This window comes from Prosopis cineraria, unplaced genomic scaffold (assembly GCF_029017545.1).
Source record: "Prosopis cineraria cultivar Desert tree isolate PC_DT_omini unplaced genomic scaffold, ASM2901754v1 PC7, whole genome shotgun sequence".
Classification (NCBI taxonomy): domain Eukaryota; kingdom Viridiplantae; phylum Streptophyta; class Magnoliopsida; order Fabales; family Fabaceae; genus Prosopis; species Prosopis cineraria.
The window spans coordinates 26,578,648-26,650,736 of NW_026555338.1; the positions used below are offsets into that span (position 1 = coordinate 26,578,648).

Here is a 72,089-nt window from a genome sequence, read left to right on the forward strand (position 1 = left end):
CTGCTCCATCCTCTCAAAAACGCTGCAAAATTTAATTGCACTCTCTAACATGATGTAAGTTGAATTCCATCTAGTTGGACAATCCATGCTTAGTAGCCTTTTTGAATCAATTTTCATTTTTTTCCACAAGCTCCTTGAATTTATGAAACCTTGATAGAGAAGATCTCACATATTTAATGGCATTTCGAATGCCTTCAATACACTTATGCATATCCTTCACACCATCAGAAACAATCAAATTTAAGATATGCGCACAACAACGTAAGTGCAAGAAGTCCCCATCACAAACTAAACCATTCCAATGCCTTAAGACCCCCTTTAAAGATGCCAAAGCAGTGTCATTAGAAGAAGCATTATCAACTGTGATTGTAAACACCTTATCAATGCTCCAAAACAGCAAGTATTTCTCAATTTCTTGAGCAATTGTTTCTCCCTTATGATTTTCAGCTACACAAAAATTCAAGATTCGCTTTTGATATGTCCAATGCTCATCAACCCAGTGAGCAGTTAAGCACATATAATTGGCATTTTGATTGGAAGTCCAAGTATCAGTAGTGAGTGAAACACGGATTTGAGATTTTTTAAAATACCTTTTCAATTTTCTAGCTTCTTCAAGGTACAACTTGTAGCAATCTCTAGTAACTGTCGCTCTTGAAGGGACTTGAAAGTGAGGTTCTAACCTTCTCATCATCTCTTTAAAACCATCACCTTCCACAACATTAAAAGGCATCTCATCCAATATCACAAATATAGCAGTGGCTTGTCTGCAATCAAGTTGATTAAATAGATGATGACTCAAAGTTTTAGATGACCCTAATTGAGAGCCCGATAGCAAAGATTGTGCCAACTTGTTTGCTTTGTTCGAATTTCTGAGACATCTTTTTACATGTTTTCTCATTCCATTTGTACCATGTCTTGTAGAGTCACAACCAATTGTTGTTGGGCCATACTTGCACTTAGCACGGGGTTCTCCATTAGTTTTGTCCAATGGCAACCTTTCAAAATGCACCCAAACAGCTGATTTATGTCTCTTTCTTCCACTGTCTCCTTCATTCTTTGACTCATTTCCCTCATTTTCCTCTTCAGTATCAGGTGATAAAGCATTTTCAGGATCTCTTTCTATTGTTTCAACATTTTCTTGAAGGGTGGGTGTAGTGGCCATTTTTCTTTGCAATGTAGATTTAGCCAATAGCAGCAGCAGCAACAACAACCCTTAACTGATTAAAACCTCATATTAAATATTCAAATAGATTTGAAAGAGACCAGTCTGACATAGTAAGCACGATAAATCATCAAAACTTTTAACAAATTGGTAGAGAGATATAATCCATTAAATCTCACAGCAGAAAAAAAAAAAAGTAAGCAATTAATATATTGTTGTAGCACTATTTTCAGCAAGCATAACAAAGGCAAAATTAAAATATCACCTTCCTGGAAAGAAGATGGAATTAAATGATATTAACACATTTCCTAACCAATATTTATTTTTCTTAAAAACAAGAATAAATAGAATGGGCATATAAACATATCACCGAGATAACAGATTTACCTCTTTGCAATTTAGAACAATTGTCTTGTGAAAGTTTGCTATAGTATTATTTATAAATTATAAATACTATAGTATAGAACTCTGACTTTTATGATTTAGAAATTAGAATGTATGGAAGGAGTGAGATTTATTAGTTAGATAGATTCCAAAACTCGCGTGGGTTCTTTTTGGTTGGTGTGTTTACTGGAAGTAGTGCAGGTCCATTCTAGCAATAGTATATTTGTTTTGGTAGAACTTGGCAAGAGTACAGTTTAGATCCATTTCTTTACAAATTGAGAAATGAAGGGTGGGCACATGGGTGAGCCGGCCAACATGAAACTGAGGATTTGCCAAATCTAAATGACCATGTGCGCCAGACAGTGTGTGCCCCATGAAACAACTTTGATTCAACCATCCATAAGCAAACCTCAAGGGATTAAATTAAAATCACTCATCATTCTGTGATGCTTTAATATTAAATTATATTTAATCAAAGCTTAACTTTTTGTGATTGGGTAACAGTATATCTAAAAGGCCTTTCTCAACCAAAATGCACCAACATGAAATCTTTTCCTGATCAGGTAACAATATTGAACCGTTCTTTAAACATGATTGTAAAGACATATCTAAATAATTAAAAGGATTTTTTTTAATTTGCTTATTTACTTATATTAAATTTAAGCATTGTCAGGCTTACCTAAGGGTAACTCTTTCACATATGTTTTGTATATTTATACTGATTCGAGCATGAAATCTCATGTTCTTTTCATTGAGATTAACCTTTGTTAATTAAAAAAAAATTTTAAAAACTGAAAAGTCATACAAGTAACTATTTAAACCACTAAGAGGTGCCATTTTCATACTGCTCAAACATATCAATCTCAAGTTCTCAACTATAAAGGAAGCCCAATTTCCTTTACCCTCTTTAAACATCCAACTGCACAATAAAAGTGAAATTTCCTCCCCTCACCCACGACATTACGGTGTTCCAAGAACAAGAAAGAACAAATGAGTCTCACAATCAGATGCAATGCCATATCTAGAAGAGAATTACGAATCCTTACCTCCAACCAATCACGATGAAGCAAGTAGAAAAATTTAGAACTCCCTCAAACAAAACAGCGTCGAAGAGCAGGGGAAGGAGACAATGGCGAAGTGTAGCATCAAAGGAATGAGTTGGGTGTTTGAAGGAGACTCCTACATCTTTGAAAGACGGTGACTCATTTCATGGGAGGAAGAGATTACCGACGCACCCTTGTAGCTGCTCAAACGGAGGAGAAAGATGAAACTTTAGCAATGTGAGGCAGGGGAGGACCAAAACCACGAACTTGACGGTGCAGCCGATGGAAATATGAGGCAACGTTGGGAGCCTGGGACGGAGATTTAGGTAGAGATCTGGGTTGAGGCAACAAATACCTTGCACTACAGCTCGAGACAGAGGCATGGAGGTGGAGATCGAGGTGTGGTCCAGGTCGCGAAGGCAGAGGCGTCAGCTCTAGTCTTTGTGTGTCGAAGCTCGAGTAGAAAGATGATGTAACCGAAGGATCGAAGGTCTGCTACTTTGCTTTGTCTCTGTGGCTGGGCGACTGATCTGCGGCGGAGGGATCTTTGGAGTTGGAGTTGGAGGCTTGGAGCTTTGGAATGGAAGGGAAAGATGGAAACCGAACTGAGCTTTGGAATGGCGGAGGCGGAGGGATCTGGATCTGGATCTAGAAAGTGGAAACTGGAAAGGGAAAAGGAACTTCAAAAATCAAAAATGGTCTCTCTGCTGTCGTGTGCCCGTGCCGCGTATCTGTCTCAGAGCTAAAAATAATATTAAAAATCAAATAATCAATTTAATTAAAATAAATAAATAAATAGTTAAATTTAAAAAAATATATATTTATATATACTGAATAAACGGGACGGGACGGGACGTCCCGATGGATGGCCCGTGTCCCATCCCGTCCCGTCCCTATTTTTTCCCTGTCCCAAAAAAATCCCGTCCCGAATTTTTTCGGGCCGGGACAAACCCGTCCCAATATGATCGGGACAAGCACGGGCCGGTACGGGTCAATCGGGCCGGGTACATTTTGAACACTCCTAATGTGTCTTACAAAAAAAAAAAGTTCATGTGGCGCTTCCCCCCTGTTTGGTTTAAGGAGTGGGGAGTGGATTATTTGGATATAAAAATGAAATTTTTCCTCTCCTCCGAACCTTTCCCTCCAAAATGAGGGGTTGAGGAAGGAAGAAGTCTAATATGGCTTATTGTGATTTATTTATCATTGTTATAATATAATAATTCAAAAATATCCTCCTGCTCTTATGCCTCTTCCAACTTAGGCCATCGTTCCTCTCCCCCAAATTGCTACAGCATCCATCTCCCCAAGATCGCACCAACATCTATCTCCCACAAATGAGGCCACTATCCATCTTCCCTAGCACATGCCATTGTCATTGCTCCCTTTGCTCAGATTGTCATTGGGGTTGAAGTTCTTCACAACTGCTTGTGTTGCCATCTCTCTTCCCCAACTTGTGCCATCGTCGCTGCTCCCTCTATTCAGATCGTTATCCTTCGTTGTTGCTCCCTCCGTTTAGATCGCCATCCACTGTTTCTTCTCCCTCCGTTTAGATCGTGGTCTTTGTCACTATGTTTTATATATTAACTTGTTTTATATTAACTAATATTTTATTTTATTTTATATTTTTATCTTTTTAATATTAATATTTGATCTTTTTTTAAAAAAAAAAATGTTTTCATTGGTTTAGTGGGTGAGATGTATATTTATCCTTGCCTTTTTAAATTTCATATATATATATATATATATATATATTATTAAAATTTTAAAAAATAAGAATAATTTTAGTAAGGTAAGGATATAATTGTCTATATATAATTATTTTTCCTTCTCTCCCTTCTTGAACCAAACAAAGTACTTCTCTTTCATGAAAATCTCTCTCTTTCTCTCAAACCAAACAGAGTGTTAAAAAAATCGTGATTTAGTTGATTCACTTTTCAATTTAAGCCCTCCGTCCACTCTTTCAGGTCTTAATTTGTGCCTTGGTTAGAATTTCTTCAAGTTCTCAGCTCATGAGAGCCATCAAAGTTTTGCATTTCTCTTCTCTATTTTCCTCCACTAGGTTTGACTAGAGTTAAGAATTTGGGAGGGTTAGGCCTATTTAAACTGAAACTCCTTGAAAAGCCGAATGGTCAAACCCAACCTAAATTCCTTCGGACAGCCCAAATATTTAAATTTTATTTTTAAATTTATTTTTAATTAATTTTTTTACTTTAAACTTAATTATTTTATTTTAAAAATATAGAATATATTTTTTGGATACTTAAACGATATATAAGACTCAAATATATGATATTTTAGTATAAAATGATATAAAATTTAAAGAATTGATTAATATTTATTATATTTTATATTTTTTTAAAAAATATAATTGTTTCTATTTTGGTATTCGTACCTAAATAGGCCTAATTTTTTTTTTAAAAAAAGTCATATTTTTTATAAGCCCGGCCCTCATTTTTTATTTAGTAGGTTCGGGCTAATTACTAGTGTTAGGTTCGGTAACCCTTATCTTTCAATTTGTTCTTTTGTTTTCCAAGGTTCAGTGTATATTTAGACATTTTTGGCTTAGAATCATTCACTTTGGATGTGCATGGTCACAGCAAAGGGCTTGAATGTTTTGACCAAAGAGAGACATGCAGGTTTCAGAAATTTTTGAAGTTTTGGCTCATGTTAGTGATGGATATTATTTATGTATGTACCTGGTGTTTTTTTGTTTTGTGTAGCATAAAGTACCTTCTCATCTAAACATTTCATATTTCTTCATCAGTTACCAGGAGGACACCCTGGAAAAATATTGAAGATACAATGACACAAAAGATTCCATACACTAGCAAATCCAAGAGGAACCATGACTCTGTCGTCAACAATGAAGCTAATTTGCAGGAAGATGAAAATGAGGACTCAATTTGCGAGGACAATGTGTGGATTCTCACACGTAAGAGGAACCATGACTCTGTCGTCAACAATGAAGCTAATTCTACTAATGCACATGTTCAAATTTTGTGGGACTAAAGTGCTATATATTTCTAAAATGCTTCAATGCTTTTCTATTTTGCTTGCTGATGATTATAGGAAGCCTTAGATGGTGTATTTATATATGGTATAAGGAATTTCTGCTTGCGTTAGGTATAAAAAGGTTGAAAATTATCTGACTAAGTATAAAATCTATTTCTTCATGTCTTTGACTTGTGATGATGAGTCAATTTTTATGTAGACAAATAATTTATTGTTGGAAAATAAAAGCGACAGAATCGATATGTTGGCTGTCCCAATAATTTGCAAACATTACCATTATTTCAAATCCTACCATTTAAATAATAATGCTAAAACAAATTTTTTGTAAGATGAATTCTTTTTTCCCTTTTTCCCTCACTCTGGTTGACAGACACAGTCTCTCCCACCCAATCGATTAATTGCGTTGGATTACTGAAAAAATTTCTTATGCAGAATATAATTATAGTCCCAATTCTTTTTTCTTTATAAATAGTTAAAACAATTTCATTATATGTAGGAGGATGAAGACAGGATGTCGTCTAACCCCGAAACATTTCAAATCAAGATTTCTTGGCAAGGACTACAAGAAATCATGACCAACTTGATCCAATTCAAGGATTGGATGGCGCTGATTCATCCCAGATATTCAGATGCCCAACTTGCTCTATTGTGGGGATCTCTGGGGTATCTTATGCAGATCTGCAAGATGAGATGATAACACAATTTAAGTCAGGACTAGAAGAGACATTTGAATAACAGCATAAGGAAGAAGAACTATTACCGATGCAGAAAGACTTAGATTTTAGCCTTCAGGACCTTCAGGTTGAATTGCCACCTGAACTTCGAAAGCCAAAAATTCAAGGGGTAATTTTATAATGTTTTCAAGTTTTCATTCTTGTTGAATCATGTGAATGTTTTTTTTTTTTTCCTTTTCTCTTGGTCTTCAAATTCATTGATAATAACATTTCATTTTATTGAAAATACGAAGAAGCAGGAAATTTCATGCATTGGTGGATCCAAGAGTCATGTGGGAAAGAAGATGATGATGGTAATGTCACCTTGGCAAAGAACTAAGTTGCAGTATTGTACATTTGCTATAATTTGAGATATGATACAATTCTTGGAAATTTGCAGGAAGCTAAGCATGAAAAATCAACCTGCGAGGAAAATGTGTGGACTCTAGCACATAAGTGGAACGATAGCTATTTCATCAATGATGAAGCTAAATCTATTAAAGTAAATGTTTAAACTTTGTAGGATTAAGTTCTGTATTGCTTAAATGCTTCACTTTTCTAGTTTGCCTACTGATGAGTTATATAAGAAACCTTAATTTTAGTTATGCAAGCCAATTAGTTGCAAACATCACCATTAGTTCAAATCCTAAGAAAGTGCCTTTAACATTTTAATTGTAGTTTACTCTTTGCAGTTCTAGTGGCAAATTGGTTTTTGTTTTGGTCATTAAGGCTCCATTTGGGAGGGGGCAAATATTGTTAATGAAATGAAAACAGGTGTGGCAAATTATGTCTGATATGTGTGTAGGAATTGAAACAATAAATTTTACATATAGAAGGATTGAAGATAGCAATTTATAGCAAAAAGAATGAACCGTCCCCCAGGTTTTTTTTTTTTTTTTAAGTAAGGATCTCAAGGTGCCCTGTGACTTTTCTTCCTTTCAGTTATGGAAACTAATCATGCATTGAAAACCTTGTGATTCCACATTGTCTCCTTTCTTAGATATCAAATCATGAAATTTCTCTTTTCATCTGACAATTTCAGCATATCGTATACTCCCTCTAATTATATTTATAAATTATTTTTATCAACTTTATCAATATTAATATAATAAAAGTATAAGAAATAATTGTAAATAAAATTCTAAAACTAATTCTCAAATGAAAAGGCAAAAGCTGCGATCAATCAATATAACATTATTTTCTTGTATTTCTCTCTCACATGAGTGAGGGTATTTTGAAAACTTCATTTTAAAATGTAGAGTTGTCATTAGCAAGTGACTAATATTGGGGACCACATTTTTCTTCTAAAACGTGACCAGTAAAGCAGACTGGAGGGTGTAACATCCTGATTTTTTATATAATAAAAAAATTGTGGAATTTAGGTTTTGAGAAAAAAAATGATAATAATAGGAATTTATATTATTTGAGGTTATTTAAAAATAATATTATGGTTAGGTATTTAATTATGAATTTAAAAATTTAAATTTAAAACCACATAAGCAATATTTAGTTAAGATATAATACATAAATAATTTTTTTTATGTATGTGTTGAAAAAAAAAAAGAGAAGGTAGAAGGAACAAAAAAAAAGGGGGTGGAAGGTTGTTGTTTCTAAGTCTCACATTGGTTAGATGAGGGAAGAGAAGAGGTGCCTTCATGTATAAAAAGGAGGGGGTGTGTGCATTAGGAAGCATGAGAGGCTAAGATGCAATTTAAAAAAAAATTACAACTTTTGGCCCAAAGGTTTGAATAATTAAATTCAAACCTATAGTTTTTTTTAATATAATTTTGGGACTCACAATCCCATTTTTATATTATCCTCGGCGTTTTCTTGCAAGGGGGGATTATTTTCTTTTTCTTCAGGTATGTTCTAACTTTCCTGTTTAGATTAGCATTTAAAAATTTATTTAATTACAAAATTAATTTTATAATTATTTTCTAAATAATATTAGCTTTCTAGTGATATGATTATTTTGTAGGATAGAGTAAATATTTTGATTAGGATTTTTCTATAGGATAGTTAATCTGATGATATGATGAATTAAAAATATAGGTTAAAATTCTTAAGGATATAAAAAAATATTATAGAATATTTTCTTAAAGTTGAAACTCATGTTTAAGAATTTTTGAGTTAAAATCTAGATCTATATGGCTGAATTTATGTGGAATCTGAGACGTAGGGATAAACCTATGATTATTAAATATTTATTTAAGTATGAATAGGTATTTTTGAGGTTATAGAAAGGTGATTTGAGGCTTCAAGATAATTCTAAAATTTTTAATTTATTTTTGGATAAATTTTTAGAATATAGAAGGATGAAATTGTGATACTAGAAGTGAATTGAGGATAAAAAAAAATAGTTCATTAGGGTACGAGAATTTTAGAAAAGAATTTGGGAAGTTAAATGAGACATAAATCTTAAATTAGTGTTAATATAGACTATAGATCTAAGACTTTCTAACTCTTTAAATTAGAGTTATTTATTTTAATGTAAAATTAATATATAGTATTGTGAAATAATTATGTAGATTATATTGACAAAGATAGTGGTGAAAAAGGAGTTGTGAAGGGAAACTTGTTATTCAAGACACAAGGTAACCATTATTAATGTGTTTGTGATGGGTGTGTTTGTGAATGGTTATGTGTTGTTTTGTTGTTTGGAAAAATTATGAATTATTGAAAATAAATACTGTTATATACTTCCGTGAAATCATTGCCAAGTGGGTTAAAAATTTATTTTTTATTTATCATGATGAGATATTATTGTTCGGATATATTTCTGTTTGGATATTTGAATGATGCATGACTTGTCAGGGTATTTTAATGTATGGTGTTAATGGAAATTTCTATTCGGTTAATTATTACCACGTGGTAAGCCCTCATTGGACCCAATGAGTGGCGTGTCGCTTGGTCCAACTCACCTTTGGCCGGGTGATTTGGCGTCCGAGCATGGCGAAAGGAGGATATAAGGTGCAGTCATGCAAATTAAATACTTGTTCGGTTTGTTTGAAAGTATTGTTCGGTTAAATGTTTTGTGTGCCCACTTAGCAATCGCATGATTAGTTACATCTGCATGCATCATTACATATTAATTTTTGGTTACTGGAACTTTTAAGTCTCATTCCCCGTGGTTAACATTTTTACAGGAGCGAGTCCGGCCGAGAAAGCACCAGAGGTGTAACTATGGTGTATGAGACACCATCTTTTACGTTGCCTCTTATTTTGGATTATACAATGTATCTTGTGCCAACTTAGGACATATCTTCTTTGTGAAGCATGTAAACTCTAATCCTTTTTATTAAAAGTATTTATATGACCAAGAGGATTATATCTGTCCCTCTTGATTCATGACCTGATTTAAATATCATGCCATGAGGATCCTGTCTGTCCCTCATGGTTCTAATTGTTTTTTTTGAAATATTTTAAGACCTGTGGTATATTGTCTTAGATGTATCATGGTAGAAATTTTTCTATCATGATAAGGGTATGATGAGGGTTCAATGAAAAAAAAATGATTTATTGAATTAATGATTTGCGAAAAATCAGTTTGTAAATTTGAGGGTGTTACAGAAGGAGTACCAAATAGGTCAGAGTATGTAATTATCAGTAACAGCATTAAATAATAATAATAATAATAATAATAATAATAATAATAATAATGATAATGCATGATATAATTTAGTGGGTTTTCCAAAGTTCTACAGATAAACAGCAATTTGAAAATTTGCCAATAATACGCAGCAAATAATGCTTGAAATCGCACGTACGATACAAATGCTTCTTACTAAATGAATAGAGGGAATGACACTAAAATCTCAAAACAATGAATTTATGATAATCAATTCCTTAAAAATTTAATTGTAAACATTAATTTAGATAATCTTAAATTCAAAAATTCTTACTACAAATAAAACAATTAAATTTTAAACATAAATCTCATTTACAATTTAAATTTTTATTTATAACTGTTTAAATCAATATTTTCAATTTATTTTAAAAAAAGTTTTTATCATGAACTTGGGAAATTAACTGTAATAAGTTTTCAGTTTTAGAACTTTATTATCAATATCCCAACTAAATATCTAACTTCAACATTTGAACCTCCGGCAGATAAATTTATATATTTAAACAACAATAATACGTCACTTTTTGAAGATTCCATGGAATGCGTATTGTCGCATCCTACTTAAGCAGCAGCATTCGTATACGTGTGAGCATATAACTACACCACCTACAGAATGAAGTAAACACCTATGGAATGAATGCTAGCTTGTGCAAGCCATCAAAATACAGAAAACTAGTCCTCCCAAGAAATCTTACATTTTGAAAAAACATATCGGATATTATTTTCCCCACATAATCTAATCATTGGCAGCACCCTTCTAGAAAGAAAGGAGAAAAAAGAACTCCAATCTTTGCCATGGGGATGATGGAATGAGGGATCTCAGGTTGATTTTTCGACTTTTTGGGCCTCACTTACCCCACAAAAATGAAAATCACTTGTGGGTTGGCCCAGCCCAAAAAGAAAGAGAATTTAACCATTTTCCCAAAATTGTTTGCCTTAACAGGGCCACAAGTCACCCCAGATAGATCTTTTGGCTTGATGATGCAATGTAGGATTTTTGCTCTGTGTAACAACAATACGATCAAAAGAACCCTCTGAGGCATCCCTTTGGGTGGATCTACAAACATTCATTGCTACCTGTCTTCCCCTCCTCACTGGCATAAAAACTATTCTGCCCCAGCCACCACCAACATCAGCACCACCAATTTCATCCACTTCGCTTCCCTCATCATCCTCCTCGCTGTCGTTATCTGCCTCGGTTTCAACGACATCAGAATCGTAAGTAACCAAATCCTTTCCTTCATGAGGAGAATCACTAGCTTCTTGTAACTTCAACAAGTCCTCTGACAAGGAAAAGGGAGTCAAAATAAAAAATATGGAAACAAAAAGGTTTGTTTTTGAGACACTTCTCCAAAGACTAGGTAAAGTAGAAGAATCAAAATGAGTCAACCTAACTCAACCCAGCCCAACTTGGCTTGTCATCCAGGATGGTGGTTTAGGCTGACCTGTTTTGCTAAGAGATGGGACAATCAATTGTGAAGAGGGTTGCAGGTTAAGTTGGTCAAGCTAACACACACACACACACACACACAATGACATAATATAATTATTCAGCAATTATGTCATATCTTAGTCAAAGTAAAAAGTTCTAAGAAAAACTAATACCTATAAATTGACAAGGTAAACAGGTTAATTCGCTTTACTGCTGAACATTTATAATTTTGAATCTGATTTTGTGACCTAAACTAGTTGTATTGTGCCAAATCAATCATTAAGAGAAACATGTGTACCCAAGCATGAGGAATACCATAGTCAATTTCAAGATCCTCTGGATTTCGTTTCGCCTGCTGCTCCTTTAAAGTCTCAAATTGCATGCCATCAAGAGGCCAAGGTCCCCTGGTCCAAGGGATGAGCGGAAAAAATTAAAAATTCATCCCATGGCATGAATAAATAAATTTAAGTCATACAAGACATGGTTTATACTGCTCAATGGCCAATGAATCATAATGAAAAAGCATTTATTGGCTTTGAATAAAAAATCAATAAAATAAGGGGTAACTAATAATAAATTAATTAGGAAAAAGAAGGCAGGTGTTAAAATATTTATATTTTCTCATAGCCAAGTGAGATAAATGTCCACATGTCAAAGTTACATGAGACAGAACTCTTAGCATCAATTTAAAGTGCTCACATTGGTCTTTGCCCTCGCCTGAAAGCAACATAAGAAAACTTCTCATCTTCAAATCCACGTAAGGGCTCACCTTTGGAACGCTACAAAAATATATAGTTGTTAGAATATAAATATATTTCTCATTAGGATGATATTTTTTTTATTATTCAGAAAAAGAGGGAAATAAGAGCGCATCAATCATAAGACTCATTCCAACAACAAAAGTAGAAAATTTAAAGAGAAACCTTGTATGCACGCTGTGATGATGTCCTCTCCAACCGCTGAACAAAATGACAGTATTTTCCAGTTTTTACCAGTGGACAAGGGCCATCATGAGGACACTGCACAATGAAAATTTATCAGATAAGAAGTCAATGATCAAAACGGGAAGCAAATGGAAAGTGAATATGGCAAATTGCAATGTTAAAAAAGGAAGTTGACTCAAAAAGTAACATACTTACAGGAGCAACAACAAAAGCCCCATTTTTCTGAGTGATCAAGTCTTTACAAACTCCATTGCTCCCATGGGCAATTTTACGGAATTTCTAGAAAGTTACAATATTCTATGCCTCATAAGAACAAAAATATTTAAATAGAACTGAAGAATAACCACAAAGGGAAAAAGACATCATTTTGAAAGATCTCCATTTCAAACTTTCTAAAATAACAATATAAAAAGAACGGTTAATGTTACCCTTTTTTCCATCCATAATAGATGAGATCTCATCTGAGCTATAATGTTAGATCCATGAGGCGTCCCAGGTTCAACCAAAACCTACCAGGTGTTGATTTCAGAAATTAGACAACATTAGATTGAATATCACAAAGGACCTAACAGAAGGAGGGAATTTAGAAATTAAAAATTGCTCTGCTCAGAAGCATCACCCCCACAAGCTTCTTCACAATTTTATTTTTCTTTTTTACTTAATAAAAATTGTTGAAATGGTAACTTTTCTTTTTAAGTTACCCAAAATAAAAAACTGAATAAAAGAAGCTAATAAGTCAGATGAATAAGTACTTGAAAATTATTGCATTTTGAAACAAACGAACTATAAAATTGAGATCATACCAGAACATCCTGTGTTAGATCCCAAAGTTGGCGAACCAAGGTAATACGATCCTTTAGTGATGGTATCTCTCCAAGTACATAGGACTTTTAACCCATAAGAATGAATTGCAAAATTAATTAGAATCAATTAAAGAAAAGATGAAGAAATGCTTGGAAATGTATATGAAAGAAAGCGTGTCACTGCCAGCAATACAGAAAAGGCAAGTACAGTTTAGATGTTTCATAATTTACTTTCATGACAAACAAGATGATTCTAGATAATCAGTGAATTTTGGTTGAGACGAATGTCGCAGGAGATTTTTATGGTATAACACCTGCACTTTTACAAGTTTTTGGGCTGATTTTTTGGTTAGCTATTATCACCTCTTGACAATAAAAACATTGAACTTGAAGAGCAAACAACTAGTTGGTAATTAAAAATAAAACCAAAAGAATGAACTTACTGCAATTACAAGGTCATGCTTTCTCTCAGATTTACCAATATTTTTTGAAAGTGCTTGAATGCTTTCATAGCTATGAATAAGTGGCAAATTCTTCTGACCTGAATAATTAACAGAAGAGAAAATAAAAATTTTCATCAATCATTAACTTCCTTTTTATAAGTATCAGAAGGGACAGATTTCAATATATGCAATCCTAGTCAGACTAATGCACAGATATATCTTGAGCAAAATCAAACAAACCTCTAATAGGGTGCAGTAGAAATCCCTTTTCCTTTTTTGATATTACTAAACTTGAAAGTTTATGATATGAACTCCGCCTATGTTTATAGCCGGTCCCAAGCCCGGGTAAAGGAGGAGGGTTGTGTTAGGCCATCAACAGCTAATATAAAACTTTGTTGAATCTATCATGAACATGGACAATAGACGTTATAATATTAATGCTAGGTCATTGCCCATAAGTAACGCGCTGCATGGCTCGAGTACAGTGATAAGTGAATTAGAGCCGCTGCATCGGCGCCCGGATGTAATGTTAAATGAGCAAAGGCTACCGCGTCATTCTGAACGCGCGCGGCTAAAGAGGTTAGTCCATGAGAGCAAAAGTAGATTTGATACTTGAAATGTTGGGACATTGAATTGTAAATCTGTAGAGGTTGTAGGGGTTATGATTCAAAGGAAAATCAATATCCTTTGCCTGCAAGAAACAAAAATGACGTGGAGAAGAAGCGAAGGATATTCAAGGTTTCAAACTTTGGTATACAGGAAAAGTAAACGCACGCAATGGAGTAGGCATTATTATGGATAAGGAGTGGAAGAAGAATGTTGTAGAAGTTAGCAGAATTGGAGACAGAATTATTTCCTTAAAAATGATAATTGGATGTGAGACTGTTAATATTGTTAACGCTTATGCGCCGCAAGTTGGGACAGAAGCCAGTCTTAAGGAATTATTTTGGGAGGATCTGGAGGGGTTGATTCGACACATACCACAGAGTGAAAAGATTTTTATTAGAGGAGACTTTAATGGGCATGTTGGGAGGGAGGCTGGTTAATATACAAGGGTGCATGGTGGTTTTGTTTTTGGAGAGCTAAATAATGAAGGACAAACTCTTCTTGATTTCTCATTGGCATATGATTTTAAGATTGCCAACACTTGTTTCAAGAAAAGAGATGAGCATCTCATCACTTACAAAAGTGGAACCTCAAGGTCACAGATTGATTTTCTTTTGATTAGGAACACAAATAGAAGACTTTGTAAAAATTGCAAGGTGATCCCCGGAGATGCTGTAACGACACAACATAGGGTCCTAGTCCTTGATGTGTGTATTATGAGTAAAATCCAAAACCGTCGACAAGTAGTAGCACCAAGGATTAGGTGGTGGCAATTAAAAGATGAAAAACAAGATATTTTCAAGCGAAATCTTTTGGAGAAAGAAATTTAGGAATCTCAGGGAAGTGCTAACATCATGTGGGAGGATATGGCTAAAAAGATACGGGAGGTTGTAAAAGTAGTTTTAGGAGAATCAAAAGGTTCTGGTCCGAGAGATAAGGAGTCTTGGTGGTGGAATAATAGTGTACAAGACAAAATCAAGTATAAGAAGAACTGTTTTAAAGCTATACATTTGTGTAACAATGAGGAAAATTGAGAGAGGTACCGTATGGCTAAGAAGGAAACTAAGAGAGCTGTGGGTGAAGCTCGTTCTAAAGCTTTTGAAAAATTTTACAAGAGCCTTGAGACGAAGAAAAGAGAACGAAACATTTATAAGATTGTCAAGAGTAGGAAAAAAAAATCAAGGGATCTAGAACAGGTAAGGTGTATTAAGGATGAAGAGGGAAGAATTTTAGTTACACATGATGAAATTAAAAATAGATGGGAGAGTTACTTTTCAAACTTTTCAATGATGGAGAGGGTTCATCTAGTAACTTGGATGATTTAGTAACTGGTGAAGGAGAACAAAATTTGTCATTTTATCGAATAATACGTGATAAGGAGGTAAAGGAAGCTCTTAAGAAAATGGCAAATGGTAGAGCCAACGGACTTGATTGTATATCTATTGAAGCGTGGAAATGTTTAGGTGAAGAAAGAGTGAGATGGTTAACTAAGTTATTTAATGTGATCTTACGGTCCAAGAAAATGCCTGATGAGTGGAGGAGAAGCACATTAATTCCTATTTATAAAAATAAAGGAGATATTCAGAATTGTACTAACTATAGAGGGATTAAACTCATAAGCCACACAATGAAATTATGGGAGAAAGTAATTGAGCACAGGTTGAGATTGGAGACAAGTATTTCTGAGAATCAGTTTGGTTTTATACCAGGTAGATCAACTACAGAAGCAATTTATCTACTAAGGGGATTAGTGGAAAAGTATCGTTGTAAAGATAAAGATTTACACATGGTTTTTATTGATTTGGAAAAAACTTATGACCGTATACCAAGAGAAGTGCTTTGGAAAGCGTTGGAAAAAAAGGGAGTATGAATTGCTTATATTAAAGCCATACAAGATATGTATGAGGGGGTAAAAATTAGTATAAGAACGCCTAGTAGTCAAACAAAGGATTTTCCTATAAAGATTGGACTACATCAGAGATCATCTCTGAGTCCTTATCTGTTTAACTTGATCCTAAATGTTTTGACGGAACATATTCAAGGAGAAATTCCCAAATGTATGCTCTTCGTGGATGATATAGTTCTTGTAGCAGAGACAAGAGAAGAGGTTAATTGCAAACTTGAGTTATGGAGGAGGACATTGGAGTCGAAAGGTTTCCATCTGAGTAGGAGTAAGACAGAATATTTATATTGTAAATTTGGTAAGAGACTATTCGATAATAATTTGGAAGTGAAATTGGGAGATTAAATTATATCTCAAGTGGAAAAATTTAGATATTTGGGAGCCATTATTCAAAATGATGGCAAAATCAGTGGAGATATTTCACATAGGATTCAAGTTGAGTGGTTTAATTGGAGAAAAGCTAAAGGAGTTATTTGCGACCGTAAGGTGCCTAATAAACTTAAAGGAAAGTTTTATCGCACTGCTATCAGACCGGCAATGTTATATAGTAGTGAATGCTGGGCTCTAACCGGACAGCAAGAGCATAAAGTTGGAGTAGCAGAGATGAGAATGTTACAATGGATGTGCGGACATACATGTAAAGATAAAATTCGAAATGAGCAAGTACGCGAAAAAGTGAGGGTAGCACCTGTTGAGGAAAAAATGGTAGAAAATCAGTTGAGATGGTTTGGGCATGTACAAAGAAGACCAAGGGAGGCACCAGTGAGAAGAGTGGAACATATAATTTTGAGTCTGATTAAGAGAGGTAGAGGAAGGCCTAAGAGAACACTCTTGGGAGTTGTTGAACGCAATCTTTTAATTAATAATATTCCTAAAAGCTTGATAAATGATAGAGCACAATGGCGTCTTGCAATCCATGTAGCCGACCTATTGTTGAAAGTTTATGATATGATTCACTAACATGGCAAAAGAATCTTCTTTTAGGAAGAAGAGAAAAGCTACCCACTATATAAATTGATGTACCTTGCTATAATATATCAAGGACAATCATGGGGCACAGTTGAGGCCAGGACAGATTAATTCATTTCAATAGCTGATACTATTCAGGTATCATCAATTGAAGAAAGCTTCGAAGCTTCGAATGTGATAATGAAGAATCAAGCATAGCAAGGCTTGCGTGCCTATCTTTCCCAAAAGAAGTTTTTGCATGCTTTTTCTAACCATCTTCTCATCTAATAGAGAAAAAAGCAATCTTTTCTCTTTTTCTTTCATCTTTCAAAGGTGCAACTTTCATTTATTTTAGTTCACAATAGAATGAGAAAATACTTCGCTGTTCTTTCTCCTGCTATGTTTATTCTATCATCAACAGTCACTGAATAGCTTAAAGAAGAATAATTTCCTGCAATTAGTATGCAGGTCCAAGTGGCTTTGTATTCTAACTTGTACAAGTGATATCTAATTCTTCAAAGTTAAAAAAAAAAAATCTGGATATGCCCCAGCATCATTCACTTATCTCAGATTACTAATTTGTCATCATGGATTTGCCCCATCCATCTGGCCAAGCATGTCAACTAATTTTAGCACGACAGCACTCTCATAATATACAAAGAGTTGTTTACACAAAACTAAACCAAAGTTCAGCAAATTTTGAAGCTGATGATCATTATCAGAGCACACTGTTCCAACGCGATACATATTTCCAATGCATCACAGTTGCTTGGCTATACTTCTCTTTAAGACTTCATATATCTTATTCTCTTTCACCTCTATTTTTCTGAATACAAAGGGCAAGCTAAATAACTTGAAAGCTAGCCAGGTTGAACTTGCACCCTTTCACCTCAAATTGAAAGGACTAAAATACCAATATGAGTAAAGAAAAATTAACAAATAGTACCTTCTATCAGTCTCTGACCTGCACGCTGCATTGACTGTGATGGTTCTACTAAATTAATTTTTTCCAAAGACTTTGGCCAGACATCTCGAAGTGCCCTGGATCAGGAAGTTTCAATCACCACAAATTAATTTAAAAAATAATAGGATTTATAATATCAAAAACCGCCAATTCACCAGAACAAAGTTCAAGAGCCCTTTACCAGAAAGCTGATCCTGTTCCAGCACCAAAATCTAATACCTTAGCCGGGGAGAAATCAGGAAGCCTTCTACGAACCTAAAAAGAGACATAAAATGCCAAATTTTTTAAAAGATTCATTGCAAATATACTAACATTTTACTTAATGCTAAAAGTTTTTTGTTTGGTTATTCATAATATTGAATAGTAACAAAGTAATGTTAAGACTAGGCAGCAAATGCACAGTTCACCCCTTACAGAGATTGAGGCATCAAATAAATGGTCCTCACGCTCATGATTTAGGGGATATTATTAATAAGAAAAGAAGTTATTAACAAGGTATAAAAGAATCAAAGCTCATTTCCTCTTTCTCACTCAGCTTAGGCTTTTTAATAATTCAAAAGATATACTCTTGGCTTTTCTGAGTTTTTCCTACTTGCCTCCTTGAGCACTCTATAACATGCAGAGTAAACAGCAGGCATTCGAGATGCAACATAAGCAATTGTCTCGTCATCTCTATAAGTGAGACCAATGTCACCATAAGAGCTCTGAATCTTCCAACGTTTAGATTGTATAACAGACTTGAAAGGATCTTCAACTAACTCCTTTGACGTGGAAGCAGTAAGCTGCAAGTTGACATCCTTGATTTGATTGAATGATTGAGACAATCTTAAGACCTTCTTCTTCATATGAGGCTCCTCCTCCTCTATAATTCCAAACCCACCACCATTAACATAAGTTTGAAACTACAGAATTACGTGGATATACCATACAAATTAGACGAGGACGTAAATAAGAGAAGAGTGCGACCTCGTAAGTATTTTTTAATGGCGCGACGTAGACGCACGGGGACAACGAGGCAGCGTTGGGATTGTTTGGCTGCATTGCGCAGGGTTCCAGGGGTGACCATTTTCTGGGCACTTTCAGAGATGGCTTGGGCAGCCATAAGCAAATTGTTTTCTGAATAATTATAATCAAAGTTAGGATTTTTAGTGAGGTAGACAAAGTGTAAGCATTTTTTCGGAAATAGACGAAGTCGTCCGTGGGTGAGGCATGAGTGATAGACGGAGATTGAGAGATCGAAAGGCGAAGGAAGCAATTGAGTGGCGTAGCTAGAGAGGAAGAGTGGGACGAAGATGGAGATTGAAAGAGAGATACGAAGCTATGAGACTGTAATACGGAGATGCGAAGGTGAGGCGCCGACCGGTGGGAGGCGAGGTCATCCGGTAATCATATGCCTGATAAATCTAAGGTTAGGCACATGTCACTATAGTTTTATCTTTCCTGTAATTTTTTTAATTTTAATAACATTAGGTAACATTTATTTTTTAAGACCTTAAAAAAATTACAGTAATAAAAAGTAAAATTTGATAAAATTAGGTAATGATTGTGTTTTCCAGAATTAAATGATATCAGTTTAAAATTTTAAAAAATAAGAATAAGTCTCATATAATTGACTTATTGCAAGTAAGTTTAATAAAATTCATGAATTACAATCAAGTTCTTTCATTCTTGAAGATAAAAATATAATATTTGAAGAACATCAATGAAAGGCTTATAAAAAAATTAATATTAAACAAGGAATTAAATAGATTAAATATTTGTCAAAACTTAAATTTTACTTGTTAATTGTTAGTGTTTACTTATTTGAAGTCCTTGTCATATATTAAATTATTTGAAGTGTTTTTTAATGATATTCTCCCAATATAATTTGTGGCTGGAGTGTAAAGACAATATTATCCATATTAATTTGACTTTCATTTATATTTACAACTTTACAATTTACAAATAAAAATTTGTAATTCATAAGTCATATTTCTTATTTAATGCTTGATATAATATGAAATTTTCATGAGGTTAATTATGCCTACTTAAAGCTATAATTGATTTGATTGAAATGTAAGGAAAGTAATAGAGCTCATTTGAGATTTAAATGTTTAGCCTACAAATTGTTTGAGGTTAGACTTAATTAATAAAGCCCTTGATAGTTAATTTGATTTTCACTTACAACTACAACTTCATAAATATAAATAAAAATTCATAATTTATAAGTAAAATTCTTGTTTAACGTTTAATATAATATAGAGTTTTTATAAAATTAATTATGCTTACTTAGGGCTAGAATTGATCTAATTGTAAGGAAAATAATAGAGCTCCTTGAGAATTTACATATTTAGCCTATGGGTTATTTAAAGTTAGACTTAATTAATAAAACTCTATAGTTAATTTAACTTTTATTTACAAAACTAACTTCACAATTTATAAATAAAATTGGTAATTCATAAATAAAATTCTTGTTTAACTTTTAATATAACATATAATTTCTATGGAATTAATTATATCTACTAAAAACTATAATTGATCTAATTAAGATGTAAAGAAAGTAATGAACCTCATTTATTGACTAACAAAAATATATTATGAAAAAAAACTTATATACTTAATATGCTTGTATCCAATTAAATTAAGATATGTGAATTTTTTATAGATTATTTTTTTATATACATTCTTGTTACTAATTAAATTAATACATTAAAAATTACATGTCATAATTTGATTTGATATAAATATATTAAATATATAAGGTTAAGTATATAACTAACATAAAAAAAATTGTAGAAGTAAATTCTTCCATTTTTTTAATTGACTTAATCTCGAAAAAAAAAATCATGCTTTTTTGGATCAAACTTCTTTCTTTCTACATGAATTGCTTCTTTGCTGTACGGGGAGTCCAGTTGTACAGTTACAACAGGCCTTAGATTTGTCACTTACATGTAAAGAGTAAGAACTTTCATTTCGATCAAATAAAAATATGATAATCTGTATCCTGTGAACAAATATTTAAGACTAATATAACATGGTTGCTATGTGAATTATATAGTCCATTTCACTCACTTCGCGGAGTCATAGCACAATGTTGTTAAAGGCAAAAGTCACACTCAACTCTCTCTTAGTTTGGATAGAAAAAATATATAGAGAAAATTAAATACTAGAAAGGAAAAAACACTCAAAATTAATTAAATTTTTTTTAGGTTTAAATTTCTAGTATTCTCTCATTTCTATTTTCTTCTCACTTTTCTTGCTATTCAAACCACGCCTACAGCCCAAGACCTATAAAACACCTTAAATGCAAGGCTCTAGAAAGGTGCCCGTTCTAGTGAAGCAAGGCACTAGTATGTGAAAATAAATCATATATAATCCACAAGACTTGTAGTATTAATTGAACTATGCTTCCATTAGAATATTATCATGGACAAATGACATCTAAAGATCCAACATTAATGACAATTACATATTTTGAATTATTGAAATGTCAATAGTAGATCACAGTGCTTACCTCTAATGAATTATCTTTTGTGGATTGACTTAAAATTCATAACAGGCTTTTTATCAATTTTTAACTAACGCTACAAAAATTTTCAAATATTTTTTATTAATTTTTCAAGTGATAGCAAAATAAAAACACAAATGATTAGCTTGTAATTTACAATTAATTTTCAAAATTTTTAACTAACACTACAAATAATTTTACACATATTTTGTGAATTTTCAATTGAATTATCTATTATTAATAGTAAAAAAAAATACAAATGATTGACTTATAATTCTCACCTACCTCTCATAAATTTTTAATTAACGTTATAAATAATTTCAAATATATTTTCTTAATTTTTTGAGTAGTTATTTGCACATTAACAACAAAAAATTAAAATTTACCACTGACTCTCGTAAATTCATAACTAACATTATAAATAATCTTAAGTGTATTTTATTGATTTCCTAACTAACTATTAGCATTTTTTTAATTGCAAGTAAAAACCCTAATCTGTTATTAAAATTTCTATAATTCAAGGTCTGTAATTGTCATTATGTTCTTATAAGGTCCTTAATTGTCATTTTCCCTATTATCATATTATTCTCATCCAAACTTTTCCCAAATAAAAGACAACAAGGATTAGCTCGTTCCAATTTTATGATGTCCTGGAAGGTTTAGCTAGTATTATAAAGCAAGATGGAGAACATTATTACGCTATTTTCCAGTCTACAAAAAGGATGGCACAATCTCATCACTCATTCAGCCACTTGAACGGTGGAGAAAAAGCAGATTCGAGCTTGTGAGTGTGAATGTTAACATCAAAAAGAGCAGATTTGAGCTTGTGTGTGAATGTTACCACCAAAAAGTTACCTCCAAACAAAATAGCAACACTCAACTCAGACCCTCCATTATCAATGCCTAAAGTGCCTCACATTGGTAAAAAGCAGTGAAACGCCATACTTGTTGCAACAATCTATAGCATCCTTGTCCCTGATACTACCACCTGGTTCTGCAATTACACCTATTCCACTTTGACATGCTTCTTCCACTGCATCATTCCAAGCTGCATATAAATCAAGAGACAGCAATGTGTGTTCAGAGATAGATATCCAAAAAATCTTTTCCCACCTCTCAATCCATGAGGCAAAGTTAAATCAACATTTGATTGAGGTTTTGAGCAAGTTCGAGAAAACTGGATCCTTCTCGTTCAGATTCGACACAAACACGGGGTACGGTAGTCTCAATCTGTGTCTTGTTTGAACCCAACATTATCCCCATATAATACAAGTTTACTAAATTATTCAAACATTAGATTAAAAAAGTTCTGTTTAAAAAAAAAAATACAACATTGGAATGTGTATAAAATCTTAGTCTAATATTTATAATACATAGACAGATGGAATTATGGTTTGACTTGAATGGGTTTTTTTTTCCCTATGTATCAAACCATGTAGTATCTGGAAGCCATATTCAAAACCATTTTTAGATTTGAACATGGTTTTTATTGGAAAGTAAAAGTCATGTTTTTAAAGTGCTTTGGGTTACTACAACAAGGTAATAGCATACCCACGGCCATGGACACGAGACCAAGAGACAAAACTCCATGAAATTATGAGTCAAGCATGCAATAAAATAACAAGGTAAACGAAGCGATAAAGGATGCCGAAAGCCTTGCCAAACACAACCTAATAGTAGTTCAACCTAATAGTAATTCTAAATTCATTCAACATTCTTACTGTACGAGGCTTATACCTATTTACAAAGGCATGCACAGGAGAATGAGGAAGAAGCTCATATCAAGCACTTGTACATTCCTGAACACCTAACAACTAACTATTCTCTTTCCTTCATTTTAACTAACTCATAATTATTTCCCATGTACTGATATTGCAATTCCTTTATTAGATAGTAATACTTACCAAATGGGAAGAAGGCATCACTAGCTAGAGCTGCTCCTTTAACCTCATCTTCAGCTTTTCTCATAGCTATTCTTAAACTCTCTAGACGGTTCGGTTGCCCACTTCCCATGCCTAGCATAAATTTGTCCTGCAAAAATTGATTGCGAAGGAAAAATCAGATTGGTGAACCTGCAGCATTAGAGCAAGGTGTCAATTCGAGATACAACATAAAGCAACCTTTGCTATCACAATAGCATTGCTTTTGACGTGCTTCACACACAACCACGCAAACTCCGCATCATGAAGTTCACTCTCTTGTGGAGATTTCTCAGAGACTACATTAAATTGGATGTCTTGTGGGGTTAAGTCATCTGAATGCTGAGCTAACCACCCTCCACCAACTTGTCGAAGTGAAAGCTTTCCTGGCTCATTCTTTTTGGCCTCAAGAATCCTTAGAGTCTTGGACTTTCCACGGAGGACCTCAAGCCCCTTCTCTGTATAGCTAGGTGCAACCACAATTTCATAAAACATCCTTGTCTCTCCATCAGTTGGGCTTCTAAATTCTCGAATCTCCTTTGCAAGAGCCTAGAATACAATAAATGAAGCAATCAGAATGTAAAATATTTCCTTTTTTGTTACCCTAATTGGATAATAAACAGTAAAATGTTGAGAATGACAAAGTGTCTCTACTTGAAAATCAGACAACTACGGAAAACAACATTTGCTTGCCAAATATGAGAAATTCCCACAAAGCATACTCATCCAATAAAACATTCCCGATAATTTGAAGCTTAATGGCAAAATTTACCTCATCAATTTCCACATTGAAAGCTACAATTCCACCAAATGCACTAACTGGATCACCTTTCACAGCAAGCCTGTAGGCTTCAAGGATATCATCGCGTGAAGCTACCCCACATGGATTTGTATGCTTTACTACTACACATGTGGGGTTCTTAAACTCACACACACAGTTCCAAGCAGCATCGGCATCTAAATAATTATTGTATGACATCTCCTGCATAGAACAAAAAAATTGTAAACATGTGTAAGATTAACTCACAAGATTATGGTAAATTTGTGTTATTCTTTTATCCTCAAACACAAATAATGTTCGAGATATGCAAATGATATTCACTGGAAATATTAGAAGAAAACCAAATTTTATTCCCACCTTTCCATGATGTTGTATGGCTGTTGCTATACCACCAGTATTAAACTCAGAAAGACTTTTATCGACATAAAAAGCAGCTTTCTGATGAGGATTTTCACCATAACGAAGATGGCTTTTCAGTGAAAGAGGCACTGTTAGGCTTGGAGGAAATCTATCTGTCAACCAAATTAAAAGGAAAGACATCTCATTGGTGCCCAATACAATGATTAACCCTTAAAATATCTAAATAATATTGCCACATATACTCAATTCCACATATGTAAGTTACACAATAAATATAAATGGATATTATCTATACTGCTGCTAGAAGGGAAACATGTCATTTTGTTTTAGTTTATTCATTTCTCAAACACCAAAATGAGGTAAGTGATGAAAAGGGGGGAAGTGCTTCAAAATTTAAGTTTCGCGGGTGTTAATGAGGCATTCTTAGGATTATAGTAATTTTATGTTCATTCCCACTTCACAAATAAATGTTGTGGTTCAATTATATTTTTACATAAACCTATGGTATACTCACCTCCCACACTCTGCTTCCATAGCCACTCAGATACAGCAGAATCATAAGAAGCAACATGTTGAAAAGCCTTCCAAGCAAGCTTCATCCTGAATTTCTGATCCTCCTGGTCTCCTTTCAAATATTCAACAAGGGCAGGGTAGTCTTCTGAATCAACAACAACCAAAACGTCCTTGTGATTCTGTTCCATGAATAACTTATCAGCTTGCATATAAGATATTCCGTAAGGAAAACTGAGATGTTCAGCTTCATTATAGCATATATCTTTCTTTAAAAGCAATTTACGGGAATGCAGCAAGTAGAATACATCTTCTAAGTTTGCAGGTTTGAGAAGCAAAAAGTAAATGTCTTAAAAACATTAAACTGATAAACATTTAACTCCCTGAAATATCAATATAATCTCAATGCAACTGATATATCAAAAGTCCAGAAATAGTTTAAAAACAAAAAGGCAGTGACAATCACAGAAAACCTGCCTTGATGGGAATTAAGAGGATGCAACGTAAAAACAAAATTGGTGCTCTAATTATAAGGTCATTTTTTTGCTAGCATAAATTCCACTCAGGAAGGTATGCCAACCTTTAAAAAAGGATTCGAAAAGGCCAAGCACATTCCAAAAAGTGATTCTAATATCATATAAGTTTCGCCTATTTCCAAAAGTTCAACATATTGGCCCTATCGATCAAATAAATCACCTTTGCAGCAGCCCTAATCATTGTTGGACCACCAATGTCAATATTTTCAATCCCATCCTCAAATTCAATGCCTCCAGCTGATGTAACTTTATCATAAAATGGGTACAAATTCACCACCACAACATCAAAAGTACCTGAAACAGAACTCTATTAGAGAAAGATAACTGACATAAACATAATGGATAGAAAGGACTCAAAGTTTGATCTTATGATATATCTTGCATCATGTAATTGTATTCATAGCGTTAACATATTTTACCAATTCCATGAGTATTAAGAGCTTCCATGTGATGCTTTTGGTCTCTTCGGGCAAGAATGCCCCCATGTACATTGGGGTGCAAAGTTTTTACACGACCATCGAGCTGTGAAGAAAAATCAAAACATTCTTGTACTGATGTCATTTATGTAGATTGCAAAAGAGAGTAATAGGATTTTAAACTCCTAATAGGTTGAGTATTGAGCACCATCCTTTAACCAGAAAAAGAGCAAGTATCCAAGAAAACACATGAATTATCACAAAGTCAGGGAATTTAAAAAGCCACAGGTTGACATTATTTAAGTAAAGGAACAGGTATTGCCATGATTTATAACTTGTGATTTGTAAAGACAAGATTAGGTGAACAACAAAAAATTGTGCCTAGTGAAATCCTAGCATGATCATACGTAAATCACTCCATGCCAAAAATATAAAAAGATAATTTTATGATAACATTAATCTTGAGAGCATCCAAAACAATATAATCAGCTGAGCAATAGAGAACCACTCTCGCATCAATTACTTCTCTTATGCAGTGGTAATCTATAACTTAATAATTTAACAAAGGAAAAAGCTGTCAACTTTCTTTAGACAATCAGATGGTGAATATATAAAATTCAATGTAGAAGAGATGAGTATTTGGTTACAAGAAACTCCAGATGCAATATGTTTTATGGAACAAAACCTAATAATGTGGCAAATGCAAGAATCTCTTCCCTATCAACACCATTTTTGTAATCCCACTAATTTGTTCAGCATTTGTTTACTCAAACATCATTTATAAAATTATTAAAATTACTCAATCATGCATGGATCCCATAAAGAATATTTATTTCAAAAACAATATGTTTGCACAAGTTATATAAGAAACTAAAATGTGAGAAGGCATACCGATGAGGACATCAGGTAGAAAACCTTAAACACATAAGAAAGTGTACACACATGAATAGAAGATAGAACATACTAGTTACAAGAATTTGGGAGAAGCAATTCAATCTAGAATGGATACTCACCATTTCAGGAAACTGGGTAAGCTGTTCTACTTTAGTAACAGTCACTCCAGCACTCTCTAGTGCAGCAGCTGTTCCTCCAGTTGAAACAATAGTATATCTAAAATTTATTTTAGGGACCATTACAAAGTTGATAAGCATGACGTTGCTCTTAGAAAGAAACTTGAATAAGAGAAAGGATGTTTAAAATCTCAACATAAAGAAACAAAACAGAGCACAAATTAATATATAATTTACCCTAGTTCCTGGAGCCCGTTCCCAAGAAAAGCAAGATCCTTCTTGTCTGACAATGATATTAATGCTTGCTTGTTGCCTGCTTCAGACCAACAATAACAAAAACAAGCCAGAAATTATTTTAGTTTTATAATCAAAGATCAACCAGGATACTACATAGATCTAAGCATTTTAAAATGTATCAGCAAACATGGTATAGGGATAAAAGCCTAAAACTCTACAGTAAAACCATAACCAGCTATGCAGTTGAAGAAAGCTACGAACTGGATTGAGTACAAAGAATGTAAATGAGTAAATTGACAATTTGGTCCGTAAATTGTTAGGCTCATTTGATTGCAGTCTCCAAAATTCAGCGGGTGGCTGAGTGCACTTAGCTAATAGAACATAACAAACAGTGGAGCTCTAGTACTTTTGACCTCCTTATTTCCATGAGCATTCGCTAATTTTGGGGTATTAAAACTAAATAAAACTAAATGAAACTAATAACAGATGAGACAAATTATAAATTAGCTCAATGCAAATTAAACCCAGACTAATGAAGCAGGAGAATAAAAGCAATAGAAATTACCAGCAGCAAAGGATGAAGAAGCACTTTTAGGGACTAAAAGTGTATCAGTTTCCGCCATGACTTTGATGGGAATAAAGCTCCAGCGCAACAAAGAAGAACGAAACTGAACATACCCAGTAGAAGACCAAAACCATTGAAAAATTGTAAAGCCCGATAAAAGTTTAAAAAGCCAAAAAGAAAAGCAAGTATAAAAAGGAGTAAACTTTAGAGTCAAATTACAAAGAATACCTCAGTTTTTGCGAGCAAGTGAGAACTGAAACAAGAGGTGTTTAGGTGACAAGAACGGGAGTAAAGCGAAGCACAGAGAGTGGGACTGTAGACAGAGTTGGCGGCGGAGGCTGAGGAAACAGCAAACTCAAACATTGTTCGTAAGAAAGCAGTCACAAGAACCGAACCTTCTCTTGGTTCGGTCTCGTTTTATAGTCAGTCAATCAGATTCTTTCACTTCCTCGATCAACGTATGATGGCAAATAGTCAAAAAAGCAAAACCCAAGCGGGCAATGAATCCAATCCTCCTGAGAACCAAAATATTCTCAGGTCTATTACTATTGCTATTATTTTTTAATTTTAATTAATTAATAATTAATTCTCTAGCATTAAATAAAATTATATTTTTTAATTTTAATTTTAACGAATATTTCTAGAGAGATTGATATATACATAAAAAACTATGTAGTTGAAATGATGATTGAGTATCACACTTCATTTATCATGATTTTGATTTTAGTCATCAACCCAATACTATATTTCTTGTGCTTAAACTTTATGATTAAAGAAATTATTGTGGACAAGTTTCTGATATGAAATGATCCAATCTACGTAAATTTTATTAAATGTATTAAATATTATGCTGGGGTATAATAAAAATATAGATTCAATTAATGAATTACATAGTTATTTCTTTTTTAGGATGTGGAATAAACGATGTTGACAATAGGTTATCTCTCTTAAAATACAGAGGATAAATAATTTGATTTAATTAAATAATTATTGCAAATTATATATGTTTATTTTGGCTTACTATATAATTCATAAATTAACACTTACCTGCATAGTATAAACAAGTATATAATCTTTAATTAATTGAAGTGCAAACTCAATTGAACTCTCTGTAAAAAGTCACACTTAAATATGAGAAAAGCATGGTTAATTATAAAATTAAGCACCTATTTGTTCTCCTCATCAATGCCCCCCAATTTCCATTTACATTTGAAATCCTTTTTTAATTTATTTTTATAAATCCACATCTGAATTATTTTAAGAAGTACTTTTCAATAATACATATCCAAATAACTTTTCTCATATCACATGTTAAGAATTATTGAGCAAATATAATTTTTTAGTCCCTATACTTTATTCATATTTTATTTTTGATCTCTATATTTTTTTTAATATTTCAAATCTTTACATTTTTATTTTTTATTATTTTTGATTCTTCTATAAGCAAAATATAAAAACTTTGAAAGAATTGAAAATAATAAAAAATAAAAATATAAAAACCTAAAATATTAAAAAATGTATAAGGATTAAAAATAAAATAGGAGTAAAATATAAGAATTAAAAGTTATGTTTATTCAAAATTATTTCTCAAATATAAAATGTGATTACCCAAACCCTCACGGAAGGCCATATTTTTTTTTTTTTTTTTATTTTTTTTTTTTGAGTACCAAGTCATTTTTCGTCTACTTGTTTGAGAGAGAAGCTGACTCAAACTTTCTAATATTCTACCCCTAACTTAATTATTTCACAAATATAAAATTTTTTAAAACAATTTTTTATTAAAGAAACTTAAACGAACTGTCCTTAATTTTAACATTGGGAGAATTACCTTGTCATTTTCTTAAAGATCAGTTATTAATGGACTTAAAAGTAACTAATTATTAATTATTAATTATAAGACTTGTATTAATTCTCCCAATAGTATTATATAACCCAACAAAACACTTTCCCGTCTGGACGTCCGAGATGTTATATGAATAGCAGATTCATATTTTGTTCGGCATTCTGCCCTTGTCGAGCTCGCCGTCGGACGCCGTCCACTTTTTCGGCCTAACGTGGTTATTGTCTGGCAAAACCCTAGAGCCCCATCTTCTGCCAAAATCCGGTGAGATTGATTTGTTCCTTTGAATTGAATTTGTTCCCCGCTTCATCTGTTCATTGTCAAGCCCGCGTCGGACGCGGTAGCACCGTTTCTTGCTTTGTCATATATAATTTTTCATTTTTAATTAATTGAAAGACCATAAATTGCTGGAGTGTCATCATTGTCATTCTTCAGTGGCTTGGAGTAGTTGCCTGAATCAATTGGCTTGCTAAGGCATCTTCGTTAAAGCATCTGGAACAAAAATAAAAAGGGTATGATATCAGCTATGCATGTTTTAAAGATTTCAGTTGGGGCAGCAGATGCCCCCACTGAGGAGAAACGATCAAGGAAATTGTATCGAGCATCAGGAAAAAAAGAAAGTGAAAACCAGCAAATTTCGTTGCATTGATAAAAATAGAAATACTTGTGTCTTGTATAATATTGAGACCTGTGAATTACTAATGTTATTGATGTTTACCATAATCCTGATGCTACCGAATCATGTACAAATGATTATGGTGAACCTTTAATGAATAATAACTATTGTGTTACTTGGCTAGAGGAGGAAATACTAGAAAGATTGTGATGGATTTGTGTAAATATCGCACGAGGTCTCTTCTGCTACGAAGGAACTTATGTGTAGTTTGTAGACTGATCCAAAAGTTTACAACTATACTTGCTCAATTTTAATGCTTGAAATCTGCTCATTTCTTCTATTTGTATTTCTTTCCAAACTATGCGCTTGTATTCTTTTATGGAATTAGTTTCTAGGCTGATTGTTCTGTAAAATTTCCCCTTTTCCGTATTCTACGTTGTCAGAGAAAACAAAATTTTGTCCCATTTCACGTGGTAAAGGTCCAATTTTTTTTTTTTTTTTCCGGGGGGGGGGGGTGGGGGTGGGGTGGGGAGGGGAGATCGTTGTTCTGGCAGACCAATCCCCCAACTTGGGGGACCAAGTTCAGCTCAGTTTGGTGTTGGGCTGTGGTTGGGCTGGACTAGACCATGGATAGCCTTGTCCAGCCTGAAGCTTTTTCCAATCCAGTCCAGACCAGACCATGGGTTAGGCACTAACCTAGTCTGTTCTGTCTGTTGTGCACCCCTAGATTCCAGTAACAGTATACTTTTGTTAATCCATGTAGATTCTGTTATTTGGTTGGTGAGGTTGTTGGTAAAATTGTGAAGGGGACTTTTTTTTTGGGTGGGGGATGGAAAGCCAGTGTTGGGATTTTATTTTATTTTTTTTTTTGTTGGGTTGATGTTACTTTGGCTTATGATACTGCAGAAAATGTTCAAGAACACATTCCAGTCTGGATTTCTTTCCATCTTATACAGCCTTGGGTATGTAGTTTTTTGGTCTTTAATGCTTGTTTCAAAGTTCAATTTGGAATGTTTTACAAGATGATGTTGACATTTTTATTTGCTTGGATTTTATAGGAGTAAACCTCTGCAGATATGGGATAAAGAAGGTGAGTATTTTATGGTTTGCAGTATCAAGTGATACTATTTATAGCTAGTTTTGCAATCAATTGTCTCACAATTATCCGGAAGTTGAGTCATGATGGCAATTTTTTCTGCATTATTAAAATTCATTTATTGTCATATGAATATTGTGTTCTATTTTAATATAGAAAAAACTGCATCTGCTACGGCCCACAAACAAATTATTATTATTATTATTACTATTTTTATTTTTTAAAAAAAGCGTGACCTAACACCTCAATAAAAACCAAAATAAGGTGTTTGAGAAAATAAGGATGCAATTTTTTCTGTGATTTGCTTGAGGATATGTTTTTTTTTTTCCTCCTAATCTATACAAGATTAAAATGCCATGTGACTCATATATTGTGCGGGGTTTATTCCATAGTTGTCAATGGCCATATAAAACGACCACAGGATGAAGACATACAGTCCAATGTACTTGAAATAATTGGATCCAATATCCAATCTACATACATCACATGTCCTGCAGATCCAGCTGCAACACTTGGTATAAAACTTCCATTCGTGGTTATGATTGTGAAGAATCTAAAGAAGTATTTTACATTTGAGATTCAAGTTCTGGACGATAAGAATGTGAGACGACGATTTCGGGCTTCAAATTTCCAAGTCTGTAAGTTTGCCCATGTTTGTACTTTTTTGTTGGTTTTCCTAAAGATTTTGCAGGCTTACAAATTCTCGTTTGTGTGTTTTGTGCCTGATTATGTGTCCTTATCCTGCATAATGCATGTTTGGATACATCAAATAATCAATTTTAAAGGTTAAAACCATGTTTTTTTTTTGGCATTTTCTTTAAAAAAAAAATTTTTACGCTGAGATCATTTGAACTAGCAAATCTTGGCGTTCTCCCTTACTGGGATCAGAGCAAACAGAGCAAACAAACAATTCAGAAAGGTTAAAACCATGGTCTTGTAAAAATATATCTAAACTTTTTTTATAAATCATGATTTTGGGTCATAATTGATTTTGGCATGTATGGAGTGTTTCGATATTTTTAAGAAAACTAAGGTTTTAGGCTCATAATTGAATTTAGCAAGTAGCAGGGGTGTTGGGATATTTTTAAGAGAACTATGGTTTTAGGTTCATAATTGATTTTAGCATATAGGATTTTCTGATTAGTAATACTTTGGCATGATGACTTTGTACTTGTTAGAAAGTTTGAGAAGACTCTTGATTTTAAAGAGTTAAGACATCTTTACTCTCATTGCCTTCGTCTGCGTTGAAATTAATTCATGAACATCGCTTACTCTTCCAAGTAGTGTGACTTGTTAGAGTTTTTACTTTTTATCTTATGTATAGATTTTCTCAAAGATACACACAAGTGATTATACCGCTTATAGCTCATGGATAGTGTGACTTGTTAGAGTTTTTACTGTTCATCTTATATATAGATTATCTCAGGGATACACACAAGTGATTATACCGTTCATAGCTCATGAATAGTGTGACTTGTTAGAGTTTTACCTTTTTATCTTATATATAGATTTTCTCAAAGATACACACAAGTGATTAGTTGTTTGATTCCATATCATATAGGCTGTGACTCGAGTAAAGCCGTACATTTGCACCATGCCACTGAAAATGGATGACGGGTGGAATCAAATCCAGTTGAATCTTGTTGATTTGACCAAGAGAGCTTATGGCACTAACTACATGGAGACTCTGCGTGTTCAGGTCCACGCAAACTGCCGCCTGCGAAGGATATATTTCTCCGATCGCCTCTACTCCGAAGAGGAACTCCCACCCGAATTCAAATTGTACCTTCCAATGCAGGTGTGAGATGCCCCCCTCACATTTGAATTTGCTAGTCTTTAACGTTTCAACACTCATTTGGTGTGTTTAAATTCGTTGCATTATCATAATGCAGAAAGCAGCATGAAAATATCATGGAAGGAGGGATTTTAAAGCCATGAAAGGAGTGGATTTGGTACCCTTTCTGTAAACGTGCTTATTTCTTCTATAACTTTTATCAGTGTAATGCGACAATTAATGAGAACTCCTATATATGTCCTGTTTCGTTTGACTAGTTTGAGAAGGCACTTTTTAGTTGGATCAAGATTCAAGCAGTAATGGCTGTTGTGCTTTTCTGTAGTATTTTGTGTACTCATACTCTTGTATGATGAAAGGTTACTGTATAGTATTTACTATTACTATTACTGTTAGACTGATGAATAGATAAGGTATTATAGGATAATAAATTGGAGAATAAACAGAAAATGAATTGAGGTACAGAGAAATTCTTGCATGAACGAGTAATATTATTACTTAATTTATGCTTTATTCAATAAAACTATATTAGTTCAATCAAATAAAATTGTATGTGTTATTATTTTTAATGATTTTTTTTAAATAAAATTAAAGTGTACTTTTAATCTTTTAATTTTATATAAAATTTTATTTTGATCTTTTAATTTTATTAAGTATTTTTTTATTTTTAATTCTAATGCCGTTTAATTTCATGAACAAAAAATTCTTATATTAAGCTTTTAAATATTAATAAAATATTATGAAATGTAAATATAGTAAGTTTAATTTTTTAAAATAATACTGATTGAGACAAAAATTAATTATTTGAAACAAAGTATTAGATTTAATAGACTAAAAAATATTTTATAAAATTAAAAGATTGAAAGTACATTTTAACCTTGAAATTGAGAGTGACTCCTAAAATTCTTGCTTTTCGTATTTCTATAATCAATGATAAAATTAATTTATATTTAATTCTTAGATAGTGTATAAATGATGTGATATATTAAATTTATGCAAAAAATTTCTCTACAGGTACATACTTTAGGGATAAAAAATCTAAAGACACTCGAATAAAAATTTGAAAAGTAGTCATGCAAATATAGATTTACTCCATCGGCGTAATTCAAAATCACACAACCAGTACCCTGATAAAACTCATTTTGCCAATTAGCACAGTTTAACCGTGGTCTTTTAATAATAAAAAAAAAAATCACACAACCACAAAAGAGAGGAAAGAAATCAGAATTTCAAGAGAGTTTTTTCTGATCGGAATGACCGGAACCACAAGACAGTTACACCATGCGTCCATAATTACTAAATTCATCATTAAATTCGTCTAAGCTTCTTCCCTGCACGAACAAATTCGTCCAATGTCGGATTAATTCCTCTGCAAAATAAAATAAGAATAAGTTGCACGGTGTCACCCAAAATACAATAATGGTGATGAAGAAGAAGAAGAAGAAGAATCAAGTCATAATTGATTGATTACGCTATTGAAATATGCTAGACCTCAATTGGCCTAATAATTTAAGATATGACAAATATACACCAAAATAGCATGAATTTTTTTAATAGGAAACTGAGTATTAAAAAAAAATGTATATTCCCTTGTTATTAAAATTTAAAGATACAATAATTATGACATGATGATTGCGATGATGATGAGGTGAAAATGTAGTTTAAAATTAGCCTGCGTGAGACCCAGCAAGAGCAACGGTGAAATCACAAGATAAATAATTAAGAGTAAAAAATACAGCAAAATATATTCCTCTCCATGGATGCATCCAGTGTTAGATGATGCAAAAAGCAAGGCACATAAATTAAAAGTTGGGCTAAGTTGTTCTATCCACACATATCTTTCTCACATCAATAGGGAAATAAAGATAAACCAGCATGCATGAGATTCCTAGTTTATTGGTCATTGAATCAGTCAAGATTATGGTTGAATAAGATCAATTCTATAACAACCATCCAGCGTTCATAGCTTGGTAGAATGGTAGTCTCTACCAATCCTTCACATTGCTGGTTTTTTCAAGGCCTGACTAGACTTGCTAGTACAATTCAAGCATATTTTTCTCAATCCTGAATTAAATCCCATGATGATGACCTAATTTTTTTCATTGCCTTTTTTGGGAACATGAAGCTTAAAGATGAAAAAAAGACATCCCAAGATCATCTAGGCATGCAATTGACTTTTCTTTTTATCCTAATATTCCATAATTTGTTCATGGAAAAAGTCCAATATCTACTATGTAACACTTTATTATTTAAAAAAAAAAAACTCAATTGTACAACTAGATGACTTTGGGTTATCCTTGATATGTTTATTTTTTCATCTTAAAGCTATGGTTCAAAAAACCAAAAAGTCAAGAAGAAGGAATACCAGGGAAAAAAACATTACAGAATGAGCATAGCACAACGTACTGTGTGTCAAATTTGAGTGTGTTTGTTTTATGGGTTGACAAAATGTAAGCATCCATTTTCCCAACTTATTTCTAGGCTTGGTTTGGATGGAGGGAAAAATGGAATAAAAATAGGAAGGAGAGAATACTTAGGAAGGAAAAATTTTAAAAATGGTAAAAAAATAATTTTTAAGAGTTTTCTCTTCTAACATTATTTCGTCCTTATTTTTCTCTATATCCAAACTAAGGTTAGAGGTGGATTTATATTTAAACACATTGGATTGTGTACCAAACTTGTTTAAAAATGCCCATGCATACATTGCATTTGTATTCAACTTTTCTTATCACTTTTGCACATCATCAAACACATCTTTATTCTCATCAGGGTTCATGACTTACCCATGGTATTGGGATTTGACGAAGATCCTTCCAAGAACTCAGCGAAAAAAGATTCCACATTAGGATTCGTGAATCTGATATCTTCCATTCTAGATCCCTGCTTGTGCACATATATTCCACTCCATCTTGTATAGACAGCATCATCTGGTGGAGGTCGCATACCAATTCCACAAGCAATGGAAAACATGTTGCAAGAAACCTTCACATGGTTCCATTCATCTTGCAAAACTCCATTACTGAGCTCATCCATAGGAATCAGGTTTTGCAAATCCATCAAATAGAAGTTTTGAAATGCAATATCTTGATCAAATCTTGCAAGAGAGTCAAAAGATTTGCCATTGATTTGGACATTAAAAATTAGTATAATATATGGGGCGTGACGTGCATCTCTAGTTGCCGATACTGCAAAACACACAGCCACGTTGGGAAGTTGCTTTCTTCGGAACCAGAAAGACACTGAATCTCCAAGAGCATAATGGTCAAACCATTTTGGAGGTCTGTCTCCTCTTATTATAAACTTGAAGCCATCAACCTCGTGAGATGCCTATTAATTGGAAAACGTTAATAAGAACCGAGTCATTATGCCTCACAAGAGAGAAAGGAGGGGAGACTTATGCAATGGTTGATGGGTGAAAAGTGTTTTCTAGAAAGGAAATGGAAAATACACCTATCTGTTTTCTTTTTATGTACATTTCCCATTTCCTTTTTAGAAAATACTTTTCGGCGTATCAAACATGCAGTCAGTGATACAAAATGAATAAGATATTGAGAGAACTTTCACTTGGGTCTTGAAAACCCTTCATTGGTGAGATGTTGAACTTTGTTTGCCATAAAAAAGAAAAAGCTTCCATTTACAAGTTTCTAGCTGTGGATGAAATCAATATACCAATACATATAATTAAAAATATAACAAACGAAGAGTGCGACTCATTTCTCAAACTCTATGTAACATGTAAAAATTGTATCTAGTGATACAAATAAGATGGTGAAGTGAGATACTGAGTGGCTAAGGTGAAGTGAGGTGATATCCATTTCATATTGATTTGGAAGTATAGGATAATAAAAAGTGGGAGTGAACTCTTTATTGAAATTTTATGCAAAGATAATATTGAAGAGTGGAAGGCTCTTAATGTGATGAGCATGCTCACATCCACGATGATTTTTGAGAACTAACTTATTTCTAAAATAGTTTTTTTTAGTCATTTACACAAACAATGCAAAACTTATGAGTACTGAATTTCCTTTTCTTTCATAACACAACACAACTTTTTATTTCTTTCATGCCTATAGTAAACGTAAGCTACTGTTATATTTAAGCATCGTACATAGAAGAGAATGAATCAACTAGATCCACATAAGATTTCTCCAACAAGAAGATAATACAAAACTTGGTGTCCTCCTTCCTGTCATGTCATGTCATGTATTATCAAATAGGCATATTAAATATGATGGCACTAACTTTTCTGTTTGAAGTGTTTTGTAGGAAGCCATAGAAAAAGCAGTCTAAAGTATGATATATATATATATATATAGAGAGAGAGAGAGAGAGAGAGATGTCAACCTGACTGAGTAATATGTTCAGAGACACAGAATTCAAATATGAGTATGAAATCTCATCTACTTTAACCCCCCGATGCCGCAACTTCCTTGTAAGATGTAATTCTTTTAAACCAATGAGGTTTTTGATTGACAATGGCAATATTTCTATGCCACTGTGTGTTAGATTCATTTCTCTTAAATTTTCCATGGTTCCTAATATTTCTGGAAATGTCTGAAGGCTCTCGCACTCTGAGAGGTCAAGAAATTCAAGAGACCTCAAAAAGATGCTTGGAAAGTTCTTGAGCTTCTTGCAATAATAAGCACTTAACCTCTTAAGTTTATCAAGAGAACCAACGGAAGCATGAACATTAGTTAAATTTATGCAGCCATCCAAGCATAGTTCAATCAAATTTGGCGCTTCAGATAAGTCAGGAACTTCTCTTAACAATTCACAGCGACTCAAATTCATGATAGTTAAAGACCGGAACTTCTGCAAAACAATATTAAAAATAACAACACTTAGTATTCTATAATCATAACATACAACACTAAAAAGCAAAAACAATGATACACACACCATTCATGACATAGATAAAATCTAAAGAATCTACGTGTAATTGGAAAGTATCATGTTGTGTATTGCATCAGTGTGGACGTTCGACACATGCCTACATTTTATTATGCTTCATAAAAAAACGTTAATTGTTGAACAATGGAAATAGTATACATGCCTTGAGTGGTGTATTCAGTGTCAGGCGACTTTCAGGCACCCTTAAGATAACTAGTTGCTTGGGATTGAAATCACAAGGTAGAGATGAATAAGGATATCCCTTCCATTCCAGCACTCTTAAACTACTTGGGAGATACTTGGGAGCTGTGGAAAATTGTGCATTTCTAATGATAAGCATCTTAAGGTTTGACATCTTTTTGAAGGCCATTCCATCCCAATCAACCTCTTCATCTTCCAGCATGTGCAGATTTATGACTTCAATCTTCTTAGTTCCCTTTCAAACCAAAACATAAGTGAACCACAAAAATTGTTACATGTGTCAAGAATTGAAAAGAAATGTACACTTCTACCCAATTTCAAATGTATATAGTAGGTCAGTCAAGAAAAGAGAAGAGAAAACACAAGTTATATATGCACTTGGGGTTGCTTGAGCGGAAGATTTAATGCTAGGAAAACTACAGAACACTCTAACTGTAAAAAGGATCAAAATGATTAAAAATAACAAATACATGTATATACCTCTCAGATCAACTTACCTCGTTCTCTTCTAAAACGGAAACAATGTCTTTGGTGAACCACAACCTAGAGCGTTTTCCAGGGTCATTTGGTGATTGGTGCCGAACAATTTCCTTCCCCATATCCTGAATCAAGTCATGCATTGTCACAATGCTATCGGAAGGCCTAAGGCTTAATTTATCCTCACGACAAATCTTTATGAGACACCTATCAACTAACACCTTAATAGCATATTTTGGGCATCTACCATGAGAAGCCAGTAGAGTGCTTGTGACATATTCCAATGTGTCTCCTTTAAAGCAACAAGCAATATCAAGAAAAATTTCCTGCTCATATTCTTCCAAAGCATCATAACTTATTTTGAGTACTTGTTGGATCTTTTGATTGGGAGTTACTCGCCAGTTTTCTAGTGCAGAATTCCAATATTCTACTCCCATACCAAACAAGCTGGAACCTATAATTTCCAAAGCCAATGGAAGACCAGAGGCATATAATATAATATTATTTAAATTATCCAAGTATCTTTGCTCGGCTCTATTTTGTTTAAAGGCATTCCAAGTGAGCAGTTCAAGAGCTTCTTCTTGATTTAAACTCTCAACTTCATGAATTCTATCAACACCATGTCTTGCTAGCAAATGCTTATCCCTTGTTGTTATAATGATTCTGCTACCAGAACCAAACCAATCAAGTCCCCCAGCAATCGCTTGCAATTGCTCTAGCTCATCAACATCATCAAGAACTATAAGAACCTTCTTTCTGTGGAGCTTGTGTTTTATTATTGGAATTCCTTTATTGACATATCTTACAGTGATATTTTCATCCATCATCAATTCAGAAAGAAGCATTTCTTGGAGATGCGCTAACCCACGCTTTTGTGAGTTTTCTCTAACATTAGCAAGAAAACAGAAGCCTTCAAATAGGTCAGCAATTGAATTGCATACTGCTCGAGCAATTGTTGATTTGCCTATTCCTCCAGTGCCCCAAATCCCTACCATTTGGACTCCCTCATTAGAGTTAACATCCAAAAGAGATTGGACTTGCTGCACTCGAGATTCGATTCCAACTGGGTAATCAGCAATGTGTAAAGGTTTGCGGTTGATCCTCATAGAGACATCTTTCACGATCCTTTCAATAAAATGGCATTCATATTCTTGCCTGCCCCAATCACAAATTTTGGTAAAAAGTTCGTATCTATCTGATTATGTCACATCATGAATACATAACATTCAATCAACCATATATATGAACCAGTGGATCTATAAGCGGGAAAGATCCAAAATATTTGAAGAAAATGAGAAGAGGGACTAATGAACACGAAAATTTTATTGCAAACTTAAATTACAATATACCCCAAGCTACTAACCTTTTCACTTTCTCTTCCCTTCTACAGCCACCCTTCTTCCTCCCCCCCCTCTCTTTCCTCTCTTCTACTTTTTTTACTCACTACCTCATGGAACCTCTTCTCTCTTCTTTCTCCTTATGTTCTTTTTTTTTTTTTGGGCCAATTCTTTCTCCTTATGTTCACTCATCACTTGATGCACAAATGACTTATCTACGTATCCTATTTATAGGTGAAGAATGTGCTTGCTCAACAAGCCACTCTTCTTGCTTGGAAGCTTCTACTGCATTGTCTAGCTCTCCAAGTTGCTATTTTATTTTTATTATTATTTTTCGGTGTTTAGTGGGCCATAAAATTAGTTATGATATTTTTTTTATATACTATAGTTATGATATTTAATATGGACATAATACACCACTTCAAATATGACATTTATATTTTAAACTCTTCATATTTTGCAATTTTCATGCTTCTTAACCCTTTCGATATAAACTTATAAGATATTAATTAGCCGTCAAATAATCTGTGCACCATAATAAAACTACTTCTGCCATGAACAAGCACATGCTATGGTTTCATTCATCTCTAATGACATACAAAAGCTAACAAGTACCGGCGTTCTTTTGACTAATATTGTATTGACTATCCTAACACTGAAAACAGACAAACTACATGATTTTTAACTTCATTTGAAATTTTGTTGAGCCATAATTTGTGTTAATGTTTTATCCCTGCTTCTTGGCCTTTCCTAGATACGAATAATGAGTAATGACAATAACAATCAACATCGAATAAACAAATAGCATATATAAAGGGAAAGAGAAGCAGAATACTCAAATATACCCAGGTCTAAAAACAAAACCAGAGATATTAGCAACATCTCGCAAAGCCTGCCTCCATTTTTGCACCTTCGCCTCGTCGCAATTCTCGAACCTTGTCTCATGCTTTGCGAATGCTTCTGCATAATTCTCTTTTTGATGTCGTACTTCAGACGGTTCTACATTATAAAAAATAGGCAAAACCAATCGTCCCTTTGAGTTTATACATTCAAGGATCTGAACAAGTTCATCTAAACAAAAGGTAGAGGAAGCATAGTTTCTGGAGAAAATAGCAATGGCAATTCTTGATTCTCGGATTGCTTTGACTAGTGATGGAGTAATTTTTTCTCCTCTTCTAAGCCCCTCGTCATCCATAAAGGTATGAATGCCCTTTTGATTGAGAGCATTATAAAGATTTCTGACAAAATCAAAGCGAGTATCTTCGCCTCTAAAATTGAGAAATACATCATAAGTCCATTCATAGCTGAAGGAAGAGGAAGAGGAAAATGATATCTCCGCTGCCATGGTAGCTAGTTGAGATGGGTGTTGCTCCTTGCTAGACAAGAAAACCCAAATGCTCTTATGATTTAGTAAAGCAAGAAATCAATGGGAAACAGGAGTCAATTCAATAAAATTAAAGTCTTCTGCTTTTTATCATCTTGGTCTTCAATTGTCTCCCATAATGTCCCATCCAAAAGAAAAAGTTAGATTAGGTGTTATGATCTTTGTCCACTTGCACAAAACTTGTTCAAAATGTTGGATCGACAAAAATTAATAGGAAAATCTCGAGCAATAGGCCCTAGTATCGTGCACTGTATTTTGGGATAATATTGATCCGTGTTAAGGCATCCTGAATGCCACTCTTGGCGAGCATGGCTACTTTAAGATTCTTAAATCCCTTGATACAAAAAACTATGGATCTCTAAGTATATTAACATGATTCACACTCATGGATTGTAACGTATAGGTTCTTCATAAAGACAAGTATAAAACATTCTTGAATTTTTGTAGGATAAAAATAAGATATTACTAAATCAATAAAGCTGTTAAAATAGAATAAAAAATTTAGAAGAAAGACAGAAAAAGCACACCGATTTAATTTCTTAGTTGATAGTGCTTGCACACTCCTTTTAAACACTTCAACCAACTTTACGTCGTAATATAATTTAAGCTTTTTTATATAAATGATGGGAGGAAAAGAGCATATTTCAACGTCCGCATTCCATGCTCATTAGTGTGATAAGAATCAAATGTTTATCAGGGCTAACAGCAGTCTTGATCCTCCATTTCAGCCTTATTTAATCCTTATCATCCATTTAAATTAATTTTTAAATATTTTTAATATTATATTTATTAAAATAAAAAATATAAAAAATTTTAATATTATATTTGGACTATTTAAAATATATTTAAATGGTTAATTTATAAAATTTATAAATTTTTTAGTATTAAATTATGTTATCTAAATTATATTTAAATTATATAGAGTTTATTCATATAATCAAATTATAACATTATAATTTTTTTAATATTAAATTGAACTGCTAGATTAAATCTATACTGATTAGATTAATAATGAATAGATGTATTAAAATTTTAAAATTTTATATTAATAAATATAATATTAAAAATATTTAAAAATTAATTTAAATGAACACTAAATATTAATTTGGGATGAAACAGAGAGTCATCATTACTCTTGATCCTGATGATCCTGATGAGCACACGGTACGATAGGCATCGAATGCAATTCCCATATTTCGTGTGATAAAAGGGGCACATTTCCGTCAATTTTTTTTTAAAAATAAAAGCTAAAGTTGATAAAATGATGCATGTATGTCAGCTTTTGAAAAAGCAAAAGTAAAATAAATTTGATAAAAGCAAAAATAAATGAGACTTGATAAAAGTAAAAGTAAAATAAATATTTAATAATCACGGAATTAAAGATATATAATACCGGTGCTTGTAAATGCTTTTTTCAAGAAATGATGAGTTGATTTTTTTTTTTTGCCTCTCTTGAAATTTTTTTTTTGCCTCTTTTCAGAGTGCCATGGTGAGCATTCCTTTTTCTATTATCCTTCTCTATCTTCTTGTTTTTCATACTCTTCTGAAATGAAAAAGTTTCTTGCTTTAGGAACTTATTAATAAAATTGAAATTCTATTTCATATGAATCTTGACTTTTAGATATAAGAGCTTTTGACTTGGAAGGATTAGGTCTCGTGAGTTATGGAATCTTGTTCCATTTATATAGAATATCCTTATTACAGGGCAACATTCACAACTCATTGTGGTAGATGAATTTTCGAGGATGAAGAATAATTTAGAATGACAAGTTAGAATGGAATTGGACTAAGTGAAGTACATTTAAAATCTATGCATGCAAAATTATTTAGATCACATAAAAATTATTTTAACTCAATTAAAAGTTCAATTTCATATGATACCAATTAGAAAAAGAATTTCATAAATAAATTTGATTAGCAACATAGAGATTCTCATATCAATCCAAGTTGTACGGCGGTAAACAATGAAAATGGAATAAATCTATCAAGTAAACTTTACTCTTATTTTTGTCAAGTCTTGACATTAAAAATGAAATTAAAAACTACTTCATGAAGAACTTATTATTCTATATAAGTTAAGATTTAAAACAATAAAAATTATTCATTGAATTATACACTTACTTATTTTTATAATTCATGTAAATTAAATATGTGTAGTCACACTCACACTTTTCTACTATAACTCACATAATTATGACTCTCACATTTATTATTCATTTTACTTTGAATTTCACATCTAACTTTTTTACTCATGGTCCTACAACTATTTTTTTTTCAATAATGGCCCTACATTCTTACAATTCCTCTCCATTATAAAAAATAAAAAAGCCAAAAATAAATTTAAAAAAATTAACAATAAATATCTTCTATATTGTAAAATACATCGTCCTACTGTGGTTTGAACAGTAACTTGCTTTTTCAAAAAAATTATACTTTAGAGATTATTAGGTGGGTCCCACTATAAGATAAGGTTTATAGTAATACATAATAAAAATAATAATTGTGAGATCCTATAATTTGGTGCTTATATATCTTATATGTATAAGATAATAATATAAAAAGCGTTTGTCCCACCATAAATTTATAGTGGGATGAACAGTAATTTTTAATTTTTAAAATTTTGAAAGATCCAGCACTTGCAATAAAAATAGATGTAAAACTCATAATGTAAAATTAACACGAATATAAGACATAGAGCAAAAATAATAGGTGTTGGACCTATAATTTGCAACTTATATTTTTTATATGAATAAAATACTAAATTGTAGAAGAAATACATAGATAAATAAAAAATGATAATTTTGTTTAAATTTTAATTTATGTGGGCACGAAATAACAATTTCTAAATAAAATAATTTGTTGCTTTTTTCATATGTATAAGATAATAAATTATAAAATGTAATTTTTTATTATTTAAAGGGTTAATGAGCATTCTGGATTTTAAAGTATTCTGAAAAAAGCATCCTAAACCTTAAACTCCTAAAATGTATAAAATGGATCATAAACTTCTATATTTATTGCAAATTAACCCCTATCGTTAACTTATACTTAACATCATTGCTGTTCAATTAGTGGGGCCTAGTCAAAACACTGAGTGGCAGTCCCTTGCTGATGTGTCATTTGTCAATGAGCACCACATACCCTAAACTATTATGCAAGTAGCATTTTAAATCCTAAATTTTGAAAGTCAAAGCAAATTACCCTTACCATTTGTGTGTAAAATATTAACTATTATGTAAATCAAATTAGCTTCAACATGATCCGCTGCAATAAACGTATCATTGGTTACAGCAAACAACCTATAATTTTGTGAAATAACTTTTTTGCCCCTTTTTGTAATGTTTTTTTAAATGATTAGTATATTATTATTCCATAAACTTTATAACTTTCATTTAGTATTATTTTGAATAATGTTTATTTATTTAATAGTAAAAATTTGGGATCTCATTCGAAAAGAAGTTTAAGTATTAAAGGACTTTACAGATGATGGATGGAAAGCCGACAATTTCATCAATGGATTTCAAGCTCAAATTAACTAGTTTATTAAAATCCTTTGATATTTAAACTTCTTTTTAAATGGGATCCTAAGTTCACCATTAAATAATAAACATTATTTAAAATAAGACTAAACAAAGTTATAGAGTATATAAAAGCATGAGATACTAATCATTTGAAAAATATTACAAAAAAGAGGCAAAAATGTCATTTCAAAAAATTTTAGGTTATTTGTCACGGCCAATAATGCATTCATCACAGTAAACCATACTAAAACCAAGTTGATCTACATAACAGTTAACGTTAAATAGGGGATAATTTACTTTAAATTTTAAAATTCAAGGTTCAGGATGCTACTCGTATAATAGTTTAGGACTTGTGGTACATATTAACAAATGATACATCAACAAGGGATTGCTGCATCATCATTTTGACTGGAGCTCATTAAGTGAACAATAACAGCGCTAAATATAAGTTAACAGTGAAGTTTATGATCCTTTTTTCACATTTTAAAAGTTTAGGATTTAGGATACTTTTCACGTAATATTTTAGAGTCTAAAATATTCATTAACCCTTATTTAAATTTAAATTTATGTAAAGATAATACATCATGAATAATTATTTTTATATTTTTAATAGGGTAACGAGTTATGCAGTCACACATATATTAATCTATATGAAGTATATGTGTTATTTATATTTTCAATATATATATATATATATATATATAATTTATAAAATAAAGAATTTATTTTTTAAAATTTAATGGAATAATAAAATTTATTCTTTATATTTTTAATATGCATAGGGAAACAAATATTTTATATATAGATTTTTAATATGCATGGGTATATATGTTATTATGCAATCAACATATACATGGAAAAATTATAAAATAAAACAAGTTATTTTTTAATTTTAATTTATGTGGGAATAGTCAGGAATGGAAAATTTATATTTATATTTATATTTATGATATGTGCAAGGTAACATTATAAAATAAGTTGTGTTAAAGTAAAATAAGTTGATGCTTATGGCTAATTATATTATATTTATTTTTTATTCTTGATTATAATTTATGATTTATAAATATTGTTATGACATAAATTATAATATATGGTTGATTACAATACATTTTTTTTAGGAAAATGACAATAAAATCTCTTTAAATTATGTAAATAAAATTTGATCCCTCAAAATATTATAATTTCACTAAAGTCTTTAGGAACTTTTCTATCATTAATAAATTTATATAAATGACTAACTTGCCTTTATTAAAAATAAAATAATTCATAAATTTTGTTTAAATAATCATAGCTTTCTTTCTTATATTCACAATAATGTAACAATAAATTACAATTTTGCATGTTAAATGTCTGATTTGCTATTGTATTGTTGCGAATATAAAAAAAAATTGTGATTATTTAAACAAAACTTGTGAATAGCTTTATTTTTAATAAGGAAAATTTGATCATTTATATAAATTCATTAATAACTAAAAAGTTTCTATGAATTTCAGTGAAATTATAACATTTTAAAGGATCAAATTATCCTTTATATATTCCAAAAGAATTTTATAATTATTTTTTCTTAGGGTGATGAATGGCCAAGATAATTTACAAGAGATTAAGTTAATTTTATTTTAATTTGAAAGAGGCAAGAAATTAAAAAAATATTTATCATTTTTACTATACATGAGAGTAACACATAATAAATGAGAAGTTATTACTTATATTTTAATTTGCAAGAGCAAAAAGTAATAAATTTAATAATTTTTATTAGAAGATAAATTATATTCTCCAATTAATTATATGGGAACTGGTAAAAAAATTAATTATACTAGGCAAAACTTAATAGTAAAATTATTTTTCAATTTAATTTTAAAATTTCTCTCTTATTGATTAAAAAAAAAAGGTTCAAACATAGAAGATTAGCATATTCATTTCAGGGACAATGCATTTAAAATAAAATAAATTAGTATTTGCATCTTCAATATACATACACACACAATAAAATTTAAAATAAAATAAGTTGTTGTTTAGATTTAATTTAAATAAATAACAAGTCTTGATTCTAAGTTTTTTAATAAAAAGTTTGATAGGATTACTGTTCAAACAATTGTTTATGAACAATAAACGTCGTTAAACTTTTTTTTTATGCAAAACCCCATTAAACTTTACAATAGATCGGGAAAACTAATATATAAATTCTTATAGTTTTAACATATTTTAAATTAGGTAGTTGTATTTCTTTCTTTTCATCAAATTCCTGTAGATTACTTTATTGGATCCGTCCATCCCTACAAATTGAAAACATGATTCAAAGACCAATAGAGTTAGTAACTCCATTTGATCGAAGTGATATGGCAGATAGTTGGATTAGTTCTTGCCACGTGATGGGTGGGCTACAGTTATAACTTATAATGGTCAAATTTGAGAGCGTAGAATTAAATGAGAAAGAAAAAGACTTTGTTTTAAAAAAGATATCAACCAAGTGAATTCATCATTAGTGGAAGTTAGGTTATTTGTTAGAAAGAAAAAGCAAGGTCATACCATAAAGAATATGAACCAAGAACTAGCATGAATTAATGTAAGGTCATTGATGAAAGTTGTATTTTGTAGTAGAAACTTACCCATTAGCATAGTAGACGAAACCAAAGCACTGGCATGGATTAATGTAATACCCACCCCATGTAGGGACGGAATTATGTTGAAAGGAATGGGGGTAGCTGCCCTCACTAATGTCATTGGCACATCTTAATTATAAGGTGGGGGAATTATCACTTGCCCCTTTCAAAAATTACCACTTCACCCTTAAAGTATTGCTCAAGCATCATCTGAGTTTTTTTTAAATCAATGTTTACTCCTAAACATTTTCTTAGTCATTCAATCAATGAAATTAATGTTATTTGTATTGTTAACTTTTAGGTGGTAGATTGATTCCAGGAATGGATTTACGTAGAAGGGAATGGGGGCAACTGCCCCCACAAACATCATGAGCACCTCTTAATTATAAGGTGGGGGAAATTATCACTTGCCCCCTTAAAAAATTACCACTTGCCCCCTTAAAGTATTGCTCAAGCATTATTTAAGTTTTTTTTTTTAATTCAATCTTTACTCCTAAACATTTTTTTAATCATTCAATCAATGAAATTAATGTTATTTGTATTGTTAACCTTTAGGTAACAAAGTGGTTCATATAAGGAATTCTCTTGTTCATATTAGGAAAAATCACTCTAAGGTCCTATGAAAACACTTAAAATACGCTGAGGTCCTATAAATTCAAGAAATAGATGCTAGGTCCTTAGGGACCTAAGGGTGAATAAGTTTGAAAATGAAATTACCCATTTGCCTTACATTTAAAATACTTGAAATTCACTCTATTTCTTACTAACCCACGAAAGCTGAAACCCACAATGAACGGTTTTGTGTTCCTCTGGCATCTTTTAAAGTTTATCGCCGTCCACCATTCTCACAATCGCATTCCAAAGGAGAAGTCTACAACGTCTCACATCAGAGAGTCCAAGACTTAAAGGAGTAAACAAAGAAAGTAGTGCACTCTTGCTTCATTGACTCAAATCTGCCCTAATCACCATCGTCAAACTATCTCTACCATCTTCTCGTGCCATTGTGCCATCACCTTCCTTCAGGCATTAGATTCTCCTTTTTCTTCACTTGTTATTCATTTTATATTATCATTAATCTGGGTTTTGGAGTGCAAAGGATCTGTTTTTATAAAACTTACCATTAAATTTGAAATCTTGTTGATGTAAAAAAGAAATCGCAAGCCTGTCTGCATATAACTGGGCTTTTCTATCTCGAAAAATAAAGTGATGGTTGTAATTTTGATTTTATTGAATAATGATTAATATTTTAGGAACAATGTGCAAATCTGCGTTTCTTTGTGATTCACTGTGTCATTTTGAATTTTGTTGGTGTTTGGTATATCCACAACGATATCTATTAGTCTGTCCTGATATATTCAATTATTCAAATTAAATGTGAAATGTAAAGAAGTTGTGTATGGTCTTCTTTTCCAATTTATGAGTATAGTAAAATGTTTTATTGATTTATAGCTTATAGGCGCATGTGCATGTACATTTCTTTCAGTGTTATGGTGAACATGTCTCTTCATGGTCATTTTATGACACAATTGAGCCATCTTTTGGTGGTTGGCTCTGAATTCTTATAAGACAAACTTTTAGTTTATCAGTTGCAAAATTGAGTATATTGTCAATGGCATGCTAGCTCCTGTTTATAATGAAAAGGCTTAGATGGACAATAGATTATGCCATCTAATATTTCTCCAAGCACTCTCAAAATTATCAGTTTGAATACATTTTTAATTCATCATATGCATTAACCTGGGCTATAAGCATGTTCAGTTCTTTGCCTTCCTATCAATTACTTCGTTTACATTGAAAATAACAAACAAAAGAGTAAATTGATGGTTTATTCCCTGAACAATTACTTGCTTATCAAAATTAGTCCTTTAAAAATAAAGTATCTTCATTTAATCTTGTAAAAGATTTTTTCCCAAATCAAAATGGCCTCTTTTTCAACCAAAACACACTATCACTTGAGAGCTTTGCATGATAGCCCAAGTAGCAGTATACTCCTTACTCAGACCTGGTGATGGGAATTTCCCCATAGTATTATTGTTTTAACAATCATATAGCTTTATAAAATTCACTTAACCGATGCCATTTAAGGGTGTAAGTACTATACAGGCAAGTTTAGATCATGGATTAATAATCACATGAGCTGCTGTTTATGCCCCTCAAGTAACTTTGTTAAGAGATCGTGAGTTTTGCTAAATAAAAATGAGATCATTTTATTTGTGAAAGATCTTTTGGGGAATAAACTAAGATGCTTCATCTTTTATGAAGCTAATCTTTCCCCCTTTTCTTTTCTCATAAATCAATCAATCTTTGATATTATCTCCTATAGCCTTTTGTATTGCACTTTTGTTTTACGTTACTTCCCCATCTAACAATTTCTCTACTCTTTGTTAATTAATCAATAGGCTTTGGTCAACTATTGCCTATTGTCGACATTTAATATACAAGCCCAACACAACATTAGCCAAAGGTTTGTTTGGCACTGTAAGATCAAGCTTGTTTTTGTTTGTGTATTGCTATACTGCCTAGTTAGCATCTAAGTTTCTATCATCTTGTCTCGTATTTTGTTATTAATAATTAGTTCATTGTTTTTAAATTGTGTTTTCTTGTCTTCTAGAATTTTATGGTTCTAAAACAATATGTTTATTATATGGCAAATGTGGGTCAATATGCTAAAACATTTCAACTTTTTGCAAGTTCACATGAAATGTATTAATTAATAGAACAAATAATGGAAGTAGTGCGCTATTCTTTAACATCTTTAGGACACACGAGGGTGAAGCAGATATCCATGTATAGTTAGTATTTCTATATACCTTTTGCTTTAGATTTGATTCACAAGATGTCATATTGATTACTAAAGCTTGGGTTCATGTATGTGTAGAATGCAAATAAATCTATAATTTTAAATATCTATAAATTTCTCTATTAATGAAAACTGCTTTCTTTGTTGACAACAACTATATGCTCTATTAATAAAAATTATTTATTCCATAAATAACAACTAATTACTCCAATGACTACAACCATAAACTCCATTGACAACAATAGTATGCTCCATTGACTAGCGAACCATTTTTCTTTGTGACTTATGTTTTCTTCTTCTTTATAGATATTAATTAAAAATGCTAGTGCAGAAATCTTTGAGTTGGAACTTAGTATTAATGATTAGTATGTAAAAATTTATTTTCAACATATCTAATTGAACTTTTTTATTTTTGGTCTGAGTTCATGCTAAAAATGATTAACAACCCTTTGAAATGGACGGTAGATGACAACAAGGGAGAAATATTTCTTGAGTTTGTTGAATATAACATTGGTGATTGTGATTTCATTTTTCGCCCATCTCTTTTTCTTAGTCACTGGTTTTGCTATGTCTTCGAGACCAAGACCAAGAACTTCTATATGTTAGATTCATCGGTCAGTAATAAGGAGTATTTCTAGAGACAGCAGGAAAAGGAAGAAGAAGAGAATTCTGAGAAGAAGGGCAAGGGAAAGGAGGAGGAGGAGGAGGAGGAGAAGAAAGGACAATTGGATCCTAAAGAAATAATGGCAAGAGAATGTGTATGTCTATACTTATCACTCAACATTACTAACATTTATATTTGTCATTGTCCTGCTGCCTAGATGTAAATCAACATTGCTAATGTTTATGCAGAGGAATTGCTTTCACTTTCTACTTCATGCAGTCAAGCCACAATTATTTGAGGATGACGTTAACATGGACATTATATGGGCTAAAGTTTATGTGCAAACTGATACGTGAGTTTTTTTTTATATATCAATAAGCTTATATTTACATGTGGAAACTGAATTCTATATTATTTTTTTATTTTGTTTATAGCCATACTTGTAGGGTGCACATTATAACATGGTTTTAATCATGGGACAACACTGCGGACAAGAATGTATATATGATACCAAAATACTCCCAAGTATGCATTCTTCGCTTTACATTTTCACTCTTCCATGTAATACATATTTGTTGTTGTTTCTTATAAGACTTACTTGTGGTGTAGGATAACCTTTATAAGAAAAAGTTAGAACTCTTGTGGTGGCTACTAAGTCATCATAACAACATGAAGGAGCGTGAAGCCATGTCCTTATTAGAAGGATTCCAAGAAAGGAATAAGAGGAAATAGAAGATTTTTGATAGAATTTTAGGATATATTTTATTGATAATCATATCCTTTTGTATAGTTAGCCCATTTTATGTATTTAACTTAGATAATGATGTTATAAATGCTGATTACAAATCTGTAAATGTGGCAAATAATTTTTTTAATTAATTGAATGTTGACAAGTGGTTATCACTTTATTGACAAGTGGCTATAAGTATATTGACAAGCTAATAATTCATCATTGACAAGTGCTAAGGCATTAGGTATTGTTACTCCCTTCAAAAATCAACCAGTTAAAAGAACCCGTTCACTACTTCTCATTGGAAATTGACAAGTAGTAATAACTATATTGACAAGGTAGTAATTTGCTATTGACAATTGCTGAGATACTAGGTGTTGTTATTCCCTTAAAAATCAATAATGTGCAATAACCTATTGACTACTTGCCATTGACGATTGACAAGTAGTTATAAGTATATTAATAAGCTATTTATTCGCCATTAACAAGTGTTGAGGCACTTGGTGCTGTTGTTCCTTTTAAAAATCAACAAGGCATAAGAACTTGTTGGCTACTTGCCGTTGATGATTAACAAGTGCTTATAAGTATATTGGCAAGTTATTTGTTCACTATTGACAAGTGCCTCATCACTAAGTACTGTTATTCCCTTCAAAAATTAATTAGTTAAAAGAATACGTTGACTACTTCTCATTGGAAATTGACAAGTAGTAATAACTATATTGACAAGGTAGTAATTTTCCATTGACAAGTGTTGAGATATTCGGTGCTGTTATTTCTTTTAAAAATCAACAAGGTGTAAGAACCTGTTGATTGCTTGCCATTGGCGATTGATAAGTAGTAATAACTATATTGACAAGATAGTAATTCTTCATTAACAAGTGCTGAGGCACTTGGTACTGTTATTCCCTTTAAAAATCAACCAGGTGTAAGAACTCGTTGACTACTTACCGTTGGCTATTGACAAGTAGTAATAACTATATTAACAAGATAGTAATTCTTCATTGATAAGTGCTAGGGCACTTGGTGCTGTTATTCCCTTCAAAAATCAACCAGGTGCAAGAACTCGTTGACTACTTACCATTGGCTATTGACAAGTAGTAATTACTATATTGACAAGATAGTAATTCTTCATTGACAAGTGATGAGGCACTTGGTGCTGTTATTCCCTTCAAAAATTAACTAGATGCAAGAACCTGTTGACTACTTGCCATTTGTCATTAACTACAAGGTATCACTTCATTTACAAGCTATGCATTTGCTACTAACAAGTGCTAATACATTAGGTGAAATAAACTAAAAAATAAACAAAACAAATTCCAAATACATAAATAAAAAAATATACTTGTCTGTAATATTTTCTAGCATGGATTAGGATTCTTGCAAGTCTTGGAGGTATGACTAGTCTTATAGCATCTTTCACAATGATAAACCCTTTTGTTTTGGGATTTAGATTCTCTTCTTTTACACTTTGGCCTACCCAAAGGCCTTCTAGTCATTGGTGGCTCCAAGAAGGTTTAGGTTAATAAATTTTTCACTGTCAATGCTTCTAGACGTGGACAGTCATGTGTGGCTATCGGCCTTATGCTGTTAGCATATATCTTTTGTTGAGCAGTAAAATTGTAACATTCGTACACAAAATTGTACATATTGCCATGAACTAGCTTGATTGTTGTACAAGCATGTTCATAAGGTATTTCACTTATTTGCCATATTGAACAAGAGCATGTATGTGCTGCAAGATCAACATTCAAATGTATTATTCCACTAAGTGATATAGTTTGCACAGAGATCAATTTTCTTTATAAAATTATGCATGTAAATTTTCAACTCTCACTACTTACTTTATAACTTTTGCCTCAACATTAGGCCCAATACTGTAACAGCCCTCTGGGTCACCCCGCCTTCCCGAAGTCTTTTCCCAGCGCTGGACACTCTCCCCCCAGGCCCCACAACAAGGGCGACCCCACCCCTTACGGTGAGCATAAGGAGATAAAGGCTTCCCTGCAGTAGTATGCAGGATTATTCCCCTTACGGAGAGCCTCCCCAGGTTCGATCCTCCAACCTCTCCTACATAACAAAGTTGAGGCTGAACCTGGTACCACTGGGTCACTAGATTTGTAACACACCAAACTTTTTTTAAATAATTTAACTCAACCATAGTTGGGTTACAGCCACCCAACATATTTTTATATCAATAATTTCAATATAAAATATTTTATAATTGGCTTCAACTCACACAATATAACATTTCAGATAAATTTTTACCTCCCACATGCCGTTAGGCTAAATCACATTTGTCCATCCTTATACTCCCAACAAGTAAACTAAATCACATTTGTCCATCCTTATACTCCCAACAAGTAAAATAAACAATTTATTCAATTTTCAACACAAGCCAGTTATTTGGCCTCATAATCATGCCATTTTAACCAATCCAAAGTAAACCAAATATTAAAATTACAGTCATCCAAAGTATACCAAAAATAGAAATAGTTTGAAAGACATGATTACATTTATATATTCATATAATTGTCAATAAACAAAAAGCCCTAATATTGACAACATAACACATTATAAATCATAAATCAAATACTCAAAAGAGACAGTGGATCTATGCCACTAAGCCTCTGGGACTCCTCCACGTGTCACTCGTGTCTCTTCTCCTGAAAATTGTTATCCACATAATGAGACTTAAAAGTCCCAGTAACCAAAGTCAATTTATGATAGTGTATACAAATAATTAAGTGTGTGCTTATTAAGTGAGAATTAAAAATAACATAATTCCAACAAATATAAGAAATATTACAATAAACACAAATAACCATCCTTATATCTCTTCATTAATCTCGAGCCGTAGCCCTCACTCGGTGCTAAATTACCCGGCCAAAAGTAGATTAGCCCTAGTCCTTACAAGCCACCTATTGAGCTCCAATAGGGGCATACCACGTGGCACATAAAATACAACAACAATAGCAAGTCTCCCAACACCTCCCACAATAATCAAACAAATTCATAATAATATTGCACAATTATACAATATTACAAAATTCATAATTTTCTCAACAATCACCCAATTAACATGAAGTAACACTGATCACAAATTAAAAGCATGGTTACCTCGTTGCTTTTTTAATAAATTATTCCTTACAATTTTTCTCCCACCACAATCTTCACCAATAATACAATCTATAAATAACATATTATTTATAAATATTATTTCAATTTTTAAAACTAATAAAATAATTCTAATAATAGAATTAAAAATATAACATAATTTTTAATCTCAATCTTAATACAAATCTAGAGTTAATACTATTAAAGAAAATTTTTAACTCCTCTTTTACTCATCAATAAACATTAATAATCCAAAAATCAACTTCTAAACTAATTTCTATTATCAAAATTTTCTTTTTATTTCATAAATTCACACATAAAATATTTAAAAATTAAAAATTGAATCTCTAGCTTAGAATCATAATCCTATAGCCATAATAATTCATTTCTCATCCCAAATAATTATCTAAACCTCAATAAATCAACATATATTTTCAGATCTAGTTTAGAATTTGATCCATAAGCCACAAATTCAAAGATCATCAACAAATTTATACTTTAAAAACATTTATTATACTACTAACAACCTCATAAACCATATTTATTCAACATAAATTTATCCCTTTTCTAGATCATAAATTTTCTACCACCACAAAATTAGAAACCAAAGAGGAAGGATGACTAAGAAATTTTTTTTAGAACACTTATTTAGTCTTGAAAAACTTGAAATTACACCCTAAATATCCTATTAAAAACTCTTACCTTAAAAACTCAGCATCGGCAAACTTGGCTCACAGACGCTCTCTCTGCCTCAGCTCACGCACGAAGGAAAGAATGAAGAAATGAAGAAAACAGATGAGTTTTTATAAAAAATTCAGTAGGTCTCACATTTTTTTTATTATTTCTTCTTTCCTCTCTCTTCTTTCTTTTTTTTATTATTATTATATAAACATAATCATTGCACCAACACCGAAAGTTCACTTCTTCTTCCCCTTTTTTTTAATTCATACCTTTCTCTTTTTTTTATAATAATAATAATTTAATAATATATTTTTTAATTAATTAATTAATTTAATTTTTTTAAAAAAATTTAATTTTTTTAAAAAAAATTTAATTTTTAATTTAGAATTATATCCTAAGTTAGATTTAATAATCGTTTTCTACTAATTTACTTACCTCTAAATATTTTTCAAAATTTCTATTAACTCAAATTAACTATTAAAATTTAAATTGGGATGTTACAAATACTATGTTTCTAATTTCTTATAGCTGCTTTACTAGCAACCATCTTCTTTGCCAATTTCTCTCTATGCTCATGTATCAAGACATCAATATTGTATTTTCTCTCCTTCACAATCCAAGTATTAAAGGATTTTGCAAGATTAGTTGTGATATTATCCTATCATTTATACCCAAACTTGTATTGAGCCTATCGATTTACATCCCCTTAAGTTTTAACCCATTATGCTAATTGTGAACAAAACATTTTTAGATTCCCCATTGCAACATTAAATTTAGCCCATGCCTTATATAGGCAATTGCATCAAGCAATTTCAATGTATTATCTTTCATATTGTTTGAGGTATGCCTTTTATCTCTATTGATTTTCATAAATGCTGTGCTAAAATTTTCCTTTACATGACGGTAGCAAAATGCATGTCTTTCACCACTACCAAATATAGCTTGCACAACACCAATAATTGCATTATTTTGATTAGAAATAATTGTTAACTCCACTGATTTTATTATCTCTTTAACATTTTGAAGAAACCAAGACCAATCTTCTAATGTTTCCCTACTAACAATGGCATATACTACCGAAAATAAATCATTGTCTGTGTCATATGTACATGCTGACAACATTGTTCTCTTGTATGGACCACTTAAATAACATCTGTCTATATAAAGTATGGCTCGACAACCTCTTAAAAAAATGGATATAGAGCATCCATAAGTAGTGAATGACCTCTCAAATCTATTATTTAAGCCATCCTATTTCGCAACTGTTATCAAATCAGTTTCCATTAATCGATCACTAATCCAAGAGATTGTGCTATAAGAATCTTCTGCATGATCATGTATTTCCTACAATTTTTTCTCTTCTTCTATAAACTTGATTGTAGCTCAATCGTATACTCTCTATATAAGTCTCTTGCAAGTTCATTGGCACTTTTGCTATATTAGATCTTAGAGCATCAACCATGATTGATGATATTAATTTTGACCTCGGTAAGTGTGACACAATTAGGTTGTCTTGCGCATTATGGATGTGATCATTATTGAATTTTGTAACCCTTAAAATCTCAGTATCTTTTTCTATTGAATATGCTACAATGTTCCATTCACAGCTCTCCACCTTACAATATGCAATGATCTTGTCTTTATTATTTTTCTTAAACTTGTATGAAAACTTATGGGAGATGCTATACTTATATAATACTTGTCTAAAGGTATCAACATTGGGAAAAATTTGCCCTTTATCTACTAACAAATCCTTCCATTTCATAGAGTTCATTTCAGGTATTAGTATAGGTATCATTTGTACTGCACTTGCCAATTCTGAGTCTTCAATCTTAAAATAGATACTTGGTGGAGACAAAGAGAATCCATCTGAAACTCCTGATAAATTATCAATCATGCATTCAATGGCAACATTAGAATTGTACTTTTTAACATTATTTACATTAACAAAAAAATTTACACAACTTACACATGTTGGTTCTCTAATGGACAATCTATTGATGCTTCTATGGTGTCATTCCCATTCGCAACTACATGCACATGTCTACTTTGTTTATCATACTTTATCAAATGTTCTACTCTATCATCATCAACTAGATCTACAAGTATGCTTGCATCAATATTGACTGTGAATTTTAACTAGATTATATTGCTTTCATTCCCTATAATTAATGATATCATTCTTGTCAACTCTTCATATGTTGTCCCTTCCTTTATTGTTCTTGTTCTAACACTCCCTCCCAACATATTGCATATTTCCTTGGTCATCAGTTTGAAAATGTCCCCTATATGAAAAAAAACATGATATATGTTCTCCAGAAGAACTTGCTATCTTACAAGTTAACCTGCACCACACACAGTATATTGACAACTATACACAGGGTATTGACAACACATTTATGCACTATTGACAAGACGCAGTATTGTTTCATAGCAGAGATTTTTCAACAAAATAAGCTTACATTAGATACTTGGGAATAATATATAAAATACCCTATACGAAAAAACATAACATAATACATGTTTTCCAGTAGTACTTGCATTCTTACAGGTTAGCTTGCATAGTACAGTATATTGATAACTATTCATGGTATATTGATAACACAAGAAAATACTATTGACAACATGTAGAGTTATTCATATCAGATATTTGTTAACGTATCAATATTGTACTAGATTATTCCATATATTAGCTATGCAAACTGAATGATTGTAGGTATACACAGAAAGCATTATCCTACCTTTAAACAATAATGAAATTATTAATGCACAAGAAATCATTTACCCAGCCAATAATGGATATGCTGTTGTCAATTGGTAATTTACGCAATCGTTTACGACCAATAATCATTTACCTAGAAGAATTATTTTTGTTGATGAAATGCTGTTGTTACAAATAAAATACTTCCAACTCACTTAGATGAAGACAAGGGCTGTAATCATGGATATGAGGAAGTAAAAATTACCCTACCGTGATTAACAATCATGAATATGCAACAATCTTCAGTATTGCTAATCATGGGTTTCGTAAGACGTGTGCGCAGAAACAAAATTTCCTTTTTAATACTAGAAGGAAAATAGGTAATTTCATTTTCAAACATATTCACCTTTAAATCCATAGGGAATTGGCAGATATTTCTTGAATTCATAGGACCTCAGCGTATTTTAAATTCTTCTATGGAACCTTAAAGTGATTTTCCCTTCATATTATTTATATAAATATATAAGATTAGGCTAAAATCTATAAAATTCTCATGAATTTTAATATAGTTACATATAACTCTTTCCTGCTTTAGACTTTTAAAATTAACCTCGTTAATATTTTTTCCCATACTATTAATAACTTTATTATCTTATTAACAAAATTTACCACTTCAAATTAATGAGATATATGTATGGCACCTAACATTGAAAAAATATTAATAAATTTTAATACAACTCAATAAAGAATTATATCAATAAAATTTATCCTTCCTTTGAGACAGGTGTGCACCTATAATAATACAAAAATATAGATAAAATTTTTATAAAGTTATTATTAGCTTATATATGATGTCATATAAGGTGCTATATATCTTTTCTTAATATAAATGACAACTTTTGTTAGTAAAATAGCTAAGAAATATTAGTAGGGAGTATGTGATTTTAAAAAAAAAGGTTATGGTAATTAATTTTTTTAATTTTTAAAGATGAGAGGAGTTCTACTTTCTCAAAATTTAAGAAAATTTTATATATTTTAACCAAATAAAATTATAATAAAATATTTTTTCAACTTCTCAAATAGAATATTAATTTTTATTTTGTAAACAATATTAATGTCAGGTTGTGTAAAAGAGTATGATTATTTTCATCAAAAAAGAGTATTGGCATATGATATTAATATTTATTACTTATTCTATCATTTTCAACACAAATTTTGTTTATATTAAGATAATTTTATTTTTTAAGTTATTATAATTTTATAGTTTTTAATTGTTTCTTATGCATTTAATTTTAATGAATTTATTTTTATTATTTAAATAAATATTTATAATTATATTTAAAAAATGCTAATATTTAGGGAGAATTACAGTTAAGTCCCACATAAGAAAATTAATTACTGCAAGATCCATTAACAACTGAATTAAATTACATTAGGTCCTACATAAAGAAATTAATTACTATTGACATAATTGTCCCTAATATTCATTTATAAATGTTTCGGCTCCAAAACAAAATTTCTTAGATCCCTCGCTGCCCCCATGTACTATGGTCAAAACACAGACAAATAGCAAGGTACCAATGGAGCAATAACTATCGTTTTTTTGCTTTCATTTTCCTTTTTGGAACTTTCAAGAGTGATTCCTTGTGGATTTCGCGGGACTAAAAATCTTACTTTCAAATGTGGTCCTTGAATTGGGATTTAAAAAGGGTCCATTTATGAACTTAGTTTATTAATGATGATCAAAATAAGGAGATTTTATCCTTACATTCTTCATATGCTTGGTAAAAAAAAATTATAATCTGTTTAGCTCTGTTTTTTAAAACATAAAACAGAGCCCTAAAAAATTTACGCTGGACTATATATATATATATATATATATCCTGTTGTTTTCCATCTCACGAGACTATGGAAAAGTTGAAACTCTTGCAATTGCAACAATGATGAAGTTTTTCAAAGGTCATGGGAGGTTAATAGTTCAGAAGTAAAGGGCTGTTGATTGAGGGTGGGCGAGATTGGGATGGGAAGAGAAAAAGGCGAAAGAGAATAAGAAGACATAGTCGCTGTTTTCGTCCAGGTTTGCGATTGACCCTCTTTCTTTTTTCATGGTTATACGACTAGCTCCTTCTTCTTGCTTCTACTGTCGCTGATTGAAGGTAGGGAGCTTCGAACTCCCTTCTCCTTGTTGGTCCTGTTGGTGTGCGTGTGTGTGTAAATTTCAAAGATTGGGATTTTTCACTTGCTTGTTGCTATGTATGTTCGAATAGAGGGGGAGGGGTTTAGGCAAGCTGAAAGTTTTCAGACTTCCTGAGCTAGGTGTAGTATGAATTTAAATTTTATTTGAACTTATTTTGATTTTGGTTTAAAAATAAAATTTAAGAAGATTGATTAATATAAATATTGATGTTGAGAAATTTTAAAGAGGATATTAAAAAATTAGAATTAAAAATAGAGATTTTGAAGAGAATATTTTTATTGATAATTAAATTATTAATTGTTATTTATGTTTTAATCTTTGGAATATCTATCAAATATTGTGGCAATGTTAGAAGGAAGTTTGTTGAATTTATAAGAAGTCAAATAAAATTTTATTCTATATATAAGATTGGAAGATAAATAAACTTTTTGTAATGATTTAAGCAATGATGCCTATAAGATGTTTGATAAAGTGTCTGTTAGAATGAGTTTTATTTGGTTGTGAACTTTCTGAAATTTCAATAAATTTTATAAGGACATACTTAGTTGAAGTGTTAATTATCTATAGATTTAACTTGAGTTTTGTGAATAATTTTTATTGTGAAGCTATCATGAGACGAATTGACTTTTGAAAAATTGCATGGTTGATTATAAATGATAATATTTTTTTAAGACTTGATTTTGAAAATACACCTAAGGTGTTTGATAAAACGCATGATAGAATTAACTTTAAAATTTTAATGTGATTAAAAATGGCGTATATATACACAAGTTTAGTTACACACACACACTTGAGAAGGGTTCAATAGAAGCAAAGTGTTAAATAGAGGGATGCATACATACATGCATATATATTAAGTTTAGTAGAGATTAGAGGAATCAATACATAAATTATATTTAATTGAAAACTTAAGTGATTATGGTGGTGTCAATATTGTAAAAGAGTTTATTAAACTTGAGTAAAAGATCATTGGATTATCTTTTATATTAAATAGGGTGTTTAGAAGAAGAAAGATTGACTCTAAAAAGTGAATTTGTACTTGAAAATACTACAAGTAAGTGAATAGTGTCTCAATAATTTGTTATCAAACTTATTTTATTGAAAATATTGCTTAAGTATCTTTATATGTTACATCTTTTTTTTATATAAATATTTTGATTTTTTAAAATTAAATGATAAAAGGTTTTTAATTTAGTCTTATTTAATAGTTTATGTTTCTAATTTTATTATCAATGATTGAATTTGAAAATGTTTTCTATATAAATGAATTTTTTTTGAAATATTTGAGAATAAAGGAATATCTGAAGACAATTGCTATATTGATCTATATGTAAGAAAAATTATGTTAATTTTTTATACTCGTATGTTTGATTTTATAATGACTTATCATCCTATTTTAAATAAATTAAAATATTATATTAAAGTTTTCTTGATCAAAATTTAAAGAATATATGTCTGTGCATGTATTTTGTACCGGTCACTCTAATTTTTGGAACATGATATTGTCCTAACTTACTAAATCTCGGGGCATTTTGAAAGATCTAATTCTTGTAACCCAATGAGCTTCTTGAAGGACAAAGGCAATTCTTGTATGCCACTCTTTGTCTAGAGCCTAGTATCTCTTTTATTCTCCATGACCCCTAATATTTCTGGAAACCCCTGAAGGCTCTTGCAAAATGAGAGGTCAAGAAATTCAGGAGTCCTTAACCCGATGCTGGGAAAGGTCTCGAGTTTCCTGCAGTTACTAACACTCAATCTTTTTGGTTTACCAAGAGAACCAATGGAAGCATGCACATTAGTTAAATTTGTGCAGCCACTCAGACATAGTTCAGTCAAATTTGGGGCCCCAGATAAGTCAGGAACTTCCCTTAATGATTCACAGCCTCCGAAATACACGATACTTAAAGATGGGAACTTCTGCAAAACAATATAAAAAATCATTAGTCTTGGGATTTTTCATATTTTGTAATGACAACATAAAACACTACCAAAAAAAAAAAAGAATAATCAATGATATAGATACGGAAAAACTTGTAGGAATGTTTATGCTTCATAAAACAAAAAGAAAATTAATATTTTAATTCTATAATTTTTAATTTACTTATAATTTAGTCCCTCAACTATAACTTGTTACGATGCAATCTCTCAATTTTTGACTCGCTTATAATTCAATTCTTATTTTCAAATTTGTTTAAAAAATTATTCTTATCAAATAAGATGGATAAAAAAAAATGCTCATATCTTGTTTTAAAATACCCTTCTCTTACTCCTTGATGTGTGATTTAATTTAAAATAAAAAAGAGGACTAAATAAGCATCTTAAGGTTTGACATATTTTTGAAGGACATTTCATTCCAATCAACCTCTTTAACTACAGGCATGTCGAGATTTATAATTTCAATCTTCTCAGTTCCCTTGCAAACCAACACACAAGTTAACCACAATCTTTTGCTAGATGTGCCAAGAACTGAAACAAATTTGTAGAGAAATGTACAGATTCTACTCAATTTCTAATATATTGCAAGTCGGGCAGTAAAAGAGGAGAAAAGACAATCTATACAGTTCCTCTTTAGATTGCTTGAGCAGATGATTTAATGCTAGGCAGAACTTGAACACTCTTAAGTATAACTGAATTAAAATAACTATAATTAAAATATACATGCAAATGAATGCCTCTTAACTTAGCCTGTTCTCTTCTAAAACAGAAACAATGTCTTCACTAAACCACAACCTAGAGCTTTTGCCAGGCTCATTTGGTGATTGCTGTCAAAAATTTCCCTGCCCATGTCTTGAATCAAGTCATGCATTGTTACACTTGCAATGCTATTTTATGAAAACCAAATGCTCTCCTTGCATACCTTTATGAGACATTTATTAATTAACACTTGAATACCATATCTTGGGCATCTACCATGGGCTAGAGTACTTGTGACATATTCCAATGCGCCTCCTTTAAAGCAGCAGGCAATATCAAGAAAGAATTGTTGATGATATTCTTCCGAAGCACCATAACTTATTTTGAGTATCTGTCGGATCCTTTGATCAGGAGTTATTTTCCAGTTTTCCAAAGCAGAATTCCAATATTGCTCTCCGTACCGAACAAATTGGAACCTATAATTTTCAAAGCCAATGGAAGACCAGAGGCATATTGTACAACATTGTTTAAATTTTCCAAGTAACTTTGCACAGCTCTATTTTGTTTAAAGGCATTCCATGTGAGCAGTTCAAGAGCTTCTTCTTCATTTAGACTCTCTACCTTATAAATTCTATCAACACTGTGTGTTGCTAGCAAATGCCTGTCCCTTGTTGTTATAATGATTTTACTACCAGAACCAAACCAATCAGGTCCCCCAGAAATCGCCTTCAATTGCTTCAAATCATCAACATCATCAGGGACTATAAGAAACTTCTTTCTCTGGAGCTTGGGTCTTATTATTGGAACTTATTGGAATTCCTTCATTGACATCTGTTAAATTGATGTTCTCCCCAAATACTCCAGAAAGAAGCATTTCTTGAAGATGTACCAGGCCATGCTTTTGTGAATTTTCCCGGACATTAGCAAGAAAACAGAATCCTTCAAATAGGTTAGCAATTGAATTGCATGCTGCTCGAGCAATTGTTGATTTGCCTATTCCTCCAATGCCCTGATTCCCTACCATTTGGACTCCTCATTAGAAATAAAAAATAATAGATTGATTAAAAATCAAATGATAAAACTAATATGTGTGTGATATTTTACATAAGTATAATTAAAGGTTTGAACCTAGCTTCGACTTATTTAATAAATATATTAGGTTGAATTTTAAATAGGCCAGGATATAAGTTCATGATAGGAGCCTGACCTATTTATACTTATACTTGCAATAGTTGATGTCATTGGACATCTTTTTGAAATATTTTTTAGGTCAAAATATTTTTTAATCCTTAATTTAAGATACATATATTAATTATATTTTTCAATATTATTTTTATTTAAATTTATTAATTATGAAAAAATATAATACAAATTAAAATTTTTTTATTTAACTATAAATAAAATTAAAAGTTTATTTTGTTTTCAAACCAAATTTATTTATTAAACTATCAAACCCAGTGTTGTTGCTCGGTTACTAACCAAACGAAATTACAAGATCAATTATAATTAACATAATGTCAAACAATTATGTTAGAGTGTAAAAGAATCCATACACCGGATTATATAATATTATTTATTAATTAAGAGTTAATATACAATATGTCATTTATAAGCATATTTGATTATAGGTTAAAAAAATTTAAAACTACAGTGGATTAAAATTTTTTAAGCATAATAAATTTCCAGTTACCATTAAATATATACTTATACAAGAAATATATTTATTTAATTTAATATGAAACTGTTTGTGAAATTCAAAACTAAATATTATTTGGTAATAAACTCAAATTCAAATGGATTTGTAATTTAAAAATTGATAAATTCCCACACTAAAATGGAATCAATTATATTCATCATATAGTATACTCTATCTGGTATTTATTATAGAACACTTTCAACCGTTTCGTACATCTTAAGAAAATTCAGTTTTTTTATATCATACAAAATAAGATGTACTTTCATTTTTATACTCAACTTTAAATAATAATACAACTATATTAAATATCTTTACACTAATTAAAAAAGGTAAAATTGAAAAAGTGATTTAATTATTATAAGGTGTCCTAAATTTTAGGTAAAAATTATTTTTAAAAAGTAATCTATAAATAATACTGGAAGGAGAACAATTCAAAGTTAAAAGAGTGAAAAACTTGTAATTATGAAAAGACACAATCATAATACATTCAAAATTACAAATTTTTGTCATTTAAACTTCTTGAAGTACTTGAAAAGAACATCACTTGGCATATTCTAGAGCGCATGACTTCATTCAATAAATGAAGTATTCAACTCATGAATCTCTATCATTGCCAGCAAGAGTTACAATTGCTACTGCTATCAAATTCTGCAGTAAATGAGGTCAAACCAAATTGTGAATATTACTAATTCTTTTCTACAAGCAGAAGGGAAAAACTTATAAACCTATTTCCCCTTTATTCTTTTGTTTAGAAAAATATAGAGTGATAATTTTTATATTAAGATAAATTGTAGTTTTTCTTGTAATTATTGAGTAGTGTGTCAAAACTTGAAAGCTAGTACGAATTGTTCTGTCTACATTCAAACCTTTTATACAGGCTGTGATTTGGGCATGAATGTTGGGTACTTAACTTGCTAGATTAAAGACTAAATGCACCACTAAGTATCGGTTATAAGAGAATTGACCACCATAAAGCCTTTGTCCAGAAATGTTGGGAAAATAAAAAACTTCGATGAAATTTGTTCAAGGATCGAAACGCCTAATGACTGTTAAATTGAAGCATTTCCAATTCAAATTTACAAATAGCCAAAATCCATGGTTTTCTCATAAGCTATTTTAAATAAATTAATATTTATTTTTGAAAAAAAAATTCAGTAAAGAGTGCCTAATACTATATTAACTCAAACATAAAGAGGATAAATAAATTATTTTTAATTACAATTGTCTTGCATTGGCTCGTCTCATGCATGCAAGCCTCCCTATCTTTCAAGGCCATTTACTAACCTACTTTTACTCCTTGGTACTTATACCATTGGAGCTCCTCTCATGTGAGCAATATGAGAATTATTCTTTGAACACACCATTCAATAATTACAACAATTTCTCATGTGTCAAAAGAATTATCATCATTAAGTTATTTATATGAAAGATAATCATTTTGAATCTAATGCCTTTTGATTTAAACCAAACCTGAACTAAGAAAATTTAATACATAGAAAAGTTGGTGTAATTTCATTATTGAACTAATAGATCTTGAGCGATATTAACTCTAATGCCATAGTAATATCCATCTTGAAATTTCATGTATTTATGTTTGTCTTTTCTTTTTTTACTGTTCATAGTTAGAAAATTAACCAAAATATCAGCAGCTCAGCTGATGTTCTCCCTCTACACTTGCAGATATTGGAAGCAAGATCCCTCTCCTACTATAAGTGTGCCAATTAATGAATGTTTGATATTTTGATAGAGACTATTATTTTACTCGCACTTATCAGAGGAGGTCAAAGAGGAAGAATGACTTAAATGGACAGGTTTTGACTGGTCAAGATGAGTATCCTTCTTTCCCTAGCAGTAAGGAACAGTGAATTATGATCCTATGTTATAATTAGAATCTAATTTGGGTGGTAGGGGCTGTGTGTAAGCCTTGTTAGAGTATTAGTAGTCTTTTGCATTGTTTTGGAGGGGCATGTCTTTTGTAATGGAATAGTGAGGAAGAGCCTGGCTTCTCTACTGCCAAAGGGAGTGAGACCACTGTGAGTGTGTTTTGGTTTTGTTATTTGCTGTATTTTGATCTGAAGGGGAGATAAGATTTTGACCAGAATCAGTGAGTGTCATTGTAACACTGATTCGGTTCCCTTTTGGTTCATTAATATCAAAATCTCAGGACTTTTCCCCTCTCATTTAACCCTGCCACTGAATTTCTGCATTTAATATTGTATTTTTCTGGTTGGGTCTCATTATATTTTTTTTTTCTCTACTCATTTCTTGCATTAGATTTTCAAATTCAACTGCTGTGAATTTTCTATTAAGTTTGTTGCACTTAAGTATTTGCCATTAATATTAGCAACTCTTCTTCCTTCCCTTCCACGATAAGATGTATGTTTTGTGTTTTACCTCTTATTTTCTTAAGATATGCTTCCTTTTATTCACAAATGCATTCAATTAATTCATTGTGAACTTCAATGGATATATATGCCCCTTTATTGGCAACCATTGAAGTAAATTAAAAGTTTTTTGGTCGCAAAGTATAATTATTTTTTTCTACTCTATCATCCAGAATATGGACCACCTGATATTCACCAATGCGTTCTGCTACTGATGAGGCATCACTCAGTTCTCTATCAAACCAGATTTCAAATTTATCTCCATTTTAAGAGGATAGAAACTTTACAATTGTGTAGGGCTTCTCTACTTCTGAGAGCTGAGTGAAACAGAGGTCCAGGTTGACGTTGAACTCTATCAACAAAGAATTTGATGAATGAGCACATTGCTTTCTACTAGGCTTATTGATAAATTTAGTATGACAACGACAATCAAGTTCTGTTTAGCATGAAGAAGAGCATGCAATACTTTTGTGAGAGTATGTGGTCCGAATGGAAGAATTGATTGGCTTTTGTTAAGAGTTTTTCATAATCTGCTCAGGTTTTGTTCCAACAATGAAATGGTTTTGCAAATATGATTTTGTATCTCTCACAGTACCTTAAATTGAATTTCTGTAGCTGGTAGCTGCTGGTGCACCTGGAACTAAATTTCCTTCAAGAATAGAGTACAAAATATGTCTCTTTTTTCATGTGGATTTATAACTTCAATAAGATGTAGGAATGATGCTTTTGAGATGCAAATTTGCTGCTTTAGCTCTTCCAAAAGTTTCCACTTAAGTTAGAGGAGAGAGTTTTCCAGGACAGCGCTTTTGTGCAGTTTTTAAAGTAAATTCTTATTTCTTAATAATGGTGCATTCATATATTCAGAAAGGAGAGTGATATAAAAAGATGTAATTGTATGTGATTTTTTTTTTTTGGGCCAGCATAATTGTATGTGAAGTTTACATCCATTCTTACACATATGCTTGTTTTTTTTATTTTTTACTTTTTTTCAATCTACTTTTCAACCTACTCACTTATGTAACCTCTTCCCATATGTTTGCATGGGTCTCCAAGTATTCGGCCCCATAAAAAAAGTTCTTTGAAAGATAAAAGAAGCCTAGTATACATAGATGCAATATATACATATACTTATGTAATATTCCTTTCTATTCTACTTCTAAGATAGAGGAAGAATAGTTTTTTTGTTTTATTTATAAGTTGTCATCAAAATTTTTATCATAAATTTTTTCTTTTATCCTTCATTAATAAGTTATACATGTACATACTCATTTCATTAAAAAATATAAGACACTTTTTTAAGTGAGATGTTTAAAAATACAAGACATTTTAAATTTTTATAATACCTCTTTAATAAATAAACCACTCAATCATTTACCTTCAAGAAAGACACTATATTAAATGAAAACAAACATGAAAAGAGGGTATCAATTTAAAAATAATTAATTAACTTATTTGGATGTTTAATTCGATTAAATATGTCTTATATTTTTTAATAGAAGTAGTATTTCTTTATTTTACAAAATTATTCCGCCCTTGTAAATATGTACAGGATTCAGATTTGTATAGTTATGATCTTAATTAACCTTTAAATCAACAAGTGAACTGTAAATAACAGGATAAGGAATAGTGACACTGCTTTATCTAGCATCATCATATATGTTATTTTAAACTAAATGCTAGTAATACCATTTATAACTTACAAACATTTACATGATAGTGATTGATATATTAATTGATTATTGCATGCTCAAGAACTTAACAATGTGATATCTAGCATGTGTACTATACATATGCATGCAAGCATGTATGTTTATGTGCTTATTCAGTTGTTTCATACGTCCGACTTGGAAGTTCCAACTGTGACATGCCATGTCATTGTCAATTATCACCAACAAATACCAAAGGTAGAAGAACAAGATTGTGATGAAAGCAATACCAATACAGAGAATAGTGTCATTCTCAGAATGGCATTGTCTTCTTTATAGATTGTAAGAGCTTTAACATTGGGTAATGGAAAGTAAAGGATATCCAGTTCAATCTAGGAAAGGTGATTGCAGTTTCAGATTTCAAGAAAACTTGTAATAAATAACGAAGACTGCATCAGTGTGGATGGTGTAACATCTGCCACATGATAATTGCTTCTGACAGCATAAGCTTGAGCAGAAAACCGAAACTGCATTGAGTGTTTGAAATCCGAAACCAAGACGTTTCATTTTGATGTATGTTAAAATAATAATAATAACTGAATCTGAAGTTTGTAAAACCAAAACTAAAACCAATAGTAACGATAGGTGTTCCATTGAGTGCATTTTTGAAAAATGAAACTGCATTTCATTTTGTACTGAAATCAAAAGGGGCAATGGGTATTTCATTATTATCATATATGAAGATTTTGAACTGAGGGGAACAGGCCACGTTTAAATATATGGAGACTTAGAAATGGATATTTCATCAAAAAACAAATAACGATCTTGTAAGAATATTAATATTAAATTAAGACTTTTCAACATTGATGTTCTTAAATTTTAATACTCTTTGTACCACATTTTAGAACTAAAATGCTAATTTAGTATTAATGTTCTTACAAAGTCCTTACTTGTCATTCTTCCTATTTCATTTTGAAAAGTCACTAGCAATGATTGAACCATGAAAGCTATCATCAACATTAAAACATTAAACTATAGTTTGGGATTTGCTACAAACCAAATTCACCAGCATTGATAATAGTCCTTATCAATGCACCTGTCCTCTTGGTATAAGTATCATTTGAAAAAACGGACTAAACTAGATGATTGAACTGTCAACTGGAGTCGTTGATAACTTGATTCAGACCAAAAACCATTTTGATGATAGAGTCGTATTGGACTGAAGTTGAACCGCTATTAAGTCGAAAACTGGAGTTGAACCATGAACCATAACGGCTTTTAAAAAATCTTACGGTTTTAAACATAATATTAAAAAAACTTAAAAATTTAAAAAAATAAACAAATTAGATCCTACTAAAAGTGAGCTTTTTTTTTCAAACACTAAAAATGAACTTTGTTTTTGGATAATATGATTTAAGACCATTTTTTCACAAAGATGTTAATAGTTATAAAAACAAATATAAATGCTTTCAAATTTACTTATATCTAATTTAATCAAGATCTACATATATTTAATAAGTTATGAAATATAATTTATAATATTGTTAATTTATGATCATGTTATATCATTTTATTAACATACTATAGATTTATTTCTTTTATATATATATATATATATATATTTAATACTATTTTTATTTAAGTCAATTAGACCATAAAAACTAAGAATTACTTACTTTTTTGGTTCTTCATTTGGTCAACAAGCAATCTATGACCCAAACTTCTCTTCAACACAACAAGTAATTAGGGGCTTAAACTTCAATCAAGATTCAATTCCTGACAAATGACAATTTCAACTCAACAAGTAATCAAATTCTTAACATTGATGGTTTGGTCAATATAAATACAGCAATTGCTTGTGACAATATCATCTGAAATGACCAAGGACAATAGATTATGGTTAGAGGTGAGAATAGATCAAGCACTTAACAAAAGCCTATAACTTGACCTACTTTAGACTTAGTCTAACTTATTTACTAAATAGGCTCAGGGTTTTAATTAAATTTATCTAATTAAATAAGTCAGGCTTATTTTTTTAAGGCTAGCCCACGAACCCAACAAGCTAGTCTATTTATATATATATATATATATATATTATGCAATATATAACAAATACATTAGTTTCACCATTTGATTTTTTAATCAATCTATTCTTTTTTTATTTCTAGTTATACTTTCAATTATATTAGACTTACATATTAATCCTAATGTCGTTGCTTTATTATTATATTACATCACAATTAGTAAGTCCTTTCAATTATTATATATTATAATTGATATATCAGGTTATATATATTGTATATTATAATAGTCCTGAAATTGAATCTATTTAAAAGCATACTTTTAAATAGGCTTTTAAATAAGCTTTCAAGTTGGCCATGCTTTAAATAGGTTTAGGCCTGTGTTATAAAAAAAAGCTTTATACAGGTTTCAAGCCAAGCTCAGGCCTTTGATTTACCACATATATTCAAGCCTATTTGGCTAAAGTCTAACTCTGCTTAACCTATTTCCATCACTAATTATGATATTCTCTAAATATTTTGGTTACCATCTTTGCATGACTACAAAACTACTAGGTATCTTGGAAGGTTTCAACATTTGTTGGAATGCCAAGTTCTGACTTTTGACCACATATTTCGATACTTGTACACCAAGCCTTCAAATAAAATTTAGATATTATGATATTTAATTATTAAAGCTATCAATTAGGGTTAGTCCAACTCAACGGATCAGTCCTTGAAGGGCTAGGGCTTAAATAGGCTGACCCTATTAAGCACAATTACTTTAGGGCTCCATTTTGGTCAGCCTAACCTTATATTTTTTTTATTTTTCAATTTAAAAATTAAAAAAACATATTTAAAATCCAAAAAAAAGTTATTAAACATAACATTAAGTTTAGAAAAATAAATTTAAGTCAATACACACAATGATAAATTTAAGTTCAGTAAAAAAATAATATTACAAAATTAACATTGATATCAATCATACTTTACTAGCATCATCAGCTAAATCTTGATGATGTTCATTATCATCAACAACAATATAATTCCACCATTCTCCTTGTGAAGCCTCATAAATAGCAAACATATTAAGTTTTTTATACATTCATTTTTCATCCTCATAAAATGAGGCTAGAGTTTTAGAATTAATATAGTATTTAATTTTTTTAATATTAAAAATTAAAAACAATAAAAAAGTGCTTAAAAGGGGTTAGGGCCTACCTTTTTATTTTAGGACTTAAAAAGATCAATTATTTTAAGCCCGACTTATCATTTTACACTATAAAATAGATGTCTTTTCTTAAATTTTTTTAGGCTTAAAAAGACTTGATGTTTTTATTAATGA

The 72,089-nt window shown here is 31.5% G+C and overlaps 4 protein-coding genes, 1 long non-coding RNA gene and 1 pseudogene across 10 annotated transcripts; 2 read left to right on the forward strand and 4 right to left on the reverse strand.

Annotated features, from left to right (window-relative positions):
* The first annotated feature begins 8,840 nt into the window (after positions 1-8,840).
* LOC129315086 (uncharacterized) lies at positions 8,841-9,650 on the forward strand. Its single transcript, XR_008594370.1, has 2 exons — positions 8,841-8,908; positions 9,461-9,650. It is a non-coding gene; the product is annotated as an uncharacterized LOC129315086 (long non-coding RNA).
* A 758-nt stretch (positions 9,651-10,408) lies between these two features.
* Positions 10,409-19,360, reverse strand: LOC129315843 (uncharacterized). Its single transcript, XM_054959951.1, has 12 exons — positions 18,949-19,360; positions 18,579-18,844; positions 18,164-18,237; positions 17,965-18,059; positions 13,562-13,659; positions 13,119-13,202; positions 12,744-12,824; positions 12,511-12,594; positions 12,295-12,390; positions 12,071-12,150; positions 11,687-11,775; positions 10,409-11,222 (listed from the first exon to the last, which is right to left on the reverse strand). The coding sequence occupies exons 1-12, from the start codon at positions 19,082-19,084 to the stop codon at positions 10,876-10,878; spliced, it is 1,530 nt and encodes a 509-aa protein (XP_054815926.1). The 5' UTR covers positions 19,085-19,360; the 3' UTR covers positions 10,409-10,875.
* Positions 19,361-22,133: 2,773 nt separating this feature from the next.
* LOC129315829 (uncharacterized) lies at positions 22,134-28,274 on the reverse strand. Its single transcript, XM_054959904.1, has 12 exons — positions 28,032-28,274; positions 27,804-27,906; positions 27,239-27,314; positions 27,005-27,101; positions 25,995-26,097; positions 25,736-25,869; positions 25,044-25,221; positions 24,527-24,681; positions 24,161-24,370; positions 23,590-23,937; positions 23,374-23,500; positions 22,134-22,517 (listed from the first exon to the last, which is right to left on the reverse strand). The coding sequence occupies exons 1-12, from the start codon at positions 28,164-28,166 to the stop codon at positions 22,366-22,368; spliced, it is 1,818 nt and encodes a 605-aa protein (XP_054815879.1). The 5' UTR covers positions 28,167-28,274; the 3' UTR covers positions 22,134-22,365.
* A 1,485-nt stretch (positions 28,275-29,759) lies between these two features.
* On the forward strand, positions 29,760-33,536 carry LOC129315268 (uncharacterized). Of its 5 annotated transcripts, none has more exons than XM_054958858.1 (7): positions 29,761-29,907; positions 30,079-30,155; positions 31,166-31,221; positions 31,318-31,349; positions 31,748-31,989; positions 32,917-33,153; positions 33,248-33,536. In XM_054958858.1, the coding sequence occupies exons 3-7, from the start codon at positions 31,169-31,171 to the stop codon at positions 33,257-33,259; spliced, it is 576 nt and encodes a 191-aa protein (XP_054814833.1). In that variant the 5' UTR covers positions 29,761-29,907; positions 30,079-30,155; positions 31,166-31,168; the 3' UTR covers positions 33,260-33,536. The 5 variants fall into 5 exon arrangements, with proteins under 5 accessions (XP_054814832.1, XP_054814835.1, XP_054814833.1 ...); XM_054958856.1 differs by having other exon boundaries at positions 29,852-29,906; positions 30,053-30,155; XM_054958859.1 differs by having other exon boundaries at positions 29,852-29,906; positions 30,053-30,155; positions 31,853-31,989.
* Positions 33,537-34,200: 664 nt separating this feature from the next.
* Positions 34,201-41,451, reverse strand: LOC129314951 (TMV resistance protein N-like). 2 transcript variants are annotated; one of them, XM_054958434.1, is made up of 6 exons: positions 40,898-41,451; positions 38,736-39,870; positions 38,201-38,473; positions 37,492-37,959; positions 35,931-36,474; positions 34,201-34,516 (listed from the first exon to the last, which is right to left on the reverse strand). In XM_054958434.1, the coding sequence occupies exons 1-6, from the start codon at positions 41,395-41,397 to the stop codon at positions 34,422-34,424; spliced, it is 3,015 nt and encodes a 1,004-aa protein (XP_054814409.1). In that variant the 5' UTR covers positions 41,398-41,451; the 3' UTR covers positions 34,201-34,421. The 2 variants fall into 2 exon arrangements, with proteins under 2 accessions (XP_054814409.1, XP_054814410.1); XM_054958435.1 differs by lacking the exon at positions 40,898-41,451 and adding an exon at positions 40,079-40,866.
* A 20,538-nt stretch (positions 41,452-61,989) lies between these two features.
* Positions 61,990-64,042, reverse strand: LOC129316647 (disease resistance protein RUN1-like; annotated as a pseudogene).
* Positions 64,043-72,089: the final 8,047 nt, after the last annotated feature.

What these genes read in the sequence shown, in the direction of transcription:
- LOC129315843 (XM_054959951.1), bottom strand. Translation starts at nt 19,084, where the DNA reads ATGGCTGCCCAAGCCATCTCTGAAAGTGCCCAGAAAATGGTCACCCCT. An exon ending in CATTAAAAAATACTTACGAG is followed by an intron (nt 18,845 to 18,948) that starts GTCGCACTCTTC and finishes TTGGAATTATAG; the next exon opens with AGGAGGAGGAGCCTCATATG. An exon ending in GTTATAGAGTGCTCAAGGAG is followed by an intron (nt 18,238 to 18,578) that starts GCAAGTAGGAAA and finishes GTCTCTTTTTAG; the next exon opens with GTTCGTAGAAGGCTTCCTGA.
- LOC129315829 (XM_054959904.1), bottom strand. Translation starts at nt 28,166, where the DNA reads ATGTTTGAGTTTGCTGTTTCCTCAGCCTCCGCCGCCAACTCTGTCTAC. An exon ending in ACTTGCTCGCAAAAACTGAG is followed by an intron (nt 27,907 to 28,031) that starts GTATTCTTTGTA and finishes GGGTATGTTCAG; the next exon opens with TTTCGTTCTTCTTTGTTGCG. An exon ending in TTCTTCATCCTTTGCTGCTG is followed by an intron (nt 27,315 to 27,803) that starts GTAATTTCTATT and finishes GGTCTGAAGCAG; the next exon opens with GCAACAAGCAAGCATTAATA.
- LOC129315268 (XM_054958857.1), top strand. Translation starts at nt 31,169, where the DNA reads ATGTTCAAGAACACATTCCAGTCTGGATTTCTTTCCATCTTATACAGC. An exon ending in TCCATCTTATACAGCCTTGG is followed by an intron (nt 31,222 to 31,317) that starts GTATGTAGTTTT and finishes TGGATTTTATAG; the next exon opens with GAGTAAACCTCTGCAGATAT. An exon ending in TTCGGGCTTCAAATTTCCAA is followed by an intron (nt 31,990 to 32,916) that starts GTCTGTAAGTTT and finishes CATATCATATAG; the next exon opens with GCTGTGACTCGAGTAAAGCC.
- LOC129314951 (XM_054958434.1), bottom strand. Translation starts at nt 41,397, where the DNA reads ATGGCAGCGGAGATATCATTTTCCTCTTCCTCTTCCTTCAGCTATGAA. An exon ending in GGTTTTGTTTTTAGACCTGG is followed by an intron (nt 39,871 to 40,897) that starts GTATATTTGAGT and finishes TGATTGGGGCAG; the next exon opens with GCAAGAATATGAATGCCATT. An exon ending in CCGTTTTAGAAGAGAACGAG is followed by an intron (nt 38,474 to 38,735) that starts GTAAGTTGATCT and finishes TTGGTTTGAAAG; the next exon opens with GGAACTAAGAAGATTGAAGT.